The sequence below is a fragment of the Tachysurus fulvidraco genome, chromosome 24 (assembly GCF_022655615.1).
Source record: "Tachysurus fulvidraco isolate hzauxx_2018 chromosome 24, HZAU_PFXX_2.0, whole genome shotgun sequence".
In the NCBI taxonomy this organism is placed as follows: Eukaryota; Metazoa; Chordata; class Actinopteri; order Siluriformes; family Bagridae; genus Tachysurus; species Tachysurus fulvidraco.
Genome location: NC_062541.1, coordinates 8,713,429 through 8,774,866, shown reverse-complemented (window position 1 = coordinate 8,774,866; position 61,438 = coordinate 8,713,429). Strand labels below are relative to the sequence as shown.

Below are 61,438 nucleotides of genomic sequence, written 5' to 3'. Positions count from 1 at the left end.
GCGCAGCGCACCGTGCGCCATGAAAAGTGTCATGGGGCGGAGGGTCTGGTGCATTAACCTGTCAGGGGTCCAAACGAATATGAGGCAAAAATAAATAAATATGAAAAGGAAAATGAGCAAATAGTGGTAGAAAAAAAAACAATCAAGAATGATTTAAAATGCATGAGTGAGAAACAAAATAACCCTGAATATATAACAAAAGTGGATGTAAAATATTCAGCTGAATTTGAGTGCAATCTTTGCAATTAATGTACAAAACCAAATTCTAATCAGTCTATTTGTTGTCATGTTGGTTAGAGTGGTAGACCAAGAACCAATACTGGGAACACTGGAAAAACACATGAAATGCATACCACCTTTAATACCACCTGCTGGCATGGAAGAAACCCTTGTAGACACTGGACAGCATGCCCAGAAACTCCTCAAGGACAGAACGCTGAGCTGAGGATGGATCCAGTGACTCTGGAGCTGTAAAGCAAAAACGTTCCAGTGACTCTGGAGCTGTAAAGCAAAAATGTTCCAGTGACTCTGGAGCTGTAAAGCAAAAATGTTCCAGTGACTCTGGAGCTGTAAAGCAACAATGTACTCAGTTCCAGGTTTGAAGACAGAGTATGACAGAAAGAGAGTAAAACAGAAAACAACAAGCAAAGGTTCATCTTGACATTTCACAAAGAATCAGAAAACAAATTATTACGGAATACTGAACTGGCATTTAGCATTTTAACATTAATAAATGGTGTCCATGATATTACCGTAAAAAAAAAACTACCCTAGTTTTTCAGATAACCTTTAAGAATGCCTTTCAGGAAGCCGTCAACAAGCTTGAGGTGAATTTTAACAGGAAACAAGACACACTGTTACTCAACTGGAGTCAAAGTTACATTTTGCTTAAGAAAAGGTGTTAATGATTTTGTAAAGATTTTGGAATGCATATTTAAGATACACATTTTCTGTGACTTGTGATAATGGAGGAGCATCTGTGAGCAATGAATACTAGATGTCATGGTAAACAAATAACTATTGTTCCTAAGAATTCTTTTATAAGGAGTATAAATTTTTCCTAATAGATTTTTCACGACTGCATTGGATTTTCTGAAACAAATTCAGTTCCATAATTACAAAGCTGCCACTTATGACCTTTTATAGTTCACCAAAAACATGATTAAATGTCACAGACATTCTGATTTTAATACATGTGTCCTTCCATGGTTTCATTTGTAACTTGCAATACAGCATGTAATGATAATAGCCCTTGAAACATAACATCCCGATCCTCTGATTATTTGGTCCATTGCACAGCTAACATGCTGGTTATTACATTTATTACTAGTATAATCTGTATTTCCATCTGTATCTCTGCTGGATTTGAAATACATATATGACTATAATATAACTAGACTGAAAATGTACCATTAGAAGAAAATCCCTGTATTTCAGATACTTAATTTTGAGCTTTCATTACACTGAGAGTGATAGGAAGGAAATGAATGCCAGGATTTCAATGGAGCATCACAAAGACGAAATCATATAAATCTGCTTGGGGAACTGTGGCAACTTGCTTGAGATTAAATGAACAAAGTTATGAAAAGCTTTTCTGCTTAAAATCCCATATTCAGACTGGAAAAATATCATGTCACAAATGAATAAGGTTGAGCAATATAATAGAAATAAAAAATAATCATGAATAAAAAATAATCATATCGATTACGCTCCTTTATTTAATGTGGCAATTTATATTTTTACTTGGTAAGTTAGTAGTTGGGGGGGGGGGCAGGTAGGTAGGTAGCTGGGTAGGTAGTATAATTAGTTTAGTAGGTAAAAACCAAGAAACGTAGAAACTAATTATTGGAGCTCCCCGATGATGGCAGATAAAGACCGCTCTGCCCCACATTTGCAACTCTGTATTTGTGAATGTTAATTATGTTTACCAGAGTACCGTCGCCAGAAATGTATCCAAGATGATTTCTTGAAATGTTATTATGATTATGCTTCATCATTTAGGAAGCCAACAGCAGTGTTGCCAGGTGCATAGGTTTGTGTGATTGGGGTTGGGGGTTTCACGTACACATTAGATTAATTATGCTGCATCTTTAAAAATAAGTAATTTTAACTATAGTTAGTTTATTAAAAACGTGAACTAAATGAACACTGTTTTATTTAAAATGTATTGTAAAATGTTACTCTGAAAATATTAATATACATTTATCAATGATAGATCTTAACTTAGACAGTAATTTGGAATAAAACCACTTAAAGACCACTGAGATAGATTTGTGGACTTCAGTGGACTACAAGCTTAGAAATTTAGGAAATCGTTATAATCGTTATAAATATAAATAGGAAATATGTCTATCACATTATCTGAAATACCTTGATTTAGTGAGGAGACAAATACTGAAATGCATCTGTGAAATTCAAGTTAGTTCTATCAGCAAATCAAAAGGTTAAGTAAGAAAAACATACAGAAAATACAAATCCACACCAAAACAAAACACTCTCTCCTTCATCCCCCCATCATGCATGTGCATCTGTGTATGCACACAGACTTACAGGTAGGTGACAGGTGCCATGCTGCATATTTACAGTATGACCCATTAAAATGACCTGGTTTTAATACACTCTCACCATCTGTTTCATTGTGAAATGCAGCATGGTAGCAATGACTTAAACAGAATGCAATATATTATCTTTCTTTACTTTTTCAAAAATAACTACACACTTATGCTATGGATGGCATTTTAGCTTCTCTAAATGTTCTCATTTGAACAAATGTGTCATAGTTTGTGTGCATCTGATAAGTCCTATAAGCAGAATAATTGGATGTGCTAATCTGGCACACGTCTTTAACATGATGTTTTTCAAAGGGCACACACACCTGAGCTAAAGGTTAGCCACAGCAGGCAACACAAAGGCAAGCTGCCCTTACTACATCTCATAAAACCACCTAGTGTCAAATCTAGTGACTCAACACTGTTAGGTTAATACATCCTACCTCCAAAGAGAGCAAATCAGGCTTTTTTACATAGACAGCATGTTATCCAAAGTGCAGAGGAAAAGAGGTCACATCCTACCTGTTTCGTAAGCAAACATAGGCCTCTATTGAATGATGATAATACCATTAGTATTGAGTGTCTCCCTCCATTTCAAATTTGTCTGACAAACTCTCGGTGACCCTGCAGGAGGTAATCACTGGCTTGTGCTAATATAAAATAGACAAAAATAGGATGCTGTGTGGATCTTATAAAAATAAACTGAAAAGTAGTGATTGCAAGTCTTAATAAGCTGAATTTACTTCAAATACAACCTGTGGAGTTTAATACACCAAAGTGAATTGGGCATAATAATTTACACATTATGTGGCATCACATTGCCTTTCATTGTGTTGTGTTGTGTTGTGTTTTGTTGAGTTTGATTATGTGTCACACACTTGCACATGGACATTTTCCAGGACCTGTTTTTCATATATTACTTACATAATCACATTTAATATATGTGCTTTTTATGTGTTCTGGTACCTTATTGTGTTCTGTATCATGTATTTATTCAGTCTTACATAACACAGTCTATCCTCATTTCCTTAACATCTGAAGTTATTTACAACATTCATGCAAACTCCACACACACAAAGTGGAGGCGGGAATCGAACCCCCAACCCTGGAGGTGTGAGGCAAACGTGCTATCTTCAACATTTCCCTGAGCAGCGCTGTTGTTCCTACGTGCCTCAAAACTACCACTATCTTTCCTGTCCCAAAGAAGTCTACAGTGTCCTGCCTCAATGACTATCATCCTGTTGCACTCACACCCATAGTTATGAAGTGCTGTGAGAAGCTTGTCATGAGGCACATCAAGCTACCACCCTCACTGGACCCCCTACAGTTCGCGTATAGTTCAAACCGCTCCACAGACAATGCCATTGCCACAGCCCTCCACTTAGCCCTCACCCACCTGGACAATAAAGACACGTATGTACGAATGCTGTTCATAGACTTTAGTTCAGCATTCAATACAATCATCCCTCAGCACCTGATTGAGAAGCTGAGCCTGCTGGGACTAAACACCTCCATCTGCAACTGGATCCTGGACTTCCTAACTGGGAGACCTCAGTCAGTCCAGATCGGGAACAGCATCTCCAGCACCACCACACTGAACACTGGAGCTCCTCAAGGCTGCGTGCTCAGTCCACTGCTGTTCACTCTGCTGACTCATGACTGTGCAGCAATAAACAGATCGGATCATATTATCAAGTTCGCCGATGACACGGCCGTGGTGGGTCTCATCAACAAGAACGATGAGTCAGCATACAGGGAGGAGGTGCAACAACTAACTGCCTGGTGTAGAGCTAACAACCTTTCTCTGAAAGTGGATAAAATTAGGAGATGGTTGTGGACTTCAGGAGAGCACAGAGCGACCACTCTCCACTGAACATCGACGGATCATCCGTAGAGATCGTCAAGAGCACCAAATTTCTTGGTGTTCATCTAGCAGAGAAAATCACCTGGTCACTCAACACCAGACCCCTCACCAAGAAAGCCCAGCAGCATCTCTACTTCCTACGAAGGCTGAGAAAGGCACATCTCCCTCCCCCCATCCTGACCATGTTCTATAGAGGAACCATTGAGACATCCTGAGCAGCTGCATCACTGTCTGGTTTGGGAACTGTACGATCTCGGATCACAAGACCCTGCAGTGGATAGTGAGGACAGCGGAGAAGATCATTGGGGTCTCTCTTCCCTCTATCATGGACACTTACACCACACGCTGCATCCGCAAAGCCAACAGCATTGTGGATGACCCCACACACCCCTCACACACACTCTTCACCCTCCTGCCATCTGGAAAAAGGTACCAAAGCATTTGGGCCCTCACGACCAGACTGTGTAGTACAGTGATCCCTCGTGTATCGCGGTTAATGGGGACCGGGAACCCCTCGCGATAGGTGAAAAACTGCAAAGTAGGATTGGCCCTAAGTTTGAACTTCTCACTGATGGTCATCATCTTTCTCTTCCTCTTGGGCTCACTAGAGGAATCTTTCGCAGGGGCACGGCACTTAGGAAGCATTGTAAGGGCTTAACGAAAAGTTAATTTTGACACAGTGCTGAGGCCGCACAGTGCTGTTTTTGCACAAACTGTCCAACATTTCAGCCGTTTTTGCACATGCTATATAATATTTCAGTCATTCGCTGTTTTTTTGCACAATTCTATATATTGTCCCAAGGACCTGCTGCTAAGAAACTGTGTTCATTCTAATGTTACTGCACGAAATATTGTTTGAACATTCAGTATTCACATACAGTATATACACTGGTCGGTTGGCGCTGTTTTTGTTACTGTTTATTGTCTTTTGTGTATTGCATTTTTTGTACTTTTTATATTGTCTTGTAACTTTGTGTCTGCACTGTCTTTTGTCCTGCACTGTCTTGTCTGTCTTGTTTGTCTTGTCCTGCACTGTTTGCACCAGGTTGCACAGTTGCACTTTATGTGGCTAAGACTACTTACATGTCCTTAGCCCTGTCTTTGTTTTATGTAGCACCCTGATCCTGGAGAAACGTTGTCTCATTTCACTATGTACTGCAACAGCTATATACTGTATGGTTAAAATGAAAATAAAAGCTTCTTGACTTGACTTGACTCTTGACTTGACCACTAAGCCACCGTGCCCCCCTTATTTACAACAATTAAATATAATTTTCCATCCGAACACTAATCCTAACTCTTCTTCATGTCTTGTACCTGAAAAGTCTGTGTGTATATATATATATTACTTTCTTATTACTTTTTTATATATTACTTTCTTATTACTTTACCTATTACTTTCTACACACACACACACACACACACACACACACACACACACACACACACACACACACACACACACACACACACACACACAAATATATATATAAATATATATATATATATATAAATATATATATATATATATATATATATATATATATATATATATTACTTTCTTTCCCCTTGCAAAATCATCAGCTTAAATATTCAGCTAATCAGATTTAAATGATTCACTTGATTTAAAATAACTGAATCAAACCCAGGTCCCTAGAAGCAAGAATTAAGATTGTCTTCTATCTCTTCGCATAAATCCATCTTATTCCATCTTATATAAGCTTCATCATAAATCACAGAAAGACTTCTGCATCAACTCAAAATGTATTGATTATTTATTAGAAGCTCATTGCCTTTCTGATGTCTCAAGTTGAAAGTGTCATTGGCAGGAATATGCAGTCAGCAGTGTGGGTATCTCAGGGGAGGTGTACTGCCACCTACCAGCAGCCACATATAAAACAGCATTTTAGCTGCAAATTACATTGTGCCAATGTGTTTACCTGCCAAACCATCTGAGAGCTGCCAAATCTCTTATTAATATAAAACCATTAACCTCTCGAAGACTGCTTGAAGAATGCTGCAAACGACTTCAGATAGATTTTCTCTGTCTGACTATGGATGATTTAAAATAATAATAATCATCATTTTCAAAATAATCACAATAGGGATCGTAAGAAGCTTTCTGTGTGGGAGAGATAAACAGAAGACAAATTTGAATAGAAAAGCAGCTCTGTTATGCTGACAGGGAATTTATATTTGCTGGAATGTTTTGAGACCAGGGTCCAATCAATACGTTCTTCTGACGTCTGATCAGCTTTATTCTCTAATGACACTTTTCTATCCTGGTGGCAGTGCTCTAATCCAGGATTATGATGATTCCCCCACTATTTTCAAATAGAGACAAACAATGAGTTATGAATGCAATAGAAGTGTTTGTGCTGCTGTTTAAAGTTCTGATTAACTTTTGATTGATTGGAAATGGATGCCACTAGGCATTGGATAAGAGGTTGGCTATACCTCCAAATGATCTTGCTTATACTGTAGCTAACAGGAGAGCCATATTTTAATTCAAATTAATTTAAATGATTTCTACTCAAATTATCTGAAGTCACCCAGAAGAGGATGTGTTACCTTTTGTGTCTGGTTCCTCTTAAGGTTTCTTCCTTTTGCTTTCTTGCCACTGTTTAATTGAGGTTTAATAGGTTTGTTGAGGATAAAAATGATGTAAATTATATTCTAAGACCTTTTTTCTTTTAGATTTTGAAGAACTCCACAAAAACCATCAAAAGACTTTAATTAAGAGTCGTTGGAAAGATGATGCTTATATAAAAAATGTTTTAGAGGGTTTTTTTTAGATTTGCCTCAAAGCATGAACACAGATCTCCACCTTGTGGTTGTGTAGGCCAGTCAAACTGTAAGGTGATAACTGAGTGCAACAAATGGCTCCTCAAGTGAAAGTCACCAGTTTTTGTTCTCTTAAACCTTAAAATTCACATATCTAATATATATAAATTGCTCTCTCTTGTATCTACACACATATGTTTGTAACTTTGCTATAGGTTTCACTGTACGTACTAATAACATGCCTCAGATTAGTGACAATACAATAAGCTCAGATTCCCAATGCACAATGTAATTTAGCTTGACATATGACACTTGTTCTTTTGTTCATTTGAAACATATTCATTCGATTCAGCTGCAGCCAGTAGAAGATTAATGGCTTACTGCAGTTCATTACATGCATTCCTCCAACAACATGATTTTAAATGGCATTTATAGTCTCTGAAGGCTAATTAAAATAAGGTCTATTTTTCCTTTTATATAATTCAAGTTAGATTCGATTTGGACTCAGTGAACTAAACAGGCACAATGAAATTGTTTATGTAAAAGTGATTATGTAACCGGAGACCTATTGATTTCACTCAGCTAGAAATTCAGTAACCATGCGCTATTTAAGTCGATAGATTGCAAAGTGAGACACGTGCTGCTTGAGTGCTGTTTAATATATTAATATGTAATATGTAAATATTTTTGCATTCAGCTAGGAATTGTCTAATTATCCCAGGTAATCAGGATTAAAATTGTCTTTTTATTGCCATATACAGTAGACCATTCTAGCACTTCAGCACCTGTCTAGATTTTCTAGATGTTTTGTATCATTGCTAGTTCACCTGTAAATGTAGAATCAATGTAATCAGCATAGCATACACAATAAGTGCCAGGTTAAAAGTGCTTATTTTTTTATTATTTGAAAATATATGGGGAATTCCCCACACTGTGTATTAGTCAAATAAATCTTTATTGTAATCACAGCTATGTATATACTGTGAAGTATAGGCCTAAGGATGCCAGTATAACATACAGACAGCTGAGAGGACATTTACATTTCCAGAATTTATCAGACACCCTTATCCAGAGCAACTTATTTTTATCTAATTTTATACAACTGAGCAACTGAGGGTTAAGGGCCTTGCTCAGGGGCCCAGCAGTGGCAGCCTGGTGGACTTGGGAATCAATCTTACAACCTTTTGATGGGTGTCCAGCACCTTAACCACTAGGCACATCCCTTGACAAAAATTGTATGCAATAAATCAGAGGTGGAAGAAGTACTTAGATATTTACAGATCATTTTAATTTACTCAGGTATTTAAAAGTAAAAAAGTTTAACTAACTGACTAATTAAGAATGAAACAATTAGGGGCTTCAAAGATGTGTAACAATTATTCTTTTGAATTATTATTTCAAAATAAATACAGAATAAATACCAAAAACATAATAGAACAATTGTAGTAACAAAGTACAATTACTTAAGTATTTTCCATTCTTGATGACACAGGTATAATCATAAGACCAAAAGATATAACCATCTGTTATTTTCATTTCTCATGAACATAATTTCAGACTTAAAATATATCTTGAAGAATCCAATTTTACCAGGTTTTTACCAGGTGCATCACCAACAGAAATGTATACAAATAATTTTAAGTTAGAGTGTTGCTTCTATAGGATTTGCAAAAAAATGTTTTGGCCATATAGTGTCCAAAATATCAGCTAATTCATATTAATTTCTTCTTTTTAAAACTCTTTTTATTTTATTCTCACAATGCTTGTACAGTTTTAATGAAAACTGTGGCATTTTTTATTTAAGTTTCAAATTAATTTAGATTTTAACAGTATTAAAGAAAATAAATTTATTTTTCGATTTGATAGATAGATAGATAGATAGATAGATAGATAGATAGATAGATATTTTTGTACAATATTACAGCGGCTTATGAGACAGAAACTGAAAATTTACACAATACAAAATTATTCAAATATTAAACAAAAATGTAAACACTAAAATATATAAGCAGGCCATTTTTGTGAACATAACGTTACATGTACAGTATATGTAATATATAAATGTAAACATGTATGTACTTATAGTATAACATAACTTATCTGCATATGTAAAATTACATACAGTAGTCAAAATTTAAAAGACATAACATGTAGTACAATCGATTCACATTATACTGAGATTAGGAAGTTTAAGCATACAATAGCACATCCAGTTGGAGAAATAAAGCCCAGTGCTCATTCTACTCTTTTTCGAAAAATTCTTACAGCTTGACCACTTTGTCTCTTTGGTTTTCCTGAAAAGAGCCAAGTGAAATATTTAGTTCAATAATGTTGTAATAATTCATAATAATTCATCCACACAGTCAATTTTACCTAAAATGAAGTACAAAAACATTTTTACACTTACTTTTAGAACAAACTGACATGCAGGTTTTCATGGCGACAAAATTGTTGTTGTTTCCTCCATGTCCTGTGTACTCAAACTCTTTACATGTTTTTTTTGTAGAGTCATAGTAGTATCTTGTGAAAGATTCACTGCCTGTTCCTTTGTCCAAGCCCTCCAGACAAATCACAGGGACCACTGCAAAATCATATATTTAAAATTAAACATAAATTGAATTAACAGCCTGTAGATTCTAGACCGGCTTAATCTGTACAGAAGTCATGATTTATGGCCAACATTGGCCTTTCGTGTACTGCTTTGTGTCCACCAAATTGTTTTCTGCCTCCAAATGTTCAGAACTTCAGAGAAATATACAGAATTTTCACAATGAATGATCAAATGTCTGTAAATCACAAACCAGTGTATCCATCCTAGTGATTTGTTTTTTACATGAATAAAGCTACTAAACAAGCACCATCTTCTGTAGCACACTTGGAAAGTCTAATTAAAGTAAAAAGGAACCAATGACTGCAAATTTACTGAAGTGTTTTACTGCTAACTCAGACATGATCCGTTTGCGTACAAGAAAGTTTTCTTGTCTTAATTGGTTGTTAGTTAGAATGAGGGTAAAAAACTCTAAATCAGGTGTTTGGACATAACATACACTTTGGGGGCCTGCAGTATTCCATGCAAGAAATGTGATCAGGGAAGTTGTTATTATTTCCACCGCAGCCTCCATAGGTGAACGCTTGACACTGCATGGAGGCCATGTTGAAAAAATAGCGAGTGGAAATGGCGAAGCATAGCCCCTTTTCCACTGGAAGTCGACAGATTGAAGGAATTTCTGCAGAAAGAAAAAAAATTACATACATCTGTACTACTTTAACAGCCATCCTCTGTGTTACATTAGTCATGTGCAAAAATGTGCGTCTCTTAAGGGTTCACTTGGACCAAATATGCATGTTAAGATAAAAGCAGTGTTAAGATAAAAAAAAAAAACACATCTTTCTTTTAACATCTAATAACTTGTACTTTACACTGTCAGAAACCTTATGTTTTCTTACCACTGAGGTTTTGCCATCCAGGGACTATACTTTGCATGTAAACCTTTAAGGATAATTTAGTAATTGGACCTCAAGAAGTTCGGATAAATGGTAGAAAATGAATGAATTGGACCTCAAGCTCTAAGTCTAAAAGCGAATTAAAGGTACGACATGTGAACTTTCTTATTCTGGTAAATGACTGATTAAATGTACAAAATATTTATCCTTGATTATACCAAACCTCAGCTAAGTCCAGTGTGGCGGTTATTTCTGATAGTGAATGAACCGTTTTCAACATCTATTGAAGGACTTTAGTAGATTTTTTTTTATTTATTTATTTTTTTACAGTTTTTCTTCTACACATTTTTACAACTCGTAAACTTTTGAATTAAACATTTGGCTTTAAATGTTAGAATTAAACATTTAACTTTAAACTTTTGTCTTTGAACATCTGGCTTTAAATGTTAACATTTGGCTTTAAATTTTAGCATTAAACATTTGGCTTTAAATGATAGCATTAAACATTTGGCTTTAAATGTTAGAATTAAACATTTAACTTTAAACTTTTGTCTTTGAACATCTGGCTTTAAATGTTAACATTTGGCTTTAAATGTTAGCATTAAACATTTGGCTTTAAATTTTAAACAGTTAAAAACTTGGAAAAATGCAGTATATATATATATATATAGGCTTTGTAATTGCATCTTAAAGCTGAAATACACAAAGGAACTTATAGATGAATGACCTGAGCCACAGATTACTACCACACCCAAGACCTAGAAATCAGTTGGAACAAGTTAAAGTTTAAGTTTAACAAGTTTAATACATTAAAACAGTGAATCTTGTGCTCGGCTTTACGTACTCGGAATTGAGAAGCAGGTTTTATAGCACGCCTCATAAGACTTAAAGTTGTTGGCGTTTCCTTCGCAGCCGCCGTAGCTGAACTCCTCACAGCTCTGAGTGAGCGTGTTGTAGTAAAAACGCGGCACATCATCTAAACACGGTCCTTCGTCCACTTGGAGAAAGCAAACATCTGAAAGGGATAAAAATCGAGTCAAAACTTGTTAATGAGCAGATTTTGAACCACAGAAACAGAAAACTGCGTTGGTACAGTACGTGAGTTAAACACAGGAATTAGTGACCAAAACACAGAGAAGTCTGTAGTTTAGAAAGGGAAAAGTAAACACTTGCCATTATGTAGCGGTCTGTAAGCTGATGAGCTTTGGATGAAATGTATGAGCAAAAAACATCCGACAAAAAGTCTCTCCATGTTTCTGGTTGTTGGACGTCAGAGATCAGAGATGTGAATGCGAGTGAAGTGCAAAGATTTCCTTTATTTATAGCAGCTCATTGACTTCCCCTGGGGAATAAAGGGCGGGCTGAACACTTTACAGTTGAATCAGACGGAGTGTTGACTTTTATTTTCATAACTATTTTACGTCACACGTGTGTAGACGAGCTTTCTGGTAAAAGGTGATCACAAAAGTGTTTCAAATATTGACCTGTCATTCATTTATACATTTTTTAGACACCTTGTAGGGAAAAATGAATGAATTGCTAAATTTGGATATACATTGCATAGATAGATAGATAGATAGATAGATAGATAGATAGATAGATAGATAGATTCATCTATTCATTTTGAGCTCTACTGTATAATCAACCATTTTATCAAGAATCATCCAAGCATTTAGCACAGTGCATATAATCACGCGGATACATAGGTCGAAATGTCCAGTTCACATTAAACTTATAACAATATATAACCAGGGCTCTCAAGTTTTGAAGACAGTCAAGCGTGACATCTCCACCCCAGCCTTTTTTAGGGTCATGATTGTTTTGTTTTGAGGTTTTGTTCAAACGACCATCGAAAATACCCTCACTAATGATTTTTTTTTTCATTGGTTGTTGCGTTAAATCTTACCTAGATAGTGCTATTTTCTGATTGGCTATTGTGTAGCCTCTATTTTTGATTGGCTGATAAGTGTCAGGCCTGACTAAGCGGTGCGGACTGATACATTTTGGGCTTTGCGGCATATTAAATATATGATAAATAGTCCAAATGTTTTTCTGCGTGAGAAATACGATGTGTGGCGGGAGAGCGTGACAAAAGACCGAAATGAGTGACTGTCACTCTCAATGCGTGACACTTGACAGCCCTGTATAACAATAATTAAATAATTAAAGAACAATGATCTCTGTGACTTTAAACGTTGCATGGTTGTTGGTGCCAAGGTTGGTTTGAGTACTTCAGAAACTGACATCCTAGAATGTTCACACTTAACCCTCTTGACCCATCTTGCCAGATATCTTAAATCAAATATCCTGAAAGCTACAGATTAATAAAAATTGAACTAAGAAAAAATACAAAACACAAAAAGAGTAGTTGATTTAAATGCCTGATGAGGTCTTATGTGTTCTGTATAGTATTTCACTGGCAGAAGGTGACACACTAAAACCTCATAAAGCTAAATTATTTCCAAGATATTTTCATATGCAAAATATATATGTATACTAAGAATGGGCCCAAATTTCTTTACATACCATTTACTTATTGACTTAATGACAAGTGATTGGAAAGACAATATTTTATTTGCTTAGCAATTAATGTTGTCCATCATATTTTATTGTCCACCAAGTAAAACGCCTCTCCACACAATCAGACAAACACATTGCTACTGTACAGCTGCATGTCACTTACAATTCGAATTCAACAGCCTTATATTTACCATATCATGCAAAAATATTAGCAGGTTTTCCAAAGGTATTTGATGTGACATTTCACATTTAATTTATACATTGTTTTGTTGTTGTTGTTGTTGTTGTTTTTTCATTTTACACTGGTTTCACTACATGTGTCAACCTGCCCTAACATATTCCAGAAGTTCTTGTTGATTTGAGAAGAGAAGAGTCTTTGCATAGTTTCGGCTTGATGCGCAGTGTAGAAACCTCTTGGATCATTTCCAATGATTGCTCATGTAGTTATGAAATGGCCTTTCACTATTTGAGAAACTGTCACTTAAAGGATTACAATCATTGTATAACGAAATATTTCATAACGTTTCCTCTCATGGCTAGGCTTGTGATGACTTTTCACCAATATAACTGTTAAATCAGTTAATTACTGCTATACAACACCCAAAGTTAATACACACCCTAACCTTAACCTCAGAAACACACCATGTTTTCCTATGTCCATGTAGGTTTCCTTCCTCCTTCCTTTCTCCCTTTTCTTCCCAGACCAAGATAAAATGGTTACTGACAATAGCAAAAAATCATATGTTTATTATTTACAACAAAACATATTATTATATAAAAAAATCTGAAGAAACATACAGATATGCAGAATAGTCTAAGGCTGAGTGTATTGTGTTTTTTTATGTCCTTTATTATTTAGCTTCATTATTAGTTTAAATAAGAATTTAACATGCATGTATTAAAGAAGGAAGTTCATTTTAAAGGAGACCAAAAAGAGTCTTTGGCCTGTCGGTGCAAGGTCTTTGATGATGAATCTTTGATGATGAGTTGAATTTATGTGCAGTAAAAGAATATGAAATAAGATAGAAATCTCTTTAATCAGTTTTGTCATTCCTTTTACTCCATGCCCATTGGAAAACTGATTGCTAGATATCAAGACCAGGGTTAATCAGGGCCAATATGACACAGTAAAGCATTTCTTTAGTAATGGTTATATATGATGACATTCCCTGATTCCAGAGTATGTCAGAGGGATCATAGCTTTTTATCATGCTGGTGAGCGCTGTGTGGTCAGAGTGTGCTTCTCCCTCTGACAGCTCCTGAGAAAACACATTTGTCATTAAGAATGATGGTGTGTTATCCAGCAAGACAGGTTGGGGGTAAACACAGATTAGCATGCTTATCATTTATAATACTGAGTCCCCTTGGCCTACTTTTCTACCATAATATTAAAATGGCCATGAGAACCCCGTAAATCTCAGACTTGTAGAAATTGCACTGTGTGCAGCTTTTAAAGATGTTATGTGATGAAAAAAGTCATAACATAATGAGTAATTCTCTTTTTAAGTCAATAGATATCTAAGGCAATGGTAAATTAAGAGTGTTTGCTTTAATAGGATTATGAGCTTGCAGTGTTCATACAGATTACTTTATAAACCGGATTGAGAGAGAGAGCGCTGAAGGATTCTCTGTCCATCTTCAGGGGGAAAGAGAACGTACCGTAAGCGGCAGTAAGTGTGGACTTTATTACTATCTTCATGAAGAATACTTCTGCTGTTAGTTTTGCTTTGACAGAAAACATGTGCATCTAATATTTTTTCTTACAGAAAATGCCGGTTATAGATGTAGAGAATCTAACAGACTTGGATAAAGCTAAAATGGAAGTAGATCAGTTGAAAAAAGAGGTGAAACTCGAAAGGGAAAAGGTGAGTACTTTGTCAAAACCTATCTGTACTTATTCACAAAGCTTACTCATAGGCTCACTGGTACAAATAATAAATATTTGTAATAGTTTACAAAGTAGTGAATGTAAAGCATATCAAATGGCCTTGGCTGTGATTCACAGATTGAGGCAAACAATTCCATACTAATGTACTGCTTATTCAAAAATAAAATGCTGACCCCAAAGGCCACTTGTAAAAAATATTTAAAAGTTTTTAAAAGAAATACTGTTAAGGCAATTTTATAATTTATTATTATTATTATTATTATTATTATTACTTTTATTATTACTACATACTATTTTCATTAAGTAACAATTAATACCTTTTTATTTTGGTAGGTGTCTAAATGCTGTGAAGAAGTCATGGAATACATTCAGGGTGGTATGGATGAAGATCCCTTGGTCAAAGGCATCCCAGAAGAAAAGAATCCATTCAAGGAAAAGGGTGGATGTGTCATTTGCTAATGTGGACAGAATAACTGCCCTCTTCCTTTTACAATTTAGACTGTGGTACTGCACATGGACACCTGCTACTCTTTAATCTTAGACAGAATCTTCTCTGCTCCCTGAAACAGAGAAAGACTCGAGGATAGATACGAAAATTACTCTAAATGACTTGGATATGGACCCTCTCCCATTCTCTTGTGTATTCCTCTTTGAAGTGTTGAAATAAAACAGAATAATTCTGTGCAGCAATTGTCAATGTTGGTGCAAGGCATGATGGGTTGAATATCAAAATGTACAGAGGCTCCTTTAGAAATATTTATTAAAAAAATAATAATAATAATTAAGTCTTCAGTGTCACGTTTCCATGTCCATGAATCTGTGTGCTTTTGTGATATGTGCTGCGTGAGTGTACCATATTCAGGGAGAACTTCTAACTTGTATATTGTTAGGCCACTGTGTTAGGAAATCTCAGTAGATTAGTCAAAAGGTTTTGATTCATTTTCTATAATTCTAGCTCCGATAGACTGTAATTCATATCACAGGATTATATTAATATGCTTATTCCTTATTCTTATATGGTGTAGCTTCTATAGTAACAAATGTTCTCTACATAATATAAGCCTTAATAAAATAAATTAATAATAATAATAATAATAATAATAATAATAATAATAATAATAATAATAATAATAATAGATTTAAAATTTGTTATTTAAAAAAGAAAAACATAATTATTTGCCTGGTACTGCTGACATAGTTATAACAGGAACTGACTCAACCTGCAGCTGTTCATCAGCATTAAATAGAAATATAAACGATCAAACATAATATTGTACATTATTAAAATAAAAATAATAATGCTAAGAAAAATTAAGCTATGTGGTTAAAATAAGTTGTGATGTGAGATGAATAAAACACTTTCAGGTGGTTAATTCTGGGGTGGTAACAATAGCCCTTTTTTTTTGCACAAATCCTGGCACTGATTAATTTCCTATAACAGCACACCACTGGAATATATTCAACAAGGCACAGCTTAAAGACAAAGACACTTTTAGGACAGTAATTAGTTCACTTAAATGAGTCACAGGAATGGTATATGTGAGAGCAAATACGTGATATATGCAATCCTTGAGCCAACTGAAAAAATAATAAAAACCTTAGTTTAAAGTTTGACCCCTGCCTAGACTATGCCAGTGCGCATGCGCATAGCAAAGTGAAGGATACAATGGCTCTATATGTGAAAGCTATTCGAATGCACTTTTGTGCAAATCGCAATTTTCTTAAAACAACTGCATTTTATCACAAACGACACTCATCTGAACAAGTGTCCTCCAAAACCAAGGCCAGCACCGAGCAGGCTGATCATGTTCTGTACACACAGGAGCACTTTGCACTGAAGGACTCTCTAAGAAAGGTAACTACAGTTATTACATTTATTTACAAGCTCTCACATGCAATGCTTTTAAAAGTTTTTATTTTTATGTATTCCTACCCCCCAAAAGCACTTTAATCGCTGTGGTTATTTTATGACGTATGAACCTAAAAGCTTTATATTGTGTATAATATAGGTTAAAGGTCACTACACTACACGATAGCATGTAGCACCTATTAGCTAGCAAGCTAGCTAGCTAGCTAGCTTAATTCCACACCTGACGCTTCTACAACAAGCAATGGATTATTACTTAACGTGCAAATATATGGTTAGAAAATATAGGGTATATTTTCTTGCCTAAACCCTATTTAAAGTATACGATACGGTTGTGTTTAAATCATCAATCCTGTCCACTACGCCTCTGTTTTGGAACAAAACGGGAAAGGAAAAAAAAAAAAAACATGCTCTGTCACGTGACACGTGGAAATGACGCAGAAATACACGCATCCCGACCCACGTATCACGGTAACACGCAATAATGAAATAATGAAAAAGTCGTTTTGTAGTTACAATACAGTCAAAATCACTGTAACTACATTAATGACAGATTATTTAATCATATGTAATCATATTTCCTGATAATTATAAATAATCTTCATGATTAAGCTTTTTAAACTATTAAAACAGTTTTAGTTGTATTGTCTGCCCACAGTTAAAATAAAAACAGATGAATAAATCACTCCTGCACCCATTAAAGGCACCACTATTACTTTGCCATTACAATCAGTCCTGAAACAGAGCAGTGGCAGAAACCTTATTCATCAGTAGTCTAATGTATTGTGATAAATTATTTGTAGCTTGTTGAAGTCGTTGACACTTCTTATGAAAGTATTACAGTGACTCACTGACAGTGAGTAAGTCTGATCTTGGTCTCTGACCACAACACAAAGTTCCGGTTGAGGCTCCAGTGATATTTGGTGAAGTTCAATAAATGTATTTTGCGCATTGCTCTCAGTAAAGGCTTTTTTCATTCATGGTTGGCATTAAGGTAGCTGTTAACTGTTGCCTCCAGAGCTTTAACAGCTGCAAAAAGCAACTGTGCGATTCATAAACAGTGAAGTAATTAACTTTACCTAAAGGAGTCAAAATATAGACCTTAAACTGTGTCACACTTCCTTGTCTGATGAGAAGAGACCATTGTGCATACATTGAATCAAAGTGCAGTTTCTCAAAATAGTGTCTCCTGGAAAAGGTTGTAACAAAGAGAAAGGATGTTGCTTTGTGTTATATTCCCAAGTGATTTTGGGTAAGTTAAATTGGGATACAAAATTTTGTTTTTAACATTGCCTTTTTGGGCCCTATGAAGTCAATGTATGTATATTTATGTATTTTATTTTTATATAATTTTATGATAATCAACCATCACATTTATAATTATATAATATTAAGTAAGGTCATTTCTGAGTACATTTTTCATTGTTTCCTGTTTGTTGAAAGTGCTGAAAAGTTAAGTGCCTATCACCCTGCATATATGTCCTAGAATTCTTCACTGCAACAATAAGTTTTTTTGAGATTTGAGTTCCCTGAAGTCCTGCTTGCTTCCTGCATTACCTCTTTATAGTACCTCCCTTCCTTTACTGTAATTAATCCCTAACATTTGAATTTGGTGACTGGTGTAGTGTGGATTTATTATAGGGAGGCTGAAACAGTTTAACACACTCAGATATCTTTGTTTGGTGTACTCCTATTGTGAAACACTGTTATTACTGGCTAGTGAAATAACCTATCAATGTTTTTGGATGAGGTTTAGTGTGGATTCCTCCTGTCTCTACAACATTACAATGTTCCATTACAGACTTTTTCCACAGGCTGTGAAGAAAAGGTCAATTGGTAACTTAAACCTTTTGTCATTCATGGTCCATCCATCCATCCGGTCTAATCAGACTACCCATTTATGTGGTCCATCGAATCTATGCAATGCACCCCAATCAAATCCAATCTATACTCTATACTGTATATATCCATGCAATCAGTTTATCTAATTTATCCATCCATCCATCCTTCCATCCATCCAGTCTGATTTATCTGTTCTATTTTTCATCCAACCATCCATCCAATCAAATCTGTCTGTGCCATCCATCCATCCTCTCCAGTCAATATATCTAATCCATCTGCCATCTTATCTGTGTATCTAATAAACATATCCTTACATATATTCCAATATATCCATCCAATAGTCTATCTTTTCAGCCATCTAACTCTATTTATTTATTCTAGTTACAGTACTTTTACAGAAGCTCTTATCTAGAGTGACATACATTTTTTTCTCATTTTATACAACTGAGCAATTGAGGGTTAAGGGCCTTGCTCAGGGGCCCAGCAGTGGCAGCTTGGTAGACGTGGGGTTTGAAATCATGACCTTACAATCTGTAGTCCAGGGCCTTAGCAACTGAGCTTCCACATTCCCCATCCTGTCTAATCTATCTATCCATCTATTGAGCCTGTCCAATTAATCAATATTCTGAACAATATGATAAATGTAGCAGTAATAGCATTTCTGTCAGATTGCAGCAGTCAATGCCATCCTTTGGCTGTTTGGGTTTGAGCTGCATATTTGATTTGGCACAGGTTTTATGCAGGATGCCCTTCCTATTGTGTCCCTCCCATTTTAGCTGGGCTTGGGATCGGCACTGAGAGTTAACCCCTATGTGGCTGGTTTGGTATCCAGGCAGGGTGGAACCCGGGCTGCAGCAGTCAAAGCAAGATCTAACCGGGGCTTAAACAGGGGTCCTGAGCAGAAAAGAAGCTATACAGTTTATCCTGTACAGAAAAGTGTAGGACTAGAAACTAAAAAAATACAGTTAGAGAACAGATACAGAATATCCTCAATTACTTCTTGGTGAGTGTTTTAACAAATTGTGTTCAATTGGAGTTGTTTTGTACAAAATGACAAACAGTGTAGGGAAAATGAATTTCAACACAGGACATAACTACACAGGAAATATTGTGAACAGGAAAGGGCGAACTGAAGTGACTGTAACATGACAGAAAAAAAAATGAAAAGAATGAATTAGGTCTGTGTCATACTATGTACTGTTCTGCAGATAATGGAATTTGTCCATTCATAGCTTTTGAGTAATTTAGTATTCTTATTCTTAGTCTTTTTACACAAATGTTCCAGATTATTTTTGGACCCCAGTGTACAGTATGTGGTTGGAGAAACAGCTTATGCTTGTTGTGGGTAATTTTTACCAGTCAATACTAAAATTCTGCAGCACTACCAGGCAGCCCTGGATTTTAAAAATAAAAATAAAGGCTAGACTGGCGCTGTTTTTTCAGCTGTGTGTATAACAATAGTATGAAAGATTTCCTGTTAGGAAATGATCTGTTTCACAAAAGGGACCAGGATATAATTCAATGGCAATCAATGCTACCAAATTGTAACACTTCTTGTGGCTTAGTGATTCATAGTTACTGAGGTATAATATCTGTTCTTTCGTTCTGGAATCATTTTTTCCCAGACTTCAGTTTCTGTGATCACCTGATGAGTGAAACCTGATGTGGTTTTCTGATTTAGTAAAACTTTCAGCTTAAGGTTGTAATGTTGTGCATTTTGAAATGCTTATCTGTTCATGATTGTTGTAAAGACTTTACTGTCAGTTTGAACCATTCTACAAATATACACCACTTTTATCCTGCTGTTCACTGTTTTTTATGTTTAATGAAAACATGACCTGAAACTTTTGGCATGTATCTGCATGCACTGAGCTGCTGCCGCATGATTGGATGATTGGATAATTACATGAATGAGCCGGGGTCCAGTTGTTCCTGTTAAAGTGGGCAAGAAGTGACTAAGCTTTGAACCAGTAAACCCTATAGTTCTGCTTAGAACCTGACATGAATAATTCCGGGCTAGACTGGCTTTGCCTGCATCCTTGTGTCCAATAATACTAAGAAATAGTTCCTGGTTGGAAATGATCTGTTTCATCGTAGGATCCTGTTAAGACGTAATTCATTGTTGATCCATGATACAAAATTATAGTAACTCTGTGTAAGATTAAGTGATTCATAGTGATTTAAAACTATAAGCAGGGGGTTTCCTGTTGTTCTGTCAGAGGGTCAGTTCTTGGTCACTTGTAGAAATGGGCTTTACTACAATTTTCATTAGTGAAACTGCTTCCATAGACTAACATTTTCTTTTGACGCATATTGAGGTTGGCTAGTCAGTCATCACACTATAATGAAAAGCTGGAAACACTACTTTTCGATGGCCATTATGACATAAATGACATAAATGTGATGTAAATTCATTTAAACCAAACTGACTCAGAATAGCAGAATACGATTTCTGTGAGGCAGAATGAGACTTTAAATATGAGTCACAATATTGGGAAATATCCAAACAAGACATCATACATTATTCTAATACTCTTATTCTAGCATTATTGTTTCTCTAAAAGCTAATTCAGGATATGGTGGTTGCTCTACACAATCTAAAGTTAATAATAATTTTTATTTATTGTTAATTATTTTATTTGTTCCATAACATAAAATGTAAAAATAAAAAAATAATTATGATGAATAAAAAAACAAAAAATTGAGGGATAAAATTATTTGCTGTTGGAAAGTGCTGTCTGCATCACAAACATCTGTCATTACTCTTGTTTCATTATGTAGCCCAATCATCTAGTGAATCATTCAATGACCCAAAACTTTTAATTAAATTTGCCTCCTTAACATTTGGACCTGATGTGTATAAAATCTTTAGTTGTCATTCAAGATGCCAAATTATTGTGTATTTGGGTTTGTTTAAGTGGTTTATAAGACCAGGTGACCAGCACCAAGACTCAAGTGAGTGAGGCCAATCACACAGTAGTGTCTTTAATCCAAGTCAGATTATACTGGAAAATCTCTCATTACATTATAAATACTGAAAACTATTTCACACTGTTCATGGTGGTTTATTGTACTCTTGCAGCTCATTGATCAGGAGATCAACCCTTATGTTGACAAATGGGAAGAAGAGGGTCAATTCCCTGCACACAAGATCTTCAAGCTCCTCGGGAGTGCTGGATTTCTGGGAGTCAGTAAACCTGTGGGTGAGCTGAATGTACATATTTAAATTAAAGAGACCAGAGGCTACTGGTCCCCCAACACACACACACACACACACACACACTCTTCTTTATGGAAATGGAGTAGAGCGTGTGAAAATTTGACGCATGAGAAGACAGATTTCAGTAACGATAATCTATTGTGAGTACCATGACTGTGTTTAAAATTATGAAAATGAATAAATGTATCCACAGTGACCAGACTTTCATTTTTGTCTGCTGTGCCAGTTAAATAGCTAGTCATTATCAGTGTAATATTTTAATAAGGTAAATGATTGAGTATTAAGTGGTATTTCTTATTAAAGGTAAAATATAATAAAGTTAAAAAAATAAAGATGTCAAAGATGTTGGATTGGAGCGAGCACGACATTTAGAGCAATGAGGAATTGAGTTTAAATACCAGTAAACCCCATCTGGTACAAACAACCCATTTCCTATGAATATTAACTGAAACTCTTGACCTGTATCTGTAAGATTTTATGCATTGCAACGCAGCCAAGTGGTTTTCAGTTGTGACCTTAATGACACTAATTATAGGATCTTGAAATTGATTCATGTATTTGTTTTACCTCATGAAAATATATAAGCTTTAAAAAGGCTGACATTGTAGTAAACATGGGGATACAGACATGCAGGACACGTGATCTTCCTGTTCAGGGTCTTTACACAGTTTGTCGAAATGAATTTATAGAGATGAGTGAAATTCTGATTGGTGTTGATATGAGAAATCTATTTCCATTAAATTATGTATCCCCAGTGTTACAACCACTCACGTAGAGGAAAGAGTGTGAGCTGGATCTTTGAAATGGTTGGACACCTTATCAGTGACTTTTCCTCCCTGCTAATACAAATGTTATTTTAACTCGTGAAATATTTGCCAGTTGCTTAACTTGGCAGCTGAATTTGTATTTTATAATTTTTTTTGTTTAAAGAACATTTCTATCCTTTGTCATGTTCACTGGTGGATGCTGAGTCACGTTGTTTGTTATTAAACAGACTGTATATTACTCATAAGGATAGAGCACAGAAGCTCCAAATAATCCAGTTCCTTAACATTTTATTATCAGGCAATCATGAGACCAGAGTTGTATGGTATCTAAATCAAACAAAACATTTTAGAATTTAACACATAACAAATCAATCAATCACAAAATTGCAAATATGAAGCAAACAGTAATACTAAGCATTACATAACTTAAATATATTTAAAGAAATACAGAAATTAATATAATATAAACTTACAAGTTCAAGCACTCATCATCTCTGAATCTCCCCATGAGCTATTGGATGCCACACTGAACAAAGAGCCACTAATTAACAATTTATCGCAGCTGTGGAGACAAAGCTCCGCCCACCCTACTACAAGGAATTCTCAACACAGACAATGCACATTTTTATTAAAAATTTGGTGTCAGAACAGCTTTATCACTACACATTCCTACACAAAATGTAACATAACAAAAGATAAGACTGCTTTTTAATTGCACACTTTCATTATTTATTTAAACTTGCTCTCAAGCGTCGACACAGAATAGCTGGCATTCAATCATAATTAGAGCTGCATCATGTAAACCTCAATAAAAAACCTGACAATTAACGCTGACCGAACCATATCACTTTCTTCATGGTTTTTATAATAGTCCACCTCATGAGATTTGGCACTCAAACATCAGTGCTCCTTATTTTGTGCTCCTTAAAGAATTTTGGGTTTTGTATTGTTTTTTTTCTTGTCAAAAATATGGGATTTGTGCGAGTACAGCATTTGGAGCAATAAGAATCTGACTTTAAAAACCAGTGGGTCAGGAAATGGAAGCTCTTGCATTAAGAAACGCTGACACTGGGAATGTTTTGCATTAGCAGGCAGGATTAAAGAGCTTCAGAAGACTAACCTGTACACAAGATTACCATCTGTGAACTCAACACACCTCATTGGACATACACAACTGTCTGTTACTTGTTAGACATTTATCATGAAAGATATTGATCTAACCGAAATAATAAAATGACTTTTGTGATCCTTTTTATGAGCAAAAGCTGGGAGGATTAGATTTTCATTTGAGACAAAAATAAACTTTTGTAGCCTTGTTATCCCTCAGAGCAAGAAACCATATTCTGTTAGAAATACAGTAAAAATTTAACTGAAAGCTCTGAAGATTTGTATAGGATTAATGCCTTTAGTCCTTAGGATTATTGATATTCTGGGCAGAAGTTTAACACTTTCAGATGATTCCTTTTTTTTTTTTTTTTTTTTTGAAAATGTAACACTTTAAAAAAAAACAAAAAAAAAACATATCACAGTAGTGTTAAATTCTTAGATCTGATCGGTCACAAGGTGTTGATCACAAGAGGCACATCATGACAAAATACTTTGCACTTTCCAGTTTCTCTTTGACTTCGCTTTAACATTGACACAGAACAGTCCGAACATTCATGCTATGAAACTCCTTTGTTATCACATTCCACAGGTCATGAGAAGGCCACGCTTAACTTATTGTCAAGTTCATGGGACCAGTTTGAGTCGAATTGTGCTTAAATGAAGTAACCATTATAAGAAGTTTAATTGTGCTTACAAAGCGATGCTGTGGTATTTTCACAATGCTTCACTGGTATTAAGAGGCCCAGTGTGTCCAAAAAAACATTCCTTAAACTATTACACCACCACAAAGCAGTTTGTGTCCATGGATTCTTGCTGTTGACACCAAATTCTGACCCTACTATCAACATGTAGCAGCAGAAATCAAGATCTATTACATCGAATGAGGTTTTTCCAATCTTCAGCTGTCTAGTTTCAGTGAATCAGTGACCACTGCAGCTTAAGAGTCCTGTTCTTGGCTAACAACTTGATATGGTCCTTTGCTGTCATTTCCCATCTGCCTCAAGGTTCAATATGTGGTCAATTCTGAGGTGCTTTTCTGTTCACCGTGATTGTATAGAGTGGTTATTTAAGTTACTGCAGCCTTAGTGTCAGCTAGAATTATTTTGGCCATTCTTCTCTGACTTCTCGAACCATCAGGTTGCTTTCATCCACAAAACTGCAGCTTACTGGTCCTTTTTTCATCTGACTTATTTTTCACACTATTCTGTGGTACCTGACCATTTGGGACAACCAACTAATTTACTATGAAAATTAACTGAAACTCTTGACCTGTATCTGCAAGATTTTATGCATTGCAATGCAGCCAAGTGGTTTTCAGTTGTGACCTTAATGACACTAATTATAGGATCTTGAAATTGATTCATGTATTCGTCTTACCTCTTGAAAATATATAAGCTTTAAAAAGGCTGACATTGTAGTAAACATGGGGATACAGACATGCAGGACACGTGACCTTCCTGTTCAGGGTCTTTACACAGAATGTCAAAATGAATTTATAGAGATGAGTGAAATTCTGATTGGTGTTGATATGAGAAATCTCTTTCCATTAAATTATGTATCCCCAGTGTTACAACCACTCACGTAGAGGAAAGAGTGTGAGCTGGATCTTTGAAATGGTTGGACACCTTATCAGTGACTTTTCCTCCCTGCTACTACAAATGTTATTTTAACTCGTGAAATATTTGCCAGTTGCTTAACTTGGCAGCTGAATTTGTATTTTATTATTTTTTTTGTTTAAAGAACATTTCTATCCTTAGTCGTGTTCACTGGTGGATGCTGAATCACGTTGTTTGTTATTAAACAGATAATGCACATTTTTATTGAAAATTTGGTGCCAGTTGCACCACATTAGCTATAATCGATTGAAAAAGACCCAAAGCCTTTGAAACCACAGACAAACAGCTTTAACACTACATGTTCCTTTAAGAAAACTGGGGACTGCTTTTCAATTTCACTCTTTGCATGACAGCTATTTTGCGTCGACGCTTGGGAGAGTACGTTTAAATAAATCAATCATTAATAAGAGCTGCATCATGTAAACCTCAATAAAAACCTGACAATTAACGCTGACTGAACCATATCACTGCATTCATGGTTTTTATAATAGTCCACCCCATGAGATTCAGCACTCAGTTTCTCATCAATTAAATGAATGATATCTGCCTGGAGGCTTCATTTAAACGTACCAAAGTCAATATTCTTCTTCCTCTTATCTGTGTGCTGTTTTAGGCTTCATCACTGCTATAGTCTTATCTCTCTACAGCTGGATCTGTTTCCTCTGCTTCAGCTTTCCTCTGCCAGAGCCAGACACTCCTCTTCTAAACACACCAGGAGAAAACAACCTTTAGTGCTAAAGGAAATGTAAAGATTTGTGTATAATGTGCTTATGTAACACATTCCTCAGCCAGCATAAAGGAGAAATCCTCGCAACTGTTTTCTGAAGTATTTGTTACTTGGAGGTTCTTTGCCTTATGCATATGTGGTCTGTCGTTTCACAGATTTCCATTTGTAATGTTGCATAACTAAAAACGTGCTTTACACAATAGACAGTATAATTAGCTTCAAGCATCATTCTCAGTAATCAGTGTGTGGTATTCTGTGAAAACACCGATCCCACTGTGGAATCCTAGCAAAAAGAAAAAAATCAGGGGACACGCTGTGAAATTCTGGCACTTTTTTCTTTGATGTAGATAATTATATAGAGTGTGTAGAAATGTTTTCTTTTTAAATGTGTATGGCCATTTGGCAAAGATGCATGAAGAAGCCAGTTAAGAAATAAAGTAAAGGTGTAATACAGACCTAGTGCTCATGGTCTTATTTATAATTTTTAGATTTTAATTATTTTACGTTGAATGCAAATGCATTGGTGTGTCTCAGTGGAGTTTAATGAGATGACTGAGATACAAAGAGAAATTTCAGTTCGGGAAATTCTGTTGAAAGGATATGTGAAGGATCTTCGCAGCCACAAAATCTTCTGTCCATTTAGATTAATTATACAGCACTGTGGTAGAAACTATATTATTTAGCAAGCAGTACTACAGCACTATAGTGTCTTTTGTCTTAAATTCTTAGTCTATACTGGTTTTAGTCCATCAGTTATGTAGACTATGTAAAAAAAAAAACTAACTTGCTGTTAGAAATGTCAACAAATACAGTATATGAGCTGCAACCCAGATGTCTGCTATAAACACAGTTAAGGAATTATCTTCATTCGATAGTCAAAGTTACTGTCAGTATCCTGTTAGTATCTGCGGGAAAAAAAATCTGTAGCTATTTCTTTTGCCACTGGATGATGACGTTCTCAACCTGCCACTTGCCCCCAACCGCCACCCACCTCTCTGAAGTGACTTTATGATCAGTGGAATTCTGTTTATAAGGAACTCTACATCAACCTAGCCTTGATCTCTAAATATTTAGCTCCTCTGAGGCTCTTAAACATAAGATACTAGTCTATAATACGTCAAAGGTAATTTAGTACATTGAAATGATATTTAGAGTGTAGACAAACAGAAATCAAGGGCAGTGCATTTGAAATAAACATTTATTTGGAGTTGTTGATGTTGACAGAATATGGAGGTCTGGGATTGGACTTCAGCTACAGCGTGGCCGTGGCAGAGGAGCTAGGCAACATCAACTGTGGAGGCATTCCCATGGCCATCGGTGTTCAGTCGGATATGGCTACACCTGCATTGGCCAGGTAATTTTGAATACTTACTCTTAAATGTGGTACCTGAAATAAATATAAACTGAGGTCTTGGTAGGATGAAAAGTCAAGTCACACTTACACATCCTCGACTCACAGCAGGTTTTTTTTCTTTACGCTTCTGTGTTGCTTTGCTGCAAGCTGTTGCTGCAATATCTTTGTAAATGAATTTTCTTTTATTAAAATGTCAATTTGTTATGCAAACTTTTCATCCCCATCTCAAGAGGTTTTTGCTTGCAGTATTGAAAAGAGCACATTTTGCCAAATAATAAAGAATGTTCAATTATTGCTATGAGGGATGTAACTGAACTCCGTGTCACTGTAGATTTGGATCTGCCGAGCTGAAAAGGGAGTTCTTGCTTCCATCCATAATGGGAGACAAAGTGGCATGCCTGGGAGTGAGTGAAATTGGTGCTGGCTCTGATGTTGCAAGTAAGTACATTTTCTTCACCCCACCGCAAACTTATATGAGGCACAGACTTGATTAACTTAAAGAAAAGCATCATGGGCAAGAAAAGATATAATGCAGAGCTAGTTAATACATGCATTACTTTGCACATCTGTAGTGTTTTTGATCTAGGAAAAAAAAATAACAAAGGATCTCTCTCTCTCACTCTCTCTCTCTCTCTCTATACCTCTCACTCTCTTACTCATTCTCACCTTAAGGGTGGTAGGAATTCCCAGTTTTCCCCTAACATTGTCCTATAATTTTTTTTACCAAGTTACAACTCTGCTTACTTAAAAGAAGACTTGTCAGGTGCTTGTGTTACCAGTAACCTGACTTTGCATCCAGAAGACAATTTCCAAATTGTTATGGAATTTGAATTATTCCTGTAGATACAGACTAAAAAGAAGTGCTGTTGTGTTCCAGGCATAAAGACGAAGGCTGTGCGGAAAGGAGATGAGTTTGTCATTAACGGCGGAAAGATGTGGACAACCAGCGGCGCACAAGCAGACTGGATGTGCCTCTTGGCAAATACAAGCGATGGGCCACCACATAAGAACAAGTCCCTCATCTGCCTACCCATGAATCTGCCTGGTAGGACCATTCGCAAACCCAGTAAACTGGCCCCAGAATGTAAATTCTAGTAGAACCTAGGCTCTTCAATAAAGGATGGATCCTTGCTTATATATGACCATCTGACTTCTGTCCTAGTTTATTTATATCTTTACTCTGGGGCTGATCTGTTACAGGAATTCATATTGCACGTAAAATTGATAAGCTAGGCATGAGGTCCTCGGACACAGCAGAGGTGTTCTTCGAAGATGTTCGGGTGCCGTGTAAAAACGTCATAGGTGAAGAGGGAATGGGCTTCACATACCAGATGCTGCAGTTCCAGGAAGAACGCCTGTGGGGAGTGGCCAATAGTAAGTGCTTGGCGCATTTCCCTTGTATCCTTCTAAAGAACCGTTTACTCCCTAGTATTGAGAGAGTAATAATGTGTGATTCACTGCATGTGTCATCTTGTTTATGACGGCAATTCTGGAATGTAGGATACAACATCTAAACATTGCTTAACTTCATAAAGTGACCTTAATGTAATTTGAAAGTTTGTTTCCCTTTGAGTTAATAACACTTTCCCACAGTGGTCATCATGGTGGGTTGGAAACCGAGTTTCACTTTTAGCATTTTAAAAGTTCCCTCTCTTGGGGTCAATAGCAAATACACTCCTGCTTGTATGGGATCCAAATAGTTTTAAGCCAATTATCATGTTTCTTCACTGTTTCTGTCTGTAATACCAAGTTCTAACAATGATGGAGAAAGTGGTGCAGGAGACAATCAACTACACTCGGCAGAGGAAGATCTTCCAGCAGCCGGTGTTGTACCACCAAGTAGTGCACTTCAGGTTAGCAGAGCTGCAGACCGAGATCGAGCTCCTGCGCTCTCTGCTGTACCGCTGCACAGGTGGGCAAACTAATCAACCTAATCTTTTACAGCACCTCCAGTGGGACACTCCATATTGCTGGTGTCTCTCTCATCATTATATTCACATTGTTTTTGAATATTGTGTTTACATTTTGAGCTGAGCTTTTTTAACCACAGCAATAAATGTTAATTTAATACATGCTACTTTACTTTACTTCCATATCTGATGCTGGGCCAATAAACATTATTTGATACATGGGTAATGCATGTTTATAATAATCAGATGATCAATTACCCACTGTTTGCATAGTATATTTATTCACACATCAGAAAAGAACAGGTAAATGAAGCTTTTCTCTCCAACAAATGACTGGATGACATCCTCATCGATGTGAACTGAAATGTTTGACTTATAATAATGAAATAATTCAGCTTCAGTTTGAATTTGCTTACTGGCATTGAACTTCAGATGATAAATGTTTTTGAAGGAGTCAATTCAACACTCAATGTCAAAGTGAAACAAATCAAATGAATAAAAATTGCCTTAAACAAATCACAAGGCTTTACAAGCAGTTAAGAATGAACTATACTTGACTTTGTAGCTTTTCACTACTGTAGTTTCTTTTTTTAAAATCCACCATCTTCTCGTCTCTCCTTTTCTAGCCTACCATTAAACCTTTCACTAGTATTTGACGCCAAAATCTATACATATGATCGATGTGTGAGGTCTTATTTTTAATCTCTCTCTTAACTGATTATTTGATGTATGATTTTAACAACATAGGAGTGAATTAATTAAAGCCAAGCTCATTATCTTAGACCCACATCTATGGCCAAACCCTAAGTTGTAAAATACACCTTTTAATATTACTTTGGTTTAATGTTTAAAGTTTAAAAACAATCTCTTCCTTTTTCCATAGAGATGTACATTAAAGGCAACGATGTGACAAAGCTGGCAAGCATGGCAAAGCTAAAGGCCGGTCGCCTGGCACGCGAGTTAGGAGACAGTTGTTTGCAGTACTGGGGCGGGATGGGCTTCACCAGTGATGTCCTGGTCAGCAGGTTCTACAGGTCAGTCCCTGGCTGTCATTTGGACACCTCTTAGTCCTTGCCGGCAGTATGATATTAATAAATATCAAGCTGCAGTGACACCTAGTGATGTGGCTGATATAAGCAACAGTAAAATTAAAAAAAAAAAACAGGCCTACACTAGAATATGAAAAGATTCTGGTTTCTGATTCTCCATCATTCACACAAATGAATTAATGCTTTATGATCATGGCTCTGAAATGTACTCAAGGTGATTATGAATTAGAACCATTGCTATGCTTTTTTTTTTCTTTTCAACAGAGACTCCAGACTGATGTCAATAGGTGCAGGAGCTGATGAAGTCATGCTCTCAATCATTTGCAAGTATATGGACACGCTGCCCAGGAAATAACACCCGTGTGACAGTGTCGCTTACTTAACTCATTGTAATGAAGGTTCCAAGACACGATTATTGATTATTACTATTTTAATACAAGATTATTAATCACCTCCTGCCTTAAATGTTAATAGAAAGCTGGTCATTGTAAGAAAGTTATATAGTAATCTGTTGTATGTACAATCTAATGTACTGTTTTTTAGGAAAAAGTCACATTTTTAGAAAAAAGCTTTATTTGAATAACAACTGGTTTCTAAAGATGGTCTACTTGGAACCTACTGAGTTTAAAATCCTCTGGTATTAGTGTTTTACAAAAATGTTAAGGAGTGAAAAACATTTAGAGGAATAGACATCAGTTTTTTCATTATGAAGTGCATTAATTATCATCATTATTATTTTTTCTTTTCTTTAATGTGGAAAAGCAATTTGGTACAGGGCATATTCACCATGAATCCCTTTTTTTGGTTTGTTTGTTTTAACCAGAGGTTTGTGAAGAACTGGCACATTGTTATTGCTGAATAAATATCATGCACTGACGTAACAATAAAATGTATATAAGACATTAAATTACTTTCTGCAACATTTATTACCTAATATATTTTCTTACATACAAATCTCAGTTTTGAGCTGTTAAATTCTGTTAAGCTTAAGATGCATTCTGTAGATTCAGAACTCATAAATTCATCAAATTAAACCTTGCCTTAGTAATCAACAGTGAAAGATTTTGATAAAAGATGCAAGATTTTCTCCTTATCATTTACATCACTATTGTTTTCCTCTCTCAGAAAACACATTTCCTTGAACAGTGAAATGCGCTGTCTATAATTAAGAGCTTTTGTGCAGTCAGTACAGTCTCGTCACAATTATTCTGAGAACTTGCTGACCAGGAGGCCAGCTCAATTAGTTGTTTATGCCAAGCGCAGTAAACAATCTTGATGAATAATTAGTTTGACAAAGTAGACTGTTTTTCTGTTCCCTGACCTGCAGCACAGCCAGGATGTGTGCATTCATATAAAACTAACATCTTTGTTGTTGGTCAGTTTATATATAAAACAGTTGATTAGAATCTCAGATGATGCATGCATTGAATTGTGGAAAAAAAATTAGACGTTAGGTTCATTCTAGAAAACAGCTATATATAGAGAACGACACTGAGATTACATTAAAGACTTCGGATCTCACGAGGAATACTGATAATACAAACATTACATCCTAATATCACTAACCTGCCACAGGGAGGAATTCTGGTAACCTCTGTCCCTGATTTTGTGCAACTGTTGAGTGATAAATATTGAACACATCAGAAACTCATTGTGTTATAAATCTCAAAGGGATCGATGGCCTTTGGTCGATTTGTGTGATGCAGTGGCGTATGGGACACAGGGTAGAGGACGTCAAAAAAGCAGTCAGACTCATTAGTCCTTCCATCACCTCAGTTTGATCACCCAGTAAAGAACAGTAAATACAAAGAGAGCAAAAAGCAGCATGTAGCAGTAGATTTTGGTCTGGCTTCCTCTGGACAACAGCTTCAGTCTGCCTATAGTGGCTCCCAGCAAACCACCTGTTGAGTCAAAGTCCGAGTCCTACAGCAAAGTGCAAAATGTAAAGCAGGGCTTGTTATGGGCTTAAACCAATGGTCATTCATCATAATTAGCTGATAGACTTTTACATGCCAAAGGTGCATGAATTCTTAGAAGAATAGTTATTTATTCATTTAACAGATAATTGTATTTATGCATCTCAGATATGCAAATTCACAACCTGGGAAACGACTCCCTACTTTTTACACAAACACAAAATGGAAAAAAAAAAACTGTTTGTTTTAAAATCAACTAATGCATTTCGATCAAACTTTTAACTAGGCTTATTTATCAGCTCACCTCCTACATTAGAGAAATTTTATCAGAAAATGTGTAATGAAAATATAAAATCAAGTGCTTACCACTTTTTTCATGAGTCACCCAAACTAACGTCAAGTACCCCATACTACTTTCACTGGATCTGCACACTTCACTGCAACTACTTTACTGTGTACATGGGGCCAATGATCTCAGTCACTGACAAAGTGTCTTATTATTTCAAGCCCCAATTTGTTCAATTCTGGCCATTCATATTAAAATAAAGGTTGATAAGCTCTATATTATTATCTATAACTTTGTGACATGTAGCAACACCACTTCCAAACAAGGCACTTCTGATTAGAATAAATACATTATTAACAAAATGAAGCGTAAACAACCTAGGAAACGCAAGATAAATTAAACTGTAAATAAACAGGCTTGGCTTTAAGGCATGATTTGTGATTATGTGAGAAAATGTTTGTCTCATAGCCTCGTTATTCCAGACCATGTTCAGTTATTTGCAACCCATCAAAATGTCACACAAATGTCTTCTGGTCACAATATCACAACATAATGTTTTCTGATGAACAGTTAATGAGCATAATTCAATCCATTGCATTACACTTCCTGTTATCTTTATTTCTGTGCAATCAAATGGAACAAAAAAATGAAAGTTTTAAAAGTTCTACATGGTGTAAAGTGCTTAATGATTTTAAAGCTTCATTGTATAGGATATTTTTCAGTTCTAGGTAAATAAAAAGGCTGAGTTTGTATTTTCTGTCGCACTAAATATTAATTTGGCAGCAATTTTAAGAAATTAGCAAAATTTCTAGTATTTCTTTTTAAGAGTACATGAATTGTGGCCAAAGGATCTGACATAAAAACAAACTTACCATGTCTGATATGATTTTATTTTGGTGTTTCACTTCAGTTCCGATGTCAATTGAGAGCTGCCAGGATACGAGAGATAAATGATCATTCACTTAACTGTCTATTCAATAGCATACGCTTTTAAATACACTATGCTTGCTATATGCTACTAAATATGTGCACATATAACTTACATGTTTCAGAGCATTTACTTTGGCTCTAAGACCTTCTTGTAAGTGTTCGTTCTCTTCCTCATAAACGCTGTAACCGCTGGCCACATAATTCCCTTGTGAAGTGCCTTCACCTGTAAACCATAAAAAAAGCTTTGTGTTAACTCATGTAATACTGCAGAAACATAATCAATAATAACAGCCTACGCTTCACTGTGAAAACTTAGAAATCGATCATTAAGAGGCGCATACATGATTCTGTCACACTTTACGACAGTCCACACAATAGCTAGTGGTCTACAGAGACATTTTTTTCAGAAGTAAAAGACATCTGCTAGACTAGGGATAGTTTCCTGGCTAAACATAGCTTCCTTGATTAAGCTGCCTAATTAGATTTATTTAATTATAACATTTATTTTTATAGTATATTAAATTATATTAATATTTAGGATTCCAAATCCTTCCAGAAGACGTGTTAAATGAAAATAAAAAGAGGTATCAGAGAATATTTCTAGCACATGCAGAAAGATCTACATCATTTCCACTATTAAGATCTTAAGTACAGTAAACTGATGATGATGATGATGAAGTGTGATCTGTGAAACATAACCCACTGCTGTTTTTTAGCAATGGGCTTTAGTTTTTTTAGCCCATTTTCTATTTTGTCCAGGATTTTGAATTTAAAAATTACCCATTATTCCCAATGTGAAAAAGTGTGTGTGTGTGTGTGTGTGTGTGTGTGTGTGTGTGTGTGTGTGTGTGTGTGTGTGTGTGTGTGTGTGTGTGTGTGTGTGTGTGTGTGTTCAGGGTGGGGGGGGTGCGAGCAGGAGATCTCTCTCTCTCTCTTATATATACAAGAGCTTTATTGCCAGGTACGTTTTCACATAAGAGGAATTTGTTTTAGTGACAGAAGCTCCACAGTGTAACAGAATGACATTGACAAAAAAAAGAACACATGATATAGACATATATATATATATATATATATATATATATATATATATATATATATATATATATATATATATATATATATATATAGACAGAGAGAGAGAGAGAGAGAGAGAGAGACTTCATTTTTATAGTGGGTAATAAAGGCCACATAATTATCTAGTGAACCTCTGGACATTTGTTATTAAAAAATAAGGACACTCATTTTCAGTGGCTCTCCACACAGGTTTGGAGGTTGGAAAACTAGAGAGACAGACAGATAGAGGAGAGAGAGAGAGAGAGAGAGAGAGAGAGAGAGAGAGAGAGAGAGAGAGAAAGAGAGAGAGATGATTGTATTAGTGTTTCCATGTAAATATTTACATTATTTTTAAACCTACTCACCTTTCAGGAAAGTGATTTTCTGGCAGTTTAAGTTAAAAAATATATGCATTAACTTATGAACGGTTGTCATTACTAAGACCGCCATTGTAATAATATAATAATAATGCAATGGGGTAATAAATGTAAATAAAGTGATAAATGTCCAGTTTTCGTCTCGTTTTTTTCTTGAAGGTGTGTCATTAATGTTTCTTGACGTCTTTCTGTCATTTTGTTAAACATGTGAACATGTGATTTAGTTAACAAATGAGTATTTTGACATTCATGCCGTTTCCCTGTCATTCTAAGCCTCTTGTCCGCCTTAGAGACCGAAGTTCATCTAAAACAAAGTTCCACGTATGAAGTTCTGAGCCTTTTGGTTAGCTGTGGTCCCTTATGTAGGCTACATGTAGTACATATATTAAAACTACATAACAATAATAACGTTATGTAATTCTTACAGGCCTCAGCAGATACACGGGAAATGACAAATGACATAAACAGAAAACAGAGCCAGTTATCTGGCCTGTTAGCATGATGCTTTCTGATGATTAGCATATTTTAGGGTGACTTACCCAAACCTGTGCGCCTCATTTTATCGTCAAATCTTCAACTGCGTTTGTCCTACAGTTACCTGACCAGATGAGTAAAAAGAGTGCTCGCTTTCAAAAACAGGTCTATTATGAACAGAAGCTAAACCCTGTTAGAGTTCTGATATTTTCGCTCCCAGCTGTTAGCCTACGTTGTCACGCCACGACATCGGACGGAAGCCGGTTTGGTCCTGAGTGAGACGCCGAGTCGTCACGTGAGAAAGGGGATTGTGGGAAATGAAGTTTTCGCTGGTTTCTTCAATAACTTTCGTATTGTTTTAGAGTAGCAACAACAATGACAGACAGCAATTCCTGTGTGATGATGACAATGATGGTGATGATGATAATAATGATGATTTGATGATTTGTACATACAAATTGCCTATATGTGTATATGTATATTTCAACTGCACATTTCACACCTGTAAATGTGTACATACAATTTCATCTATACTGTATATGTCATTCTGTTACACTGTGGAGCTTCTGTCGCTAAAACAAATTCCTCGCATGTGAAAACATGCCTGGCAATAAAGATAATTCTGATGATGATGATTATTATTTTTGTTGTTGTTATTATTATTATTGTTGCTGATTGTTGTTGTTGTTATTATTGCTGTTGCTCTTCGTGTTTTATTGTATTATTATTATTATTATTATTATTATTATTATTATTATTATTATTATTATTATTATTACTACATCCTTTTCCAGGATGTATGCCCAGCTCAAGCCAAGTGTTCACTGTGACCTTGACAAGGATAAAGTCATTACTAAATATGAATGAATAAATTAATTAATTAATGACAGCAACAATACTACTGGGTAAAAAAAGAAGATGAATTCATCTAAAATGTCATAAAAAAAAAATTAAAAAAACTTTCACTTATCCCTTCTGTAGTTTTCTTGATCATGTGCATTTTATGAGTTCCTCTGTCCTCCTAAAGGTATCAGTGTTTGTCACCTTGTGTTATTGAACATAAGGCAACATTCAGATGTTGCGAGAAAATGCCAAGCCAAATACCTACAGTATATACCAGAAAAGGATTTAAAGAAAATAAAATTGCATTAATCCTGAGTTTTGTCATAAAATTAATGGTTATCTCATAACAAAAAAACCCACTATAGTACTGCTGAACGTTAATTGCCCTCGTCCGCTTACACGATTTCAAAGAAATACAGATAAGGTCATGTTTTTCTGAACAAAAGGGAGAGTCACGTTATCCCTCCCACCCAGTTCTAATTATGCTCTTGTTCTATGAGTTCAAAATGAGCTTGCACTGGCAGCCCATTAGTCTCATACAAGACAAGCATGCCTCTGGCATATCACAACCTCAAAGATGTTGTAGTCCAAAGCCACTTAATTACCACCTCACCAACCTGAGGTGTATACCATAGACTTATTAGAGATAGGCTTCAACAGAGAGACAAAACACCAGCAATGGAAGAATATTTCAAGTATTGAGTAATGAGAACCTGAAACTCTTTCCTGTAATGTTTGGTTGACATTTCTACCGTGTTTGTGGTAAAAATTCTAATTCAATCACACCTTACATTTTACTTTTGGCTGATGATGAGAAAGTGCAAGTGTACAGGTTGCTATTACATTTTCAGAATCAGGGCAGTTTAAACACTGAAAATTAAATATCACATGGACTTTGCATTTATATTTGAATTTCCAGCAGCTATGATACATTGGTCTACACCAATATGGAAATGGATTTCAAAGTTCAAATGAATTAAATTACGTGTCATAAGAGACATCTATGATGGAATTAGCAATCTCTAATTAATTGTGTAAAAGGACAGCCTTTACAAGACAAAACCAGTATTTGTTGTTTTGTTGTTTGTTTGTTTTTATTATGTTTACAGAAGCTGTGGTGCTGGTGAGGCTGATGTTTTTACGGACGGCTGTCAGTCTTTGTATCCATAACATTTACATCAACCTCATTTATTTGCCTGTATTCTGTTTGTTTGTTCGTTTGTTCGTTTGTTCGTTTGTTCTTTTGTTCGTTTGTTTGTTTGTTTGTTTGTTTGTTTGCTTACTTGTAAATATTTTAAAGTATGGGTCATTATCTTATTGCATTTTTAAAAAAGATAAATGTTTAAAAAGGCATATTAGCAAATAATTAAGTTTGGAGAAAGAGAGAAAAAGTGTGTGGGGATCAACAAAGCAGCAGAAAACCAAAGGGTCATTAGTTCACTGTAGTAGTGAGAATTGTCTAAGTTGATTGAACATTTCTCAAAGGTATCCATAATCTCAAAAACCTTTTATTTATTTATTTATTTATTTATTTATTTATTTATTTATTTATTTATTTATTTATTTATTTATTTTATGAAGTAGTAATAGAAAGTGTGATTTCACAGTTTCACTTTTTGACTTTAACAGAATGGAATGTTACTCCCACTTTTGATGAACTGTGAGGTATTCCTCAATCTCTGGGCAATACCTGGTTGCACATTAATTCAGTAAAAGGTTGTGGATGTTCCTGTCATGTATTTGGTACATTCCTCATGGTATCTGTAAAAATATGTGAAATGTGAATGTTCTGACTATTCAAGATATTTCTCTTATGAATGAAGCCTAGTCACTTCCTGTTCCTCTGTTTTATGTTAAAGTTTTTGCAGTGTTTTATTCTACAATCTCGATATACTTTGAGGTGCATTGTGAAGGAAAAAGGACATTGTAAAATTGCACTATATACCCCAAATAACACTGAGACAGAATTTACTGTAGAAATATGAACAGATAATCCCTTAATTAGTTCTAATACATTGATGACTTATATCTTTGAATTAGCCTTAAGTTGTCACTTCAGTGTTTTGTAGTAATGCCTGTTGAGTTAAATATATCCATTTTCTAAACTTTATATACTGTAGAAGTGCTGTTTCAGCCTATAGGTTCCACTCAGGATAACGTGCAACAGGCATCTTAGCAGGATAACTATGTCTATGTAGCTATATAAGAATAATTTATTTAATCATTTATTTAATCAGAATCGGAATCAGATTCATTGGCCAAGTGTGTTGACACACTAGGAATTTGGTTCCAGCAGTTTGTGTCTCTCAAAGGTACAGACATAAATAACACAATACTATACAATAAAACAATGCAGATGATGAGACACAATGTAGACAGAATGAGTATAAAATGTGGCTATAGAATGAATAAAATATATAAAATATGAATATGGAATATGAACGATCAGTAGATCTCATTTGAGTTACCATAATTTATACAATACCTTTCTATATGTATTTTCGATAATGAAGATAGTGAGTGAAAAAAAGCCATTCCCTAGATATAGGGAAAATTTCTAATGAATTCTTTCAGTCAGAGTTCAAAATTAATTTGCAATTACACATGTGATTTTCACCAGAAAACTTAATTACTTGAGTAATTCTCGTGGTGATTGATTTTACACATACTGAAGTGAATTATAACTCAAGTACTAATACTTTTTCTCAGGAGTGTTTTTTTGTACCACTCTGTGTCTGTTTCTAACACAGGCTTCATTACTGTAAGTTTAAGGAAGCACCATTAATCATCATATCTCATTTCACATTTTCAGCTGTCTGTGCCATGAACATATGTGCATGAGTATGAAGAAAAACAGGTTTACTGAAACAATATCCACACCATAAGTGGTGAGAGTGATGTGGTGGATGTATGGACATGTGGTAGTTTTATAAGCCAGTGCAGATGTGGGTATTACCATAGTTATGCTGGAATTTGCACAGATTTTTTTCCTTTCCACTTCACTGGGTATAAAATCTACTTTAATTGTGCTCCCAATCAATGAAATGTAATTAAGAAATGAAATTAATGAGAATTGCAATTTGGCATGGATCCTACTGTATGAAAAAATAATCACCACAGATGGAAATCACTTGTATTAAATGTAATCTTTGTTGTGTGGTTTTTTTTTTTTTTTTGGTTTGTTTTTTTGCGGTGCGGTAACTTACTATCACAATAAATAATAAATAAAAAATAAAATCCATAATCGACTCCATAATCAACATTTTCTTGTCAGAATTTTTACAGAAAATTAGACACCACAAACATTTTGCATGTACAAAATAACTTAACAAGTTTTGTTGCTAAATATGAATATAAGTTGAAAATGTGAATCTGAAATAAAACTGAATCTGGGGAGGAGACAGTGATGCCAAACATGCAGCCAAAAAACTCATTGAAATTCTATGGATTTTGAAATTGTGGCTCCATCAGAGGGAGCTGTTTCCATTACCTGGGTAATCGAGCACAATTTGCCAAGAAGAACTAAGCAAGAAAACCTTCTTACTGTAATAATAATAATAGAGTAAAAGAAAAAGTAAAATAATTTAAAGTGGATATATTCAGAAGGAGCATATAAAATCCAAATATTTATTTCTCCTCACTAGATAGCGCTATTTTTTGTCTTTAGTTAGTGTTATTTGCTTTCCTACATTCTTGGGTCATTGACAAAAGGTGGCTGTTTTACTATCAGTAACCAAAATCAGTTTGTGTTTTCAGGTTTAGAGGTAAAACTAAATTATTTAATGCTAATCTCTGCATTGTACGGTCTCTTCTTGTAGTCCTTTGTACCGAAGCCCAGTACAGTACTTTTTAATTTCTCCATTAAATTGTTTCTCCTTTTCTATTACTGTCTGGTGTAATTGTGTTGTAATGGAATTCAGCAACTTTGCATTTATTGCAGGTTCACAGCAAAACAGGTTTTTCCCCCAAGTAAATATTAATTTCTTCAAAAAAGCTGAATTGCTTTGGCTGCTTCCACCTCTTTGTCCTCAATGGAAAAGAAACTAGACCATAGGATTACACTCCATTGCAAAAGCTGTTGTTTGTGATTCCAGAAACAGAACCATTGGTTTATATGATGCTTTTAGTTAAGGGTTTAATAAAAAAAAAAAAAAAAAAAAAAAGACAGAGTCTTTACCCTTGGACAAATTTCCCCTGGGTAGCCTGACTGTTGACTGATTGAGTGCTGTGGGGAAAGTTCCATCTGCTGAGCATAATCAAGCGTGTGTCTTATTAGAATGGCTTTGTTTTTTCCGCAGATATTTCTGAAAGTGAATGAATTAAGCATAGCTACACAATAATAGGAGCATAATTAACAAACAAATAAAGAATGTGCAAATTAATTTTTTAATTATGTGTGAATTGGTATGTAGCTTCAGTAAGTACTCATTTTACAGCTTATATTCTGTGTACACTTAATACCAAAACAGACTCAATAAATCTATATTTTAATAGAATTATCTCTAGGGTATGGTGCACCATGGAAGGAAGGAATGTCTAATCAAAAACCTAATAAATGCATACAATTGATGAAAACCGAACTTCCTGTTCAATTCAATTCAATTCAATTCAATTCAAGTTTATTTGTATAGCGCTTTTTACAATAGACATTGTCTCAAAGCAGCTTTACAGAACATAAACATAGAACAGAAGGTAGACATAATTAATGATAAAGGAAATAACGAATAATAAAAGAAATAAGAATTAACAGAATACAAATTCTAGGTTATTATTAGATGTATATAGTTCACAATGTGTATGTATTTATTCCCCTATGAGCAAGTCTGAGGGGACTCAGGCAGCAGTGGCAAGGAAAAACTCCCTTCCTGCCATTGAGTCTCTTTATCACAGTAAATATCTGTGCAGAGCACACAATATCATGAAGGGCTCCTTCCGCCCTAGTCACAAACTGTTCAACGTCCTTTCATCCAGGAAGAGATTCAGGACCATCTGCACCAGAACCAGCAGTTTAATTGGCCATTTATTTCCCCACAAACATTAACTTACTGAACTTTACACTACTCTGCTAGGACCCTGTACATTCTGTTACATATCTTGCTTACCCAAGTTTACATCCATTTATGTATATTATTTGTACATATACTGTACATTTCTAGGTTACTCTTGTACATACAATGTATATAACACACACATATGTACAGTATATATAATTATTTTTTACACATATTTTCTATCTATCTATCTATCTATCTATCTATCTATCTATCTATCTATCTATCTATCTATCTATCTATCTATCTATCTATCTATCTATCTATCTATCTATCTAATAAATTTCTGTTTCTAATAAACATCACACAGAAAGCTCCCATCACCTTCAGGGGACCTTTTCATAGTCAAGAATTTATGCAAGAAGATAGAATGTAAATATATTGTTTTTAATGCTTTACTACTCGTTTAACCATATCATCGAAAGTTTTAATAAAATTAATAATATTAAAGTCTAACATTTCAACCTATTGTCTGTAATTCTTTATTACAGAGCCAGTGGTTTTCCCAAGACACCATATATGAGGAAAATAATATTAAAATATTAGTCAGTAAATCTATTGACTTTCCATTTACTATTATTTGTCTTACTCCTGCCAGCATCTTTACAGGGAAAGCTAAAAAGATTCAATTGAGATTCAAATCTCACACCTACACTTACACACACCTCTCCTTATAAAATACTATTAAAAAGCTTTGTGGATGCTTAAAAAAATTTCTGCACCGTCCCATAAACTACAGCTTCTGAACTTCACCAAGCACCATTTGAGATGAGCTTGAGTCTATGATGAAATATTAAGACTAAAATCACACTTTGTGGTCATACATACCATTTGACATGTTTGGCAAATCAAGAAGAAGAAGCATCATCGGGTATCAAGGCAGGGTACACACTGCCAACCCACCGCAGGGCATACACTCTCTCATTCACTCACGCAATCACAAACTAGGGAATTTTCCAGAGATGCCAATCAACCTACCATGCATGTCTTTGGACCTGGGGAGGAAACCGGAGTACCCAGAGGAAACCCCCGAGGCACAGGGAGAACATGCAAACTCCACACACACAAGGCGGAAGCGGGAATCAAACCCCAACCCTGGAGGTGTGAGGGTGTGAGGTGAACATGCTAACCACTAAGCCACCGTGCCCCCCTCAGAAATTTAAAATGTTAATTTAATATTAATCATGATGCTGCATCATTTAAATAAATTTAAAGAAATTTCTGCATATGTGAATACAAATACAGAAATACTTCTTTAAATCACAAATAGCAACCTTCAGAATTATAAGCCCACCATCACCATCACAGATATGTCTGGTTTAGGAGAAATAGGAGCCTGAGCTTTAATGTTTGACTTTCATATACAGTACAGCTACACTGATTAATTAAGGGGGCACACTACCAAGGTTAGGTGATGCAGAAAATGTTTCATATGTATTCATACCACTTTTCATCCTAGACATTGATACTGAGATTCAAAAATACAAGGAAACCCACAGATGAAATGGTTTAATATTGTACATGGTCCAAAATATGACCCACTGTAGTTAAAATAAAGACAAACAGCTGTTCAGTGGTAGTGAAATGGGGAAAATTAGTTTACGTATGTATTATTTGTTCTACAAGGTATAACATCTGTATTTTCATTTAAGGTAGCAAATTTAAAAAAACTGTATTTGATATTTAAGAAACAGTAGAAATATGACCAATCAGTAAGATGAGAAAATGCCCTTCAATAATATGTATATTATAGATCAATGGGTATCCAAACTTGTTTGAAAAGGGGCAGATTAGACCACATCAGAATACCCAGAGCATGCCATTTCCCAGCGCAAGTGACTGCTAGCAAAAGGGGCAGAACTCTGAGAAAACTTTATATTCATATCATGCACAGACTCATGTAGAGGAACCTCAAGTGAGTCCTTCAAAAGGGAAGGTCTCATGCTGAGTTCCTGGGGATTTTTGTGGATGGAGGTGTCTCAGTGGTGTCCCATTTTCCCCAGATTTCCTCAATAGTGCTGCGGCATGAAGTGTTGGCTACCGTGTAACTTTAATGTGGATAGTGAGTTACTACTGACATGTTTCTTATAACAGCTTCCAGCTAAGGCCCCTAATTGCCCAAATGTTATGGGGTCTTGCATTTCGGGGATGTTCTGGCCTGAAACATAACTGTGCCAAAAATGGGGGTGCCAAATCCCTCTGTCCATTTGTGATGGCAAAACTGCTCAAGGAAAAAGCAACCAGATGCTGACCATTAGCAAAACAGTAATGAAAACGAGGTTTTGATGGCAATCTTGGAGCCCAACTAGAATCCCTACTTACTTAATTATAAAATGACATTTCAAAGCTGGTATGAACAACCCGAATACCAGATGGATTTTCCTCAATTCCAGTTGGTTGATGAATGGTCATATGCTCCCTGTACCCTGTCAGCACAATGCTCCTCAATCTGTAAGGGTGACTTTCTTTTTGATAGAGCACTGCTCCCAACCAGACTAATTTTTTTTTTATTTGGCATTCCCTGCATCTCCAGCAATATTCTCTTGCTGTGTTAAGGACAATTAAGGCATTTGATTTAGAAGCCTGTCTGAAAGGCATATATCTCCAAACAATGGGGGATCACCAGTGATCACCACCTAATAAAGCAGTTTGATGAGCAAAAAATTATTCCCTTTTTTTACTGCCCACCTTTTACTCAGAATTACTCACCAAATAGCAAAGGCACACTGGTGAAAGTCAACTATGAGGTACAGTATAGAGAACGGACACTAGAAACACATGCCCCCTTCATTAAACAGAAAGAGCACTTCTTGTTGCTCTGGCAACGGCACAGCCAGAGAGACATAAGTTGGGATAGCAGTGTTCGAAATCTTGAAGACGTCTCACCATCAACAGATTCAGTCTTGTAGTCAGAGCAGAAGCACTTGGAAGTGTTAAAGGGCTCCATTTAGGGGCCCGCCATGTCCACTCCCCTGAATTTCTTCTCCTTTTGTGTTCTGTACCAGGTGTTTGATGATGAGGTTTAGTAACATCCTAGTAACATCCATCATTTGGAAGCTCTCTGAGTGAGAGTCAAAGAACGACACCATAGAAACAAATTGTCTGGCAATCACGTGGGCTGTGCTCATTAACTTGAGGGGTGTCAATGTGTCAATGACCAATGTGTCAAAGGCCATTTTGAGCCATAAACAAGTGTGAACTAACTCTCTCTCTCTCTCTCTCTCTCTCTCTCTCTCTCTCTCTCTCTCTCTCTCTCTCTCTCTCTCTCTCTCTCTCTCTCTCTCTCTCTCTCTGTCTCTCTCTCATGTGCCAAGGTGTATGAGTTAAAAATATAGGTTCACATGCATTCCTTGCCTTAGAAGCACACTGCCAAAAGCTTTATAAATTAGTTTATCAGTTTATTAGTAAATTTTTTGAAAAAAAATGCAAGGTTTCTGTTGGTTATTAATATAACTGTATGTGGCAACAAGGATATGGTCCTGTGTGTGAATAGAAATGGTTGATAAGTAGCCTATTTATATTGGGGCAATACCAGAGGGACAACGAATGCTTGTCCAAGCATTTTCCTTAGTCAGACTATTAAACACTACACTCGGTGTATGTGTTGATCATTATTATTTCCTTTTAGAGTGAAGTATAGAAGCAGGGCTAAACAGAACAATGCTCAGTATCTCTCTCTGCCTGCCTCCCGAGTCCTTGTTTTCGTTTATCATGGTGTTACAAGGTGTTACTGATTCAGTCTAACATTAATGCATGGTAATTAAATTCATGTTAAAAGCATGTTAATTTATGTCAAAAGTCCTTAGTGTTGTTTCCATATGCAATTACACAGCACTCCACTTCTGTCACACAGCACTCTCATTCTTATCAGTACGCTAAATTATCACTCTGAATCTGATTTTGAAATTTGTCTGTCACGCATCATTCAGTTCAATTCAATTTATTTACTTAAAACAACTGACATTGTTTAAAGCAGCTTTACAAAAGCATAGAATAAGAATTAAAATGGTAAAGTTTAAAATTAAATGACTAATTTTCTCTAACATCTCTCCTTATTTAGCAAGCCTGCATCATCATGTTTTTTTCTCATTTAGTTTGCTTATGATCATGCTTACAATTTAAAAAAAAAAAAATCTTTATCAATTTGGTTCTGTTATTTCCAGAAACATTCTTAATTTCATGGCTAACATTTGTCAGTGACACAATAAATTAGCATATACTTGATTTCTCTGTTTCTGTTAGGCCTTCTTTCACTGTCTTTCAAGTCTATTGATGAGTCATGTTCCATGAAACCTTCCTTGGAGTGATGACACTATATTTAACCTTTATTCATGAGCTCTGGTGCAAACTCCAGACACATTTGCAAGTCTAATGCTTGTAGCTGCCAAAAACTTTCATTCCCTTAAGTGAAAAGTGCAAATACTGACACTCTCAAGTTCTGGTTTTTAGTATACAATCTCTGAGTGCCATCCAGTGGTGGATATTGATCTAGAGCTTTACAGTACAGTATGTCTCTGTGTAATTTTTTATCTTCTCAGAAAAGCTGGGCCAAAAAAATGAGCTTTATTGAATAGCACTGTGTTCACTGGAAATATAATTTATTTAGTTTGTCATCATTTGGCTAACTGATATAGAAACTGTGCATCACTTTACAAATGGCTTCACTTATCATGAGATGAAATAATCTTTAGTAAACTCCTTCATTGTCATGTCTACTGCAATGATTTATGTATGCCAACATGTCCAGTAAAAAGCTGAATACTTTTACTGAATAGCCAAACACTGCAATAGGAAGCCTTCTCTCTTGCACAACTGATTTAGCATTTATGTCTGCCTCAACCATTTTTCTTCTCTAATGCATACATCTCTGTTCCTAACCACAAGAGGATGCTGCTCTCTCACTGAAAGAGTAGATGGGTAGATGATCTTTCATCTGGATGTTTGCATGCAATAAATTTGCTATAGGTTTTTAAAGGCTAATGAAGTAAAACAAGCCGATATGTTAAATGCATACTATGATCATATGTATACTATGATAACACTATGAATTTCTAAAGATTTAATCATATTATACATTTTACAGTTCATTTTGCTGTAGAGAATTTATGTGTTAAGCTGTTTGTTCTCCCTCTTTGTCTGGTGAAGTAATTTTGAGAAATGTTTCTGAACAAGCGATGATGTTTTCATAATCATCTTTAGTTCATGTGAACAGAAAAGAAAGCTGAGCTACAGCAGGGTCATTTAATAGAAATGTAAACCATACAGTAGTATGCTATAATGTTACTAGAATGTTACTTTTTGATTGGTTAAATGCTTTACTGTATTAGGTGTGGCATTTTAGATGGAAAATTACAAAACTACATAAAAACTACATCTTACAGTGAGTTAAAGTAAACTTTTATTATCACAAACAAATCTACAATTAAATCCCCAGGACTTTTTTGTGATCTAGTCTGAACTTTACTCATTTAATGACATACTTCTTTATAAAAAAAGAAATCTGGAACTTAATAAATACATTGTAATCATATAAATGAATGCATTTTGGAGGATAGTAAATATAATCCATGTAACTCATTTACTCAAGTACATTAGCCAGCAAGTTGAATTATAATAATGGGTAAATTCTAACCACATTAACAGTAATAATTGCAACATAAAAAAAAAATACATCACTTTTATTTATATATTTTTATTTCACTTTTAAATTCTATTCTATAGGTTTGTTTTAATTCTGTGTGCTGTAAGATTTTAAAATAAACAATAATGTTCTTTTGTAGAGCCTTCCAACACAAGTTCTTTTCAGGTTTACACCTCTTTTGGAACCTCTGGATTATTTTAGATTTCTGTCTAGATTTTCTCATCATGTCTGTATGGGTTTCTTCAGGGTTCTCTGGTTCCTATCCACATCCCATCCAGGTTGTATTCCTGCCTCATATAGTGTGTTCCTGGGATAGATTCTGGATCCACCAAGACCATGACAAGACTAATGTGGTTACTGGAAGTACTGATTGAGTGAGTGAGGACATTACATTGTAAATATATTAATGCAAATCCTGTGGTTGAGTTTATACTATGCTGAGAGGCCTGATCTTTTCCATGACCCTGTGCGACAAAGGCAAATGTAATGAAAAGCGTCAGTTCATACACATATGAATTATCTTTATTAGTTCATTATTATTTTGTCCCAAGTTAATGTTTTACATTCAAACTCACATGAGGTTTGATAAAATGACAAGAAGTAAAAGCTTATAGCCACCATGAGCGATATAACTCCCCAGATGGTTAATGTGAAGCGTGTGCGAGCAGCATACTGTACATGTCTCATTTAACAGTAAATCAAGTCTAACCCAAAGTACATTTTAATGAGAAGATTATTCAACAGCTTACATCTATACAAAACAGTCTACTGCATTAAGGGAAACACTGTTGTATGGTTCTACATATCACTTACTGTTCAGAGTTCAGGCTGAGGAATAAACTAAAGAACATAGTTTGAAAAAGCTTTGTTGTCACTGCAGGCAAAAACAGAGGCCATGTGTAGAACCTTATATGTGTTTCTCTATCAAGAAAGGTTCCACACCAGAACCCCAAACATGTAGTTTTTCATTGTAGGTTTACTTTGAACAGAAGATTATAGATGTCTTGCAGTGATTACAGGATCCCTGTGATGTCTGCACCTCCAATCTCTTTTCATAGGTTTTCTAATCTTCTGAAAAACAACCAAAAATAAAGTCTACAACACCAGCCTGTATTAATCAAGACCTTTCTCCTTTGTATGACCCTGCATACCTGCTTGTTATAATGCTCATATGAGACACATTTGGTGTCATTTTCCTGATCTTTCGGCTACAGTGTGATGTTTTTCTACCCAGTGGGATAGGGCAAAGGTTGTTCTGCATCCAGGTTTGTTTTTCCATCCAATTCTTTTCTGTTGTCATGTACATTGGTCCTGAATATTATGTATTTGTGTGTGTGTGTGTGTGTGTGTGTGTGTGTGTGTGTGTGTGTGTGTGTGTGTGTGTGTGTGTGTGTGTGTGTGTGTGTGTGTGTGTGTGTGTGTGTGTTTATCCTACACTTTTTGCTCTCATCTCACTGTCATGCATTTTACAAATCATGTTATACAGTCGGATGTGTCATACTGTAACATTTGTTTTGTATCATAGACCTGAACAAATGTTATGTTGCTCTAATGTCCACAAGTTATAAAGAAATACGACATCAAAACTCCACCTGACTATAGTGGTGTACAGAAGCCATTGTACTTCAGCTTCTCATTTTAATCATAACCCAAGTGTATTGCAGAATTGCAAAACTTCAGCAATGGTATCTCTCTCCTGGAAAAATAATGGTAATGGTTCTAGGCCACATTCCCAATAGAATGTAAATAATAGTCTGGTAGACTGCAAGTGTCTGTCCAGTGATTTTTCTGTGTTTAGCTACCTATACACTTACCTAAACACTTTTCTAAGTGTTTTTCTAAAGGACTACCATATTTTCTGGCAATGATTTAAGAATGATTTCTCTCTAGCCACCTTGTATGAAAATATTAAAATAACTAAAATATTAGGTCTGTTACAGATGATGATGTTTATTTTATATCCAATCAAATCTTATTACTTAACTGTGATCCTAACCTTTGCATCCTTGCCTGGTACTCTAGAAATGAAAACCTTGTCTTTTGGAAAGATTTTGAAAAGGCTATTTAAAATGTACAGGAAACTACTCTGACCCTGACACTCCCTTTAACCCAACTGCTACCACATCATAAGCCTCAGCAATGAACAACTTAAGGAGAGAGAGAGAGAGAGAGAGAGAGAGAGAGAGAGAGAGAGAGAGAGAGAGAGAGAGAGAGAGAGAGAGAGAGAGAGAGAGAGAGAGAGAGACAGAGACAGAGACAGAGACAGAGACAGAGACAGAGACAGAGACAGAGAGAGAAAAATGTAGCTGAGGAGAAGAGGTTGGAGACGCAGGGAGGGGAGAGAGAATGAAAAAGACAACGTGGCAGACAGCAATGCACTGTCATTTTTGGAGCTGGTAAAATTTCTGAAGGTTCACCTGAGGTGGCAAAGGAGACTGTGTGGACTAAAGGCATCAATCAAATAAATTACCAAATCATTTATACCTGGAATTATGCACAAACTAGTCCATACCTCAGGTTCAATTTGAGGATATTTACTTTTTTATAAACACTTTTTCAATGATATACATTTTTACACACCATTTCTCCATTTCTGCCAGCCAAATATATTTTGACAATTGTCTGTTGTTGCATTTTTAGGTCATATAAAACAGAACTAAAAAAAGTATTTTGTAGAATTTCTTCTGCTCATTTTCCTTCTTTGCATCCCATCTTGGTTTCTCTGTGAAACCATTAAAAATATCTCCAGGCAGTTTACATACAAAACAAAAATCTGTTCTGATTTAATGGTGCACAGTAAATATATAACCTTATATAAATACCTTTGAAGTAAAACTTCAGTGTTTCAGTGTTTCCAACTTCTCAGTTCAAACAACGTATTTGGTTATGTAATATACGTCATGTCAATTATGTATAATGGAAGTAAGATAACATTTTTAATTAAAAATCATTGGCCCTGAATATTAATGTGCTTTGTAAACTCATAACAAACCATTTAGTTCCACAGCATTAAAGCTAGGATTTTTTTTTAAACTTTTCTCAATTTAAGAGGTTATACCTTATTGTAATCTTCTTGTTGTTATAAAATATCAATTAGGAAGTCTTATGACTGATAACCTACAGAAACATACAGCAAATAAGATGACTATTCTTACACTAGAAGGGATGGTTGGTTAGTTTCTTAACTAAATGACTCATGAGTTTTAGGATTTCTAATAAGGATAATTTTAGCTATATTTTCTGCTTGTAATTTTTTTAAGAATAATTTACTGACATTTGGGGGGTTAATTTTTTTCTTTAATGTAGCAACTTTCCAAATTTAGGCAACTCTGTTTTTCCTGTCATCCTGACTTTTCTATTCAGCCACTGCATCTGCACACTCAGAAGAAAAGTTATAAACTGCTAATGTTTAGGCAGCCAATTTATTTGTTGTTCAATGATTCTGTTTAAATCTATGTCTTACACAAAGAGCATAGACAGGCATAAATAACGAACACCATTACAGGAGTGTTGTGTCAATTTTGAAAGTACTTGTATTTAAACTCTCACACACATTCATAGTCATGCACTGCTATAACTCAATTACATCACTCAAATCATGACTTTGGTGTTTAACTTACCTTGTTAACTTTTGTACAGTGACAGGGAAGCCCCTGTATGGGGTGGGCAGTTAGGACTCGAAACCCCCTGTTTAAATGAAGGTGGGAAAATACAAGGAAATAGGAGGAGTATAGCTTGATGGGTGCTTGATGAGGGAGGGTATTTCTCTCAGATTCAGCGAGAGTGATATATGCAAGTCCCACCCAATTATAGCCCCTTAATCATAAGAATTTTTGTACTTAGGAAGAGACCAGTCTTCAAAATACCAAATGATCTATTGAGGAGGAGGTGAAGAATGACACCATTCCCTGCTCATGTGTATGTACCTTAAAACACTTCATTCCTTCCTTCTGCTGTGAATTTTTTCCAGTCTGAGAGAGAGAGAGAGAGAGAGAGAGAGAGAGAGAGAGAGAGAGAGAGAGAGAGAGAGAGAGAGAGAGAGAGAGAGAGAGAGAGAAAGCATGTGAGGGAGGGGCAGCAGCGTTTGTGACTGTGGAAAATGAATCACAGAAGCTGAGGGGAGGCAAAGAAGAGAAACACATCTGGCCAAAAAAGACAAAAGAAAAAAAGAAAACATTTGTGGGTCTTATATCACTTTTCCATTAAGTTCTTTTCATTTCTTGTCAATTCTCTAGCTTTACTAGCTGACCGTAGATTAAAAATTACAAATAAATTCAGCTGCAATTCACTATGGACCTTGCTTTGTGGATTTTTTGACCATTTTAGGCTTCTTCTGAAGTACACTTGAAATTTGAACCCTGCCATCCACTTTGGTAGACTATATACAACCTACTAGTTTAAGCCTTCCTAAAGAGTAACTCAGCACCCACAACATTGCTAGCTTGTTTCTAATGTTATGTTTTTCTAGACTGGAAACTGTTGTCCTAAATTCTGACCCATCTTCCCCCTGAAGGAGGAGCTCAACAGCAACTCAAACTGCGGCTGCAAGACTCCAAATCTCTTTGGCTGGCGTTGTATATCATTAGGATTTTTTCCTTTTCTTTCTGAGGATGTGTACAGCAAAGAGCAGGCCTTGAAATCCTTTCTTTGGTCCTGCAGCCACGTCATCTACTTCTGAAACAAATAGAATCATGCATGAGAAAATGAAAATGCATGAGTTGGCCTGCCAACCTCTGGCTTTCCTTCAAACATAACTTTCATCCAAACGAAGACTTTTCAGATAGTGCTTGAGCATGAAACTGCGTTATAAAATGAGTAGATGAACAGTTATTTGTCCAGCAGAACTCTGAAATATGCTTCATAATTTTGGTAAAATTTTAAATTGACATCAGCAGAGTGCAAAGGATAAGTGTAATGTGATGGAAAAAGTGAAAAGAGGAAAAAGAGAGAATTTCAGATTTCATGGAGGAAACCCAGATGGATAAGAAACCTTGGACAGGATTTTAAAGCACATCCCACTTCAACTAGCCCTCCCTCTTTACCACTCTTCCCATTGCTCTAAAACATATGCCACAAAAACCCATGAATATGCAAAAATTAAAAAAAAAATACCTAACATCCAACACCAATTCCATTGAAATGACAAATGTTATTCAGGAATATCATGAAGCAGCAATGCAGCCATACAAACATACAAAAAAAAAAAGTGTAAATATCCAGGTCAATCTGCCTACAGGGTCAATAGAGGGTCAAGGCATTAATGGAGTATCACTAAGTATATTTCTACATTTAACTGCATGACATAATGTATATTTCAGATTTGTCTGCAGTCATTACTGCCAATCAATGCTCCCTTTGCGGCCTGCATGCACTCACATGTACACAGACACTCACACACTGATGACAGTAGAAGATCAGATGAGAGTAAACACTGCGGCAATGTTGTGAACTAGCAGAGGGGATGTCTGGATCTCGGGTAACTATTGAATGTGTTTGTCTAGTGGCCCCTGGGACAAGCAGAGGAAACAGCACCGTGTCCAACTCTGCAAGATTTCTTCTGTCGGCTACAGGCTAAGCAAATAACCACTCACTGCCTCATTCAAGCTATTCAAGCTTCACAACTTATAGATTTCATTTACCTGCAGTGTGTGTGTGTGTGTGTGTGTGTGTGTGTGTGTGTGTGTGTGTGTGTGTGTGTGTGTGTGTGTGTGTGTGTGTGTGTGTGTGTGTGTGTGTGTGTGTGCGTGTTTTATTTGCCAGAATGAGAGGCAGAGATATGGAGAGGGGGAGTTGATAGGTAGCTAAATTCCACTGTAGCATGTAGAAGCTAGCCATGCCAAGCCAGGTGTTTTTCACCCTGCAGGCACATTGCCATTTCACCTTTGTCAGTGTGAACATTTTATTCAGGAAGGATGGCAAGGTGGCACAATATGAAACTTTTAATTGAGCCAAATATTATATTATCGCATGGAATTTGACTTCTTACCTAATTACTGCTATTGTGGCAAAAAATCACTTAAGTAAAAGTAAATGTAGTAATAAAGACAATTATTCAACTAATTAATAATCTAGTATATTATTCTTATAGGGGAAAAAGACCCTGCTATTTTTTAATTACTAATTACATCTATAATTAATATAACTAATCTCAAGAATGTTCTATAACTTCAAGCTTCAAATGTTCTATATCTTCCAACCAAATGCTGAAATGACAGTAACTATATAAAGAAAGCTAGCATTATCTGGTGGAATATCACTAGCACATTATCCTGAGGGTTACCCTTAGGCCATGAGTGTCAATAAGAGCTCTTGGGTATATTTAACACAAGTTTAAGTTTAATACATGATTAATTCAAAACTCTTAAAATATCCTGTTAGATAGCCTCAAACATCCGGCTACAGTATCAATTTCCTTCCTGAGCTAAAAGGTTAGCAAAGCCAAAGTTTGAATAGTTATTCTTACAAATTTCACTATCTCCTTATCTCCTCTTTCTAGCCTTTCTTTAAACCACTACAATAGAAAATGCTTAAAAGTTTCACCAGTGAATGTGACAATGCCTTGAAGAAGACGATCTTTTTACCCCTAACAGACATTTTTTGCTTTAAAGGTAAATAACTGTAGGCTGGGGTGTAGGAACAAAATGAATCCATCTGATTTACCTCAAGTCTGTAATAGAAACATTATAGCAGCAGGCTGTAATTCCAGGTTTCTACATTTCTGCTGGCTCAAACATTATCTGAAAAGCAGAGTTAATCATGAGTAATTGCACATGATGCATATCTGTCTCACACACAAACCCAATCATCAGCAAAATGTCTCTGCTCATGACACATGCTTTATGATGGACATTGAATGGAGTTTTGATTCATTTTTGTAACAGCAAGGCTTGGACAGTGGTAGGTCTTACGCAAGGCAAATCACAGGCTTATATTAAAGCACTCATTCAAATACAGAATTATTGTATAATTATGAGGAGACAATAATGTAGTATATTCATTGCACTTTATGTATATCGAGGTAGGAAAAACAGGTTGGAAATTATGTCTGTCAAGCTAAGTTTCTTATAAAATCAGTGGGGTTGTAAGTTTTAGTCAGACAAGCATCATGATGTACAAACTATAACATCTACCTTAAAACTTATTGTTAACAAAACAGTTAATTCTGGTCGACTACTTTGATTAGATAAGTGGCATTCCTAGAGTGCTAATGCCTTGCATGTCAATTAGCAATGCTCTATCCAGCTGTGGCATCTTCATGAGCAAAAATAAACAAAGTAGTTGGTCATAGTCTTTCTGAAATGTTGAAACTGTTCTATATCCAATTCTTGTTTATAGAACTAGCTTTATAGAATTATCACAATCATGATGTCATAGTGAATATACACGAGGACATCACAGAGGACATTACAGAGGACATAACAGAGAGGACATCACAGAGGACTTTACAAAGAGGACTTCACAGAGAAGACATCACAGAGGACTTCACAGAGAGGACACCACAAAGAGGACAGAAAAGAGAGGAAATCACAGAGAGGACATCACAGAGGCTTTCATAGAGAAGCCATCATAGATTACATCACAAAGTGTACATCACAGAGGACTTTACAGAAAACGTCACTGAGAGGACATCACAGAGGACCTCACAGAGGACATAACAGAAGACTTTACAGAGGACTTTACAGAGTGGACATCACAGAGGACTTCATAGAGGACTTCACAGAGATTACATCATAGATTACATCACAGAGAGCAGATCACAGAGAACACATCACAGAGAAGACATAACAGAGAGGAAATCAGAGAGGACACCATAAAGAGGACAGAAAAGAGAGGAAATCACAGAGAGGACATCACAGAGAGGACATCACAGAGGCTATCATAGAGAAGCCATCATAGATTACATCACAAAGTGTACATCACAGAGGACTTTACAGAAAACTTCACTGAGAGGACATCACAGAGGAACTCACAGAGGACCTCACAGAAGACATCACAGAGGACTTTACAGAGGACTTTACAAAGTGGACATCACAGAGGACATCACAGAGGACTTTACAGGGTGGACATCACAGAGAACATCACAGAGGACTTTACAGAGGAGAACATCACAGTGTACCTCACAGAGGACATCACAGAGGACTTTACAGGACCTACGGAACAATCACAGACATGCTGTAAAACGGTTCTAAAAAATTATCACACACACACACTGTGCTGTTTTAGTGAATGTAATCACAGATTACAGCTGTGCTGATTACAACAGAGTACATAAAGTACAACAGCACTCTTGTTCACTTTTGCTGAAATAAAGCATTTGCTAATTATATTTGTATAATTCATATTTATTATTTAATATTTACATATTTATAATACGAATTCTGTGGTTCTTCTGACATCAACAATTAAAGCAGCTTATCACAATAATGACCACAGAGTGCAACATGGCATTGCTACACAACAGGACTCATGATGATGTATGGCATCTGTCATGACACACTGATGATGTGGTTGTCACTTTTTTTTTTTGGCTGAACAGTCCTTACATTCTAATAGCTATTACTAAGAAGTCCTAAGTAAAAGTGACTGCTCTGTAATCAACAAAGCTGGATGTAGAAAGTGGATATTAACCTTCTGTCATTGTTATTTTTAATATTATCTTAGGAATTTCACAGTTCTTTTAAAATGCTAGCTTAGTTTTCAATTTGAGAACCAATTCCAAACACAGAAAACACAGAAAGTCAAAATTTTGTCAAATTTTCAATTTGGATAAAAGACTAAGATTTAGTCTAAGACACAGTAAAGCGTACCGATTCAAATCCTAAAAATGGTTAAAAAAATAAATAAATAAAAAATGACCAGACTTTCTGTGCACAGTGAAATGAAGCTAGAAAACCAGAGAATGGGTGTAATTTGAGAGAGACTAATCTGCCACAGCACCAGTCAGGGCTTGTCCTTACACACTTCATGACCTGAGGGTGTGTATTCTCCATTCTCTACTCTACATCGCTCTGAACTCTTCTTTACTTCCCCTAGCAACAGTGCAGTGCTTTTTTAGTGTGTTTAATAAAGTTCTACATTAAACCTGATTATTAAACAGTATGTTGTTGTTTAATAAACTCCCATAGCTTCTTATAGAACACTTACATAACACAGGAATTTAGTAGCTAATACTAAATTCTGCAAACATGTAAGAGTGCACTTCTATGTGTCTACCATCATATCCATGTGTAATATAAATGCAACAGGTTCCAAAAATGAAAAATTATTAGAAAGTCTCATAATGAATGCAGAAGATGTAGTAAAGAAAATGATGGCAAAGATCAAGGATCTCTATTAACTTCCAGGCTGCTAATCACAGATACCATGTTATTCAGTATAGTTCAGATTTTTTTCCTTAGAAAAAGCTGAGCATGTATATCATGAGGATACTGAATACTATCTCAGAAACCACAAACAGTATATCTCATATTCATGCTGATCACCACTAGATTACTAACTAGCTAGATTACTAACACTTTTTTGTTTTGTTTTATACATGTGGTCACATATCTTTAAATATAATAAGGTTTGTGTGTAAATTACATTTAATGCCCAAAACGATGAACAGAGCTCTCAACACTTATTTTTATTTTGCTGCACTTCAGAACTTTCTGGAAGCTTTGTGCTCATCATTAAGCTGCATCTGAACAATGTCAGGTATGTTGTCAGATTAAATAACAATATTTGAAATATTATTCAACAACTAGACACATCTCCCTGCCACCCTTTGCTACATTTACCCATAAACCCTCCTTTTTGTTCTATGACACAAATACAACCTTGCTTAGGTTTAGAAATATACAAGCTTTAGAAGCACACAATAAATACACAAATCTTATATTTTAACTTGATTATATGCTGAAACTATGATGCTTGATGTAAACATTGCATATTTAGAATTCTTAAATTCAATTCATGAGCATTTAACAATTTCATTTTACAAATAAGTAAAATATTCTGGTTGCACAAATTGCATAGAACAAAAGCATCTTTTTTGCATTGTGCTTGTGAATGTCTTTTGATGGAGTGGCTTGAGACAGACATTTAGATTAAGAGTGTGTAATTGAAGGGAGGAGATGAATGGACTGCTTTAGTTACCAGGTATGGGGGAATTTAGCAAGAACTGCTAACATCTCTTACAGCATTTACTGTATAACCCTCTATGACTCATATCTACAGTATAACTGAATTATATTTTTGTTTATTTGTAAAATGCTTTATATATATATATATATATATATATATATATATATATATATATATATATATATATATATATATATATGTGTGTATATATATATATATATACACATATATATATATATATATATATATATATATATATATATATATAAAGATTTCTATAAGTAAGTGTGCTAGCTAGAAGACTACACTGAATCTCCTAAATCAAATAAATGCTAGTTACTATTGCTAGATTTAAAATTAATGTTGTTGCCTATCTTCCCAAGCACTCCATAACATTCTTTTATCTTTAATTACAGTTTTGCTGCTATATTTTTGCTCAGAGCAGCTATATTTTCTCATGCTTTATTGAAGACTTCGAGTCACCCAGACTGCAGGTGAGCACTGTGGGTGTCCTGGTACACATAGGCCAGAGAAGGAAGGATGAGACATGGGTTATTTGTCTGTAATGGCTATGTAGAGAAACATTAAATAAAGTAGGACCATGATGTCTGGGGTGTGTATTAGCATTACGGCTGGTCCTCTGATCAGCAAGCTATCACCAAGTACAGACCTTAAGTACATCCTGGAGGAAGACAATTGAAGGGTTAACATTTGAAGTGTGCTGAAATGCACACGTGGAAGAAGTCTGATTTAAGATGGAATGGCAGGGAAATCATCTTCTTGATGTCGACTCCTCCTCCTTTGTATAACCTAGAGAAAAAGAGAGCTAAGGCTGCATGGACACACCCAAGAGCTTGTGAAGATTTCAAGGGGGAGTTTTTTCCCCTCAGATTGGAATGAGAGAAGCTTGAGGCAAGTTTGTGTCTATCCAAACCTATGACAAATCTGAGAATGGTTGTTTCTTGAACTATGTATGTGAAGCACTACATCAGACAAACATATACATTTGTGTTCATCTTATTACTCACAAAATTAATTAAACTCTTAGCCAGATGCCAGGATATGTGTATCTTTTTTAGGAAAAAATTATCTGAGAAATAAATATGTAGATTAGAATTAATATTCAAATGCAAGTCCTGCAAGTAAAATGGGAAACTATACGTCAATTTTACAATGTACCCCAAAAATCCTACATTACAATACTGAAATATTACAGTAGGTGCATTCTAAGGGAGATGCAAAATGATATCATTTTTACTTTTAATATATTTAATGTATTATTTCCTCAAGTTTTTTTTAAGTATATACAAACATGTACTTGACTGCATTCTTCTGTGTTCATTTGTTCATTACAGAATTATAAGCTTGTCAAAGTATGATGACATCATCACATGATCAGTTACCCTCACTGGTACATGCTTGACATATAGACAAAATGATTGGCAATGTCAAAATGCTAGAGCTTCTTGCGTGTGGTTTGTTTGTCTTTGTTTAAAAATCAGACAAGGAGAGCAAGCATGAGTTAGAAAGACAGGACTAGAGAGAGAGAGCAGGGAAAAGGCTAAAGATTTCAACCAGATGCTGTGGTTTGACGTTGGATGGCAGCCAGTAAGCATGTACTCATGCTGCAGCTATGTGGCGAGAGCAGCTCCCTCAACTCTTCAAACCCCTAACACCCCCCAACACACACTCAAACACACAATACATTTCCACCCCTTCTCTTCTTGTTATCACAGCAGACCCTAAGAGCACTTTCTGCAGGAAAAAAATTACACAACACAACACTTTTTCTTCTCGTTTAAAGCTTTTGGATTCACTGCATGTGATGTGGCATCTTGATGGGTGATGCATGACTAGCTCACCCACAGACTAGTACTGAGTGTTACAGCAGTGACATAACCAAGATGAAATGTTTTCAACAAATGAGTTAGAGCAAGCAGAACACTGAGTCTTGAGAACTGTTTAGTTGAGAGATGTTTAAGAGCATGGGGCTGCACCTCAACTTAGCAATGACTGTGATTTTCCACTGTGTGAGCTCGTTGAGGAGAGAAGGGGAGGGACTAGACAAAGGAAGGTGGAAAAATTACAGTCGACTGAAGTTCTCAACTGGAATTTCTGGCATCACCATCCAGTCCTGAAGATTTAACCAAAGGGTAGGAAAAATGAGAGGAAACTTGAGTTAAAACTGGAGCCTATAAGTAAAGGCTATAGCAGGGATACATATGCTTTAACAGTTACATCTTTCCCAAGTGCAAATTCTTGACAACCTTCAGTCATCCTTCAGCCATCTGAAATCAGCGTATGACTTTCATTTAGCAGTTTTTGTTTTAAATAAACCAACTGATAACATTATAAATGTACTACTGGAAGGGACTGAATATGCCCTTCTTCATCATGGATGTAATGTCTTCCAGGTGCCTTTGGAGGCATCTTACTGAACCGTTAAACCTCTCAAATGTCTGACCTTTTACTTCAAGCCTGAAATGTAAACAATTTAGCAAAAGTTCACGAAAAATGAATGCTGTCTTTCTTTATTATTGTATAGCTGTTATAACATGTGATAAGCTATATTTTAATAAAGATAATTCATCAGTTCCTACAGCTTAGTTACTTCATCCAGGACAACACCAAAAGCCTACAGGAGAAAATACATTGCTCATTTGCCTCAATTTTTTTGCTATCTACAAATATCACAGTCTTGTGTTTACCACAAGTATTAAAAAGTAAATGAAGGAAAGCGGTGTGCATCATTTATTTACATCTTTATTTTGATTGTTTCACAAGTATGCACCGAAGATCTTTCTGTGCTCATGAGCAAGCTCTATAGAGGCTAAATTGGCTAAAATTTATAATCCATATACTGTTAAATCCAAAATTGGTGTTATGTTCACTTAGGTTTTGGGGAATATTAAAATGGTCATTCTTTTTGTATTGAACATTTTGGAAGTCAAAAAATTATCGTCATGCAATATTGATATTGATGAATATGCTAAAGCCAGCAGAAGTTTTGTTGACAATTTATCAACACATCTAAGGGAAATGTTGATATTCTTTGCAGGTTTGTCTTGATTCCACTATCATTCTGTCTTTATAGTTTGTACAGAAACTAAACTTATGCATTCTAGCTGGCAAAATCATTTATATGTTATACATTATACATGTTATGTTCACAAAACCTGTTAATACCTGTCATCACTTATATTTTAGCAGATTTAATCAGTTCTTTTCTCACAAACCTTTTTGTATTAAGTTAATAAGACCCACAAAATGTAGCTTGTCATCACCAAAAAAACAGAAAGTACAAAGTAGTGTTTCATGAACACTTTGACAGATTCATTGATTTGCATTACAGATGATATCACTGTAGAAACTGCTTTAAACAAACCTTAATCATCTCATCAATCGCATTCAAGAATTCAACAGTACTATAGAAGAATTTGATTTATTAAACTGGGAAGACATTGTATTGCACAAAAAAACACACATCAAATTAATTCCTTAACTCCATAGTCACCATAATGTGTTTGATGTTTTTTATTTATCAATTTTGTGTTTGCACTGCTATAAAACTAATTCTCTCTTGTAAAAAAAACAAACAAAAAAAACATTACTGTTATATACACAATGAATATAAATTTTCACTAACAATCTTTAGTTCCTGTCTGTGCTGTAAACACTGCAAGCAGGAGCCACCTTGCTGCGTTTTATTTTTGTGAAAGCAGTACTTAGTGCACCATTTGTTTTCTATAAAGAAGTGAGGCAGTCATTTACTAAGCTCAACTACCGGCTGCAGTGTTTATCCTTCTTTCCTTGCTCTTATTTCAGACAGTGCACGCCTCACATTTCTGTCTCCAGGAAATATTGCAAATATGCATGCCACATCATATAAAAGTAAGCCATCAGCACAATGAGCATGTTATAAATACTCTATTTTATCAGTATCTGGTTAGGTTTCTTCAATATTTCAAATATAAAGGCATGCAGAAGATGGTTTACTATTATCTGTACTTTATACTATTTGAACAGCAATCCAGAAGAAAAGATTAGTGCAAGCTGTAGAACAGAAAGATGGAAATGTTCAGAGAAGAGAAACATTTGGTGAGAGAACCATGGGGCAGAATAAGAGCTCACATGCACTACTGATTAGATGCTACATTAACAATAGTTCCATCACTTGTTCAAACTTAGATAATATAATGAAGAAATGCTCTAGCATATTTGTAGGGCCAAC

At 35.6% G+C, this 61,438-nt stretch overlaps 4 protein-coding genes across 4 annotated transcripts; 2 read left to right on the top strand and 2 right to left on the bottom strand.

The window, feature by feature from the left end:
• Positions 1-8,076: 8,076 nt before the first annotated feature.
• Positions 8,077-11,968, bottom strand: tfpi2 (tissue factor pathway inhibitor 2). Its single transcript, XM_027175660.2, has 5 exons — positions 11,815-11,968; positions 11,486-11,656; positions 10,245-10,424; positions 9,605-9,778; positions 8,077-9,491 (listed from the first exon to the last, which is right to left on the bottom strand). The coding sequence occupies exons 1-5, from the start codon at positions 11,891-11,893 to the stop codon at positions 9,433-9,435; spliced, it is 663 nt and encodes a 220-aa protein (XP_027031461.1). The 5' UTR covers positions 11,894-11,968; the 3' UTR covers positions 8,077-9,432.
• A 2,427-nt stretch (positions 11,969-14,395) lies between these two features.
• On the top strand, positions 14,396-15,830 carry gngt1 (guanine nucleotide binding protein (G protein), gamma transducing activity polypeptide 1). Its single transcript, XM_027175674.2, has 3 exons — positions 14,396-14,831; positions 14,928-15,026; positions 15,383-15,830. The coding sequence occupies exons 2-3, from the start codon at positions 14,931-14,933 to the stop codon at positions 15,506-15,508; spliced, it is 222 nt and encodes a 73-aa protein (XP_027031475.1). The 5' UTR covers positions 14,396-14,831; positions 14,928-14,930; the 3' UTR covers positions 15,509-15,830.
• An 853-nt stretch (positions 15,831-16,683) lies between these two features.
• Positions 16,684-31,415, top strand: zgc:85777 (uncharacterized protein LOC405871 homolog). Its single transcript, XM_027175636.2, has 9 exons — positions 16,684-16,904; positions 21,841-21,961; positions 27,420-27,549; positions 27,881-27,987; positions 28,427-28,594; positions 28,750-28,923; positions 29,300-29,461; positions 30,343-30,493; positions 30,773-31,415. The coding sequence occupies exons 1-9, from the start codon at positions 16,716-16,718 to the stop codon at positions 30,861-30,863; spliced, it is 1,293 nt and encodes a 430-aa protein (XP_027031437.1). The 5' UTR covers positions 16,684-16,715; the 3' UTR covers positions 30,864-31,415.
• Positions 31,416-35,825, bottom strand: bet1 (Bet1 golgi vesicular membrane trafficking protein). Its single transcript, XM_027175669.2, has 4 exons — positions 35,613-35,825; positions 33,754-33,863; positions 33,583-33,639; positions 31,416-32,431 (listed from the first exon to the last, which is right to left on the bottom strand). Exons 1-4 carry the CDS (start codon positions 35,629-35,631, stop codon positions 32,276-32,278), a joined length of 342 nt encoding a protein of 113 aa, XP_027031470.2. The 5' UTR covers positions 35,632-35,825; the 3' UTR covers positions 31,416-32,275.
• Positions 35,826-61,438: the final 25,613 nt, after the last annotated feature.

Bases quoted from the DNA above. Each gene is read 5' to 3' on its own strand.
- tfpi2 (XM_027175660.2), bottom strand. From the start codon at position 11,893: ATGGAGAGACTTTTTGTCGGATGTTTTTTGCTCATACATTTCATCCAA. The intron at 10,425-11,485 runs GTACGTAAAGCC...TTCTTTCTGCAG, and splicing joins AACCTGCTTCTCAATTCCGA to AAATTCCTTCAATCTGTCGA. The intron at 9,779-10,244 runs GTATGTTATGTC...ATGATTTTGCAG, and splicing joins ATACTGCAGGCCCCCAAAGT to TGGTCCCTGTGATTTGTCTG.
- gngt1 (XM_027175674.2), top strand. From the start codon at position 14,931: ATGCCGGTTATAGATGTAGAGAATCTAACAGACTTGGATAAAGCTAAA. The intron at 15,027-15,382 runs GTGAGTACTTTG...TTATTTTGGTAG, and splicing joins TGAAACTCGAAAGGGAAAAG to GTGTCTAAATGCTGTGAAGA.
- zgc:85777 (XM_027175636.2), top strand. From the start codon at position 16,716: ATGGCTCTATATGTGAAAGCTATTCGAATGCACTTTTGTGCAAATCGC. The intron at 21,962-27,419 runs GTGAGCTGAATG...TGATGTTGACAG, and splicing joins GGGAGTCAGTAAACCTGTGG to AATATGGAGGTCTGGGATTG. The intron at 27,550-27,880 runs GTAATTTTGAAT...GTGTCACTGTAG, and splicing joins GCTACACCTGCATTGGCCAG to ATTTGGATCTGCCGAGCTGA.
- bet1 (XM_027175669.2), bottom strand. The intron at 33,640-33,753 runs GTAAGTTATATG...GTATCCTGGCAG, and splicing joins AAGTAAATGCTCTGAAACAT to CTCTCAATTGACATCGGAAC. The intron at 32,432-33,582 runs GTAAGTTTGTTT...ACTTTGCTGTAG, and splicing joins ATAAAATCATATCAGACATG to GACTCGGACTTTGACTCAAC.